Source organism: Arachis stenosperma, chromosome 5, assembly GCF_014773155.1.
Source record: "Arachis stenosperma cultivar V10309 chromosome 5, arast.V10309.gnm1.PFL2, whole genome shotgun sequence".
Taxonomy (NCBI): domain Eukaryota; kingdom Viridiplantae; phylum Streptophyta; class Magnoliopsida; order Fabales; family Fabaceae; genus Arachis; species Arachis stenosperma.
Window position 1 is genome coordinate 2,921,641 of NC_080381.1, and position 72,089 is coordinate 2,993,729.

At 29.3% G+C, this 72,089-nt stretch overlaps 3 protein-coding genes across 3 annotated transcripts; 2 read left to right on the top strand and 1 right to left on the bottom strand.

Annotated features, from left to right (window-relative positions):
- The first annotated feature begins 20,526 nt into the window (after positions 1-20,526).
- On the top strand, positions 20,527-28,748 carry LOC130979965 (long-chain-alcohol oxidase FAO4A-like). The gene is made up of 4 exons (XM_057903542.1): positions 20,527-20,870; positions 21,237-21,506; positions 26,583-27,130; positions 27,236-28,748. The coding sequence occupies exons 1-4, from the start codon at positions 20,553-20,555 to the stop codon at positions 28,527-28,529; spliced, it is 2,430 nt and encodes an 809-aa protein (XP_057759525.1). The 5' UTR covers positions 20,527-20,552; the 3' UTR covers positions 28,530-28,748.
- Positions 28,749-29,153: 405 nt separating this feature from the next.
- LOC130983253 (protein decapping 5-like) lies at positions 29,154-33,109 on the bottom strand. The gene is made up of 7 exons (XM_057907459.1): positions 32,814-33,109; positions 32,071-32,171; positions 31,360-31,434; positions 30,389-31,258; positions 29,969-30,154; positions 29,713-29,820; positions 29,154-29,615 (listed from the first exon to the last, which is right to left on the bottom strand). The coding sequence occupies exons 1-7, from the start codon at positions 32,968-32,970 to the stop codon at positions 29,478-29,480; spliced, it is 1,635 nt and encodes a 544-aa protein (XP_057763442.1). The 5' UTR covers positions 32,971-33,109; the 3' UTR covers positions 29,154-29,477.
- A 3,304-nt stretch (positions 33,110-36,413) lies between these two features.
- LOC130980046 (AP-4 complex subunit epsilon) lies at positions 36,414-43,176 on the top strand. The gene is made up of 10 exons (XM_057903645.1): positions 36,414-37,328; positions 37,735-37,950; positions 38,058-38,168; positions 38,748-38,945; positions 39,060-39,191; positions 39,286-39,342; positions 39,429-39,545; positions 40,420-40,497; positions 40,805-40,948; positions 41,669-43,176. The coding sequence occupies exons 1-10, from the start codon at positions 36,540-36,542 to the stop codon at positions 42,695-42,697; spliced, it is 2,871 nt and encodes a 956-aa protein (XP_057759628.1). The 5' UTR covers positions 36,414-36,539; the 3' UTR covers positions 42,698-43,176.
- Positions 43,177-72,089: the final 28,913 nt, after the last annotated feature.

The window sequence follows — 72,089 nt, forward strand, 5'->3', positions numbered from 1 at the left end:
AGACATTCAATAAGGTAGGGTTAAGGTTTTCAATAGGCAAAATTATGAAAAAATTCCTATATTAGAAATAAATTAAGGATATTTAAATAAACTCAAAAATTCGGAGAATTATTGGAGACGGGGCGGGGATCCCCGTTCGGGTTCCCGCGCCTGTCTCAGGGGGATTTTAGTCCCCATCCCTATCCCTACAGAGAAAATTCTTCACCTTCGGATCCCCATTCGGGGCAGTCCCCACAGGGATCCCTGCGCTTCGGAGAATTTTGACACCCCTAATGTGAGAAGTGTGTGGGTGTATATTGTGTACCTAGGATTGGGGGTTGTCCAATCCACCGACCAAAAAAAAAAAAAAATCTCACCTAGACTGAAAAAAAAAAACAAAAATTATTTTTTATATGGACTATATATTGGTATTTTTGTTCAATATTAAAAAGGAAGATATTTTGTCACACTGTAAATGACAGATTCAACACACAGAAGACGTGATGATAGAATCCGTCAGAAGTATGGCAGTTTCTCAACAACACGCGGGAGCGTAGTGATGTGGCGAACAATAATGGGTGGTAGTGTCCTGCCAACACGTTAAGAGCGTGTTGCCCTAGAGTCTATGAAGCATTGTAGATTTTTGCACATTTTTAAAAAAGACTGCAGCAACATGGAAGGTTGTGTTGCAGACGGTCTGTATGCAGGGGATAACCCTCACTCCGGTAACCAACGACGAAGCAAGTTCTATAAATTGAGTTGTCTTGTGACCCATTTCATGTATGATAGTGAGGCTGCTTCTGTGTTAGTGTTAGCAAAAGAAAAAGAAGAGAGTGTGAAAAACTAAACTCACCGAAAAAGAAGAAGAAGAGAGTGTTAGTGTTAGCAGTGTGTTGGTAGTAATAATGTGAGTAGTGTGTTGAAAGAAAAAAAATATTAATTTGTAGTGATTAAAAATGGTACGTAACTATACGCCACCCAAACATCATATTATCAATTATTTGGATCATCCAATATATATAAGTTGATAAATTTTATTTTTTATGTAATTAAATTTTTTAAATTTTTGTTATTGTTAGCGTCATATAAAAATATAATATTATTTTAGTATTTTTTTTTGTATTTTATGAATGTTTTTGAATAAATTTTTTATTTGTCTAATATAATTATATTTTATTTTATACAAATATGAATATGTATTTTTAATATTTTTGTTATAATGGGATTATTTTTTTGTATATTTAATAAATAATTTAAATATTAATAAATAAATATTTAAATAAATAAATATTAACGAAGTATTTTATTTAATTTTAAAAATAAAAATTATTTATATTTATTTATTTTTAAAAATAAATATAAATATTTATTTAGAATATTTAAAGAAATAAATGTTTTTTAATTATGATTAAAGATAATATTTATATTGATGTCAATTAGCATTATAAATAAATATTTATTTGTAATAATTATTATTTATTTAAACTAATAAATATATCTTTGTTAAACTAGCCCAATAGGAATTTGATGGTTCGTAAACTAGATTTACTGTAGATGTAGAATCTGATGGTCAAAAACTACTTACGCTTAATGAGATTCTACCACGTTTTTAGGATTGTGATGATAAGAGAATTTTACCCCCTTATTAGCTGCTCTGGTGGAAAGGTCGAGTCCAGAAACTCACACTTTTTTATTGTCGGTAGGTGAGGTTACTGTAACACTGAAAGATGTTGTTCATATATTTGGCTCACCCATTGATGGAGAGCCTGTGAACGGGTAGACAGATTGTAGTAGTGACTTCCTATAGAGTCAGAGCATCGCGATATTTGGTCGCGAACTGGTTGTTAGTAATTCTTCTAAATCTTATATAAAGCTAAGTTGGGTTCGACGTATTAGAGATGCAGAGTCATTGGACACTGAAGAGTCTATTAAGAGATACGTCAGATGCCAGATTTTCTGTTTGTTGGGTTCGACCCTATTCACGGATAGGTTGACTGCATATGGCCACGCGAAGTATCTACCGTTACTTTGCGATTTCGAACGGATAGGCAAAAGCGATAGGCACAACGTTCTTGTGCAATAGCAACCAGAAGTGTACCTTTGTATTTTTCGTATAGGTGTGTGCCGTCAACTTGAACTAGAGGCTTGCAATGCATGAACGCCCTAATGCATGACTGAGACTCCAAAATACACGGTGAAGTATTCTGACACTGTCCGCCTCCTCACTCCCGTTGTACAAGGGTCGTGTTTCTATTTGGACAATTGAACCAGGCATCTTCTGAACCATGTCCGAGAGACACCATGGCAAAGCTTGGTAAGAATCCTCCCAACCACCGAAAATTTTGACTATGGACTTCTGCTTTGCCAACCAAGCCTTTCGGTAATTGATGGTATAGTTGAACCTTGACTAGACTTTCGCTATTATAGATTTCACTTTGATGGACGGGTTGGTCTCGACCAATTTCCTTATAGCCTCAGCAACTGTATATGAGTCCAACTTGGAATGATCCTGTGAAATCGTTTCCATTGTGCACATGTGCCTACCGTTCTGTGGCTCATACGTCTTGCATTTTGCACCCACGCCCAAACGTCTTATTAGTTCGGATAAGCCAATTGCACCTACGCCCATACGTCTTGCATTTTGCATAGAACGTCTGTGACTCAGAGATAGTGTAACTTGTAATTGCTGCAACAACCGACTTTCTAGAACTATATTCCATTCAAATCCTGAACTGTCTGTCCTCAAGATCAGCAACGCCTAAAGAAAGTAGAAATCATTATTCATTAATCAATCCAAAATATAAATAAACAAAAATATATTATTCCCTCATCACGTACCTATGTTTGCATATTCCGAAAATTTTGGTGAATGCATGGCGTCAAAATCCAAGTTACACATAAAATGTAGAACGTTCATCGGTTGACTAACTAAGGGATGAACCACTACATTCTCTGTTGTTGCCTCAACTCCCACATCACTATCCTCGTCTTCGTCGCCGGCTTCATAAGCTGCTTCAAATTCTTCTTTGCTGTCACTATTCATTCCTTTGTATACTGCATCTCTATCATCCTCTATATCTAAATCATTTTGAATCACATCTGTCTCTACGTTTTGAAACTCAACATACACCTCAATCTGTGGCTATCGCATCTAACTCTACCAGTGAATTTGAAACATATTTTGCATACTCACTACGTCAATGATCGGCATAATATCAAACTGTATTTGACCACCAAAAATTATAAACGGATTTTGGTACAGAATACTGCTCACTCTCCTCAACATACCGTTTTCTATGCTTTGACAAAAACTATTCTGAAGCTCCATGAACATCATAGTGCATGAAACCACAAACGAAAACAGATTTTAACACACAAATCTCACTCCCTCATGAGTATTCTATATAATCTCACCGTTGCGATGCACTACCAAATTTGCGGTACCCTCCATTACATATTTTTCACTATCAAATAACACTCTTCTTCACAATGAAAATGGTACCGAATTTTGCTTTATATAATGGGGAGCACTCAGCACGCCCTCCACGTGTTGCATCACCAACCAATCAGACTGAGATACGTGGCAACACGCTCCTACCTACTGACTCAATACGTCCTCCATGTGTTGCTTCATCAGCCAACGAGACGAAGTCATGTGTAACACGCCTCCCGCGTGCTACAATCCCAAGCAACCAGCATTCGTCATGTGGCAATCACATCCTCCACGTGCTGCATGCAACACGACCCCGGCCCGTATGTTGGAGCCTCCATCTGACACATTTACCAACTTGTAAATACACACATTGCACATATTTTTAACTAAAACATCAATAACTAATTCATAACCAAATTTTTTAGCCTGAAAAAAAATTGTTTTCTTTAGGACTTTTATTACTTAGATCCAAATAAAAAAAATAAACAAAAAAATATTTTGATAATAATAAGACTTATGTGATTAGCCGAAATTATTCTCAAAAAAAATCTCAGCTAATTTAATTAATTAAAATTATGTTTGTTATTTTTTTAAGTTACATTATTATTAGAGATAAAGATGGCGAAAAAATAGTTAAATTATATGTTGTAAATGAAACAAATTCTTTAAATCTTTATAAAGGCACATAAGGAAACACGTTTTTATATGAAGATAAGTGTTATTTCTTATTAGTTGAAACACAGCACAAATACAAAAATAAATATCTACTCTCGGATTCAAGAAATAAATAAATACAATATTTAAAGATATATATATGAATAAAAGAATTTATATTTTTTCACTTTTTTATATATCTCCTACATATACAAAAACAATTTATTTAAGAATATATCTCGTCCTTATTAAAAATGAGATAAGTAAAAAAGCGATAAACACTTATTAATACGTTAGGTAGCGTTTGTTTTCAGGGGCAGGACACAGAGACATGGACAACACTTGTTTAAAAAGTGTTTGGAAGCAGAAACATGGACAGTGGACATATTGTCTCCGGGACGGTTTTTTATAATTTTGTGTCCACTCTTTCACGAAGGACAATGATGGACATGGAATTTGAAAGAGTGGACACGGACAATTTTATAAATTTTGTTTTCCTTTTTTTCCATTATTACCCTTTCTTATTTTTTCTATTGCGTTGTTCAGAGATACTTTAAATGCAAAAACTAATTATTTTTTCATGTAAAAATGGATTTTTTTAAAATTAATTTTTTATTTAAAATTAATTTGGCTTATTAACTTAAACAAAATTTTTTATTAATCAAACTCAAATTTATGTTTTTGTTAATCTTAACCATATGTATTCCTACATATTAATAATAAATTTTAAAATAAAATAATTATATTTATAAATTTTATTTTAATATAAATACTAATATATTTTTTTATTAAAATTTTTTATCTCTTCAAATATTTTTTTCAAGTTCCGTCTGTACTCCTACGTACTCTCATTTTTTATTAAATTAATTTGTATTGATGTAGAAAATTTAGCTGTACTCCTACGTACTCTCATTTTTTATTAATTAATTTGTATTGATGTAGAAAATTTAGAATCACAGGGCTATTTTAGTCATTTCATATAATATTTTAGTCTTGTCCATGTGTATCCAAACGTAATACTAGACATTACATTAGTGTCTTGTCCATGGTATCCAAACACAATACACAAAAGATAATTTTTAGTGTCTCCGTCCTATTGTCTCCATTTCAGTGTCATGTCCTGTCCTGTCTCTAAAAACAAACGTAGCCTTACAGACGAGATAAGACACATAATCTAAACTAAACATATATAGTTTGCATTGAGGATGAGATATCACTAGAAATGAGATACATTCAGTCCAAAGCATATGTATAATATTGTGTAGGGACGAGTTGGATCTATCATTTTGTCCCGTACGCACTTTTTGTGAGTCATTTTTTTCACTTTGGGAGAGATTTGGAGAGTTTTGTGAGTTTTCAAAGAGTTTCAATAATGTAAGTTATGTTTTTCGTATAGTAACATATTGAAATGCGACCTGACATATTGTGAGAGCCTTGATCCTGAAATTAATACTCGCATTAGTTATTTTTTTTATTTTATTTTCGTTACTTTTTTAACTCAGTTTAGGTAGTAAAATTTTGCATGATACAAAATTTATGGCTAGAAATAGTTTGTTACGAATTTAATTATTTTATTTTATTTTAATTTATTTTAATTTACTTAAGTTTATTTTAGTTATTTTTTATTTTATTTTAGTGTAGTTAGTTTTTTAGAACGAAAATTGTGTGTTAGGGATAATTAGTTAAGTAGTGATATTATTTTTAGGTTTTCAATGTGTTGTTGTTGAATAAATTTTAAGGTGCTTTTTTTCGTCTGATTTCTAAGTAATGACGTCAGCATTAACCATGTTTTTAAGGGAATCAATTTTGATTATGGTTGTATGTGTAAGTGGCTTTTGTTTAAAAAAAAATAAGTCGTACATTTTTATAGTGACCTACAGTACTTCACTTAAGATAAATTAGTCACACTATTTGGTACCTCTTGAGATTTTATTGTCATACTTTAGGGAGGTCGACTTCGAACATGCAATGTAACTCAGAAATTTCTTTGACAATATTTGATTTCTATTTTTGTCGAGAAATAACGTCTTGAGATACACATTCAATCTAATATAGAAAAAATATACGATCACATTTTAAGATATGACTTATCACTTTGAGATTGCATATAGAAAGAGATCCGATTAATAAATGCTTAAAAAATTTTGAAACCTTTCATTAGCATCTGACATGGGATTGGATGGAAGAGCTAATTGGGAGCCATATGCCACCGCAATAGCCCGAGAGAAAGAAGGGGGTCTTTGCCATCAAGATGACATGGCTTAGACAGAGAATGCAATAGTTTGTCCGATGCTACATCATGACACTAATTGGGGGGTATTTTATGACAAACAACTCCAACAACCTTGTCTATATTCGATGGCTTCCCTTGTTAGCAGACTTCGACAGTTGTAGGAGGTTGTCTTGAGATTCGACTGTGCTGGTTTAGACGTATAAATACCTTAACAGTGTAATTGACCGAGATACCATAGACATAACTAGTTGGATCTCTTTTTTTTTTTATTATGAGTTGGATAGACAATAAATTTTTCGTTTGGAGACCTAGAGACAGAGATTTTTCGACATTTTTCTTGCTCATCAGGTATAAATTTAATTGTTAGTTTATTTTGAATTCAGTTATATGTAACAAATGAACCTCAGATATCGAACACACATGTTTATTGTCTATAATCCAAAAAAGCTTGAACCTGAAGTCTCAATTTGTTAAGACTGCGAGAAATCTGTGTAAAAGGATCTGGTAGGTTCTTGTGAGAGAGAGCGACAGAGAGAGAGAGAGAGAGAGAGAGAGAGAGAGAGAGAGAGAGAGAGAGAGAGAGAGAGAGAGAGAGAGAGAGAGTGTATTGAGAAGAGAAGATATTTGTGATTGAATACGCACTGAATTTTACACCAGAATTTGGTTTATATACAACAGACTTGACTTCACTAACAGACTTCTAATTTGTCTAACTAACTCCAACTTAACGCTTTTGACTACTACTTACTCTTTATACTTTCATCCCCCCTCAAACGAAGGCATTGAACATCCTCAATCCTGAATTTGCTTCGAAAGTCAAGGAACTTTGTGGAGAAAACTGTTTTAGTCATTATGTCTGCAATTTGAACATCACCAGGGATGTGTTTCACTGCAATTCTGCCAGCTGCAACATGATCACGAATAAATGCCAAGTCAATTTCAAAGTGCTTTGATTTAGAATGCCAAACCGGGTTGGCAGATAGGAGCACAGCGCCAGAGTTGTCACAATACACTTTTGGAGTTGGACCTGTGATGTGAATTTCACGCATAAGCTTTGTCAGCCAAAGCAATTCTGCTACAATAGCCGCAATACCTCTATATTCCGCCTCTGTGCTTGATCTAGAGACACAGTGTTGTTTCTTAGAGGACCAAGAGATCAGATTCCTCCCCATATACACACAATAACCAGCAGTAGACTTCCTATCTTCAATATTCGAAGCCCAGTCTAAATCAGTGTACCCAGTTAAAGACAGGTCAGAGCACCTTTGCAAATGCAGGCCCAAGGAAGTGTAGAGACACAGTGTGTTTTTCTTAGAGGACCAAGAGATCAGATTCCTCCCCATATACACACAATAACCAGCAGTAGACTTCCTATCTTCAATATTCGAAGCCCAGTCTAAATCAGTGTACCCAGTTAAAGACAGGTCAGAGCACCTTTGCAAATGCAGGCCCAAGGAAGTGGTTCCTTGTAGATACCTCAATATCCATTTCACTGCCTTCCAATGTGATTCCCTTGGTGACTGCATAAACTGACACACCTTATGCACCGAGAAATCCAATTAGGGTCTAATGATAGTGACATATTGCAGACTCCCCACTATAGAGCAGTACAAGCCAGCGTCCCCAAACAAGTTGCCATCTCCCGAGGTCAATTTCAGGTTAGATGTCATGGGAGTAGGAGAAGGTTTGCATCCATCCATTTTCACCCTCTTCAACAAATCATTGATGTACTTTGTCTGGGAAAGAACAATACCACCAGTAGTAGTCTTGGTGACCTCGATTCCCAAGAAGTAAGATAGTTCACCCATGTCTTTAAGAGAAAATTTGCTATTAAGTTTCGCTGTGATGTCCCGAATTGTTACTGAAGAGGTTCTAGTGATGATAATATCATCAACGTACACCAGTAAAAAGGTAGTGGAATCAGAGGAGTACCTGACAAATAGCGATACATCAGACTTGGTGGGGCGAATCCCAACCCATGCAGTGCACTAGAGAGTTTAGTGAACCAAGCTCTTGGCGCTTGTTTGAGCCCAAATAGTGATTTGGTGAGTCTACAAACCACATTTGAGCCTCCAATTTCAAATTCTTGAGGCTGCCTCATGTAAACTTCTTCATGAAGGTCGCCATTTAGGAACGCATTGTTGACATCAAGCTGCCTAATGCTCCAACCTTTTGATAGTGCAAGTGTCAAAATCAGTCTTATTGTTGCCGGTTTAATCACTGGGCTAAAGGTTTCTTTGAAATCAATTCTATCCCTTTGACTGCACCCTAAAGCAACCAGCCTTGCTTTATATTTGTTGATTGAGCCATCTGCATTGTATTTGACTCGAAATACCCATTTGCTACCAATAGCATTTCGGTTCTGTGGCAATTCTTCAAGTCTCCATGTATTGTTTCTCATTAGTGCTGTATACTCTTCTGTCATTGCTTGTCTCCACTTGGGGTCACTCAATGCTTCTCTTGCTGATTTCGGTTTAAGGCTCTTTTGAGTGTTTGCTTAAAAGGCCTTCAGTTTTTTGATGCCATTTTTCGATCTCGTAATCATGTGATGGTTACTTGATGGAGGTTCTGGTTGATGTAAGGGTGAGGGGTTAGTGTTAAGTGATGGGGACGGTAAGGGAGTAGGGTGGGTAATAAGAGAGTTGGGAGCAAGATTTGCTGGTTGGGAAACACTGGAAGGTGGTGGCTGATTTGGGAGAACAAGAATGGAAGGCAATAGATGTGGGTAGGAGATTTCTCCTTTAGTGGTGGAGATGGTAGTGAACCCATGGGATCCGTTTTTGAAAGGGAATAAATCTTCATGGAATTGTACATTTCTTGTAACAATAACCTTTCCTGTTTTTGTTAAGCATTTGAATCCTTTATAATGAATTGCTGGACCAAGATACACATAGGGCTCAGATTTGAACTGCAACTTATTAGTGTTGTAGGGTCTGGTGTGGGGATAGTAGAGGCAACCGAATACTTTGAGCATGGACAAAGAGGGACTCTTTCTAAATAGTTTTTCAAAAGGAGACCTGAACTGCAAAACTGGTGTGGAAAGTAAATTTATGAGCTGAGTAGCTGTGGTGAAAACATTTTCCCAATACTTGATAGGCACACTAGCTTCAGCCAGTAATGATAAACCCATTGTAGCGATGTGTTTATGTTTCCTTTCGGCAGCACCATTTTGTTGATGAATATGTAGACAAGAAAAATGATGCAAGATACCTTCTTGTTTGAGGTAATTAGACAAAGCAATATACTCCTTTGCATATTGTATACATTGTTAAATCTTTGCATTAAGTTGGAGCTCAACCATTTTCTTAAATTCAACAAAAACTGACTGCAATTGTGACCTATTGTGCAACAAATAAATCCATGTAAATTTAGAATAGGCATCTATAAAATGAACATAATATCGGGCTCCTTTTATTTCAGGAATGGGTGCTAGACCCCAGATGTCTGTATACAAAAGTTCTAAAGGGGAATGGATTATTGTTTCTGACTTAGGAAAGGGAAGCTGTTGTGCTTTTCCCATACAACAAGCATTACACAATGAGTTTGAAGCTGTGAAAGAAATTTGGTAACTTCTAAGAATTCGAGTAAGAACATCAGAAGAGGGGTGTCCTAGTCTAAAGTGCCAAAGCTTGAAATTTGACAATCCAGCCACTGTTGCAGCATAAGCAGCTGGTAAGTGTGCTTTATTTGTGACGGCAGGTCCAAAGGAGTACATTTCAGCTTTAACTGTTCCTTGGAGAAGTGTCTCCTTGGAATCCTGAGATTTCACTAGACACGTGTGAGGGTGAAACTCAACCCAGACATTATTATCACATATAAATTTATGTACACTCAACGAATTCTTTTTTATATCTGGTACATACAGTAGTTTTTGCAATTTAAAGGTGTAATTAGAAGAAAATGGTTTGATTAATGAGCTTCCAACTTTAGTAATTGGCAAAAAATTTCCATTAGCTACAATAACCTGCTCACTTCCATTGTAGTTGCTGTATTCAGACACATTTGATGGATCTGAAGTCATGTGGTGTGTTGCTCCTGAGTCCGGGTACCAATTTGGATCATAAACTGTTGATGGAGCAGCTGCCATTGCAACATTTGCTTGAGCATCGTGTCCACTGTTCTGGCTTACATACTCTTTATTAAATCTGTGCCAACATTCCCGTGCTGAATGCCCTGGTCTTTCACACACTTGACATACTAATCTGAAGAATTGGCCTCTTCCTCTTCCAGAGCTTTGGTTGAATCCACTTGTTCTGCCTCTGCTTCGTGGAGCATAGCTACCTCTTGACTGGAAATCTCTTCCATTTTCTCTTCCATATCCTCTTCCATTATAGTTGTCACATCTTGTGTAATTGTCAGTTCTTCTTTGAGTTGTTGTATGAGTCAATTTTGCTTGAATTGAGCCTTTCTTGAATTTCTCAAACCATTCCTCTTGTGTGAGTAACAATGCTTCTAGCGCTCCTACTGAAATTGGATTGTCTCTAGCATTTATCGAGGTGATGAACAAACAGTACTCTTCTATTAATCCAGCCAGAATAGCTTCAACATGAGCAGCTTCATCCACAGGATCTCCAATAGAGATCAATGAATCAACAGTTTTCTTGATTTCAAGAAGATAATCATTCATGGAACCTTCCTTCTTTGTATCACTCAGCTTGCTTCTGAGTTGTCTAATATTGGCTTTAGTTTGCGAAGCAAAGAACATCTCCAATCTCTTCCAAATCTGATGTGAATATGTGCAGCCTACCATTCATGCAGTGAATGATGAATTCATTGAAGCTAAAAGCCAAGATTTCAATAAAGCATCTTGCCTTTTTCAAGCCCTAAATTCTGCTGTGCTCTTTCCTCTTTTTTCATCTTCAATCGAGTCGAATTGTTTTGGTATGTTGTTTCCTTTGATGTGATTGATGAGATGATGACCTTCAATCGTTGCTTCAGCTTGTTCCCTCCATGGCAAGAAGTTTTCTTCATCTAACTTAATTGCAATCAGATTTAAAAAGTTGTGTATCACTTCTGTGCTATTTCTATTTGTTTCTGGTTCCGCTATTTCTGCACCCTAGGCTCTGGATACCATGTAAAAGGATCTGGTAGGTTCTTGTGAGAGAGAAGAGAGAAAGAAAGAGAGAGAGAGAGTATTGAGAAGAGAAGATATTTGTAATTGAATGCGCACTGAAATTTACACCAGAATTTAGTTTAAATACAACAGACTTAACTTCACTAACAGACTTTTAATTTATCTAACTAACTCCAGCTTAACGCTTTAACTACTACTTACTCTTTATACTTTCAATCTGTACCTAATCTTTCTAATCTTCTTCTGATCTAGAACCCCATCTTCACTAATATCATATTCTTTAGCACCTCAAGGGTGTCAACCCGAAAAATTCAAAACAACACAGGGTTGAAAGATTTAAACACAACTTATTCGTCAATATTTTTAATACAACTATTTGTATATCTACTCATAATAATATATTTACTATTAAATATATTGAGAGAATATGAGAAGAAGAGAGTTGAAATCATATTTATAAGAATGGATATAAATAAGTTCTTTATATAGTAAAAAAAAAAAAAATTTTCCGTACCTATCACATATATACAGTAAATGAGATGCTTAAATATATATTTTTATTTCTGTATGTACGAGATAAAAATAAATATATTTCGTCTTTAGTATAAATAAAATATGAGCATATGATATTTTAAAATGGATCCTATTTACGAACGTAATACATTATAAACAAATTTCAATATATCTCGTTCTTAAGGGGGACAAAATATATTCTAACAAAGCAGAAATGTGTATGAACCAATTGTACTAGATACTATAGTTAATTAAATAAATGTATTCATTACGTAGGAATGTTTAGAACATTCATTAATTTATTTGCAAAATGCAAAAACATCACATAACAGACCGTTCCATTTTAATTTTTATGTTGAGGACCATTCCATTTAATTAATTAGTAGACCTTATACATCTTTTTTTCTTCCTTTCTTTCTTTTTCCATTAATTCTTTTGGTCCTGCTCAAGTAGTCTATGTCAAAATTGATGCATTGTTTGAATTTTAAGACATAACCAACAAAATACTAATATTCACTAATAATGTTGCACTAGCTAGTAATAAATTAATGTTCAATAGCCACGTGACTAAGTTTTAATTGTAATGTTTGATCTTCTAGACACTCTATCAACTCTAATATTTTAGCTTGCTTCCATATTTTTCTTATATTCTGAAAGTTTTTAGGTTTTTACTTTTTTTTTCAAAAGTAGTATGACAAAATTATTTTTTTAAAATTTAAACTGATATAAAAAGATATATAAATCAATATATTTTTAATATATTTTCATGTAAAAATCTCTTTTAGTTTTATGTTAATTTTTTTTGGATTCAATAATAAATATTGAATTCTAGACTTTTAAATCATTAAAGCTTTAATATTATACCATAAAATTATTTATCACAAAAATTTAAGTTGATCAGAAGAGACACATAAATAATTATATCTCTAATAAATTTGACTCGAAAATAGAGAAGAAGTACGCAGCTGCAAAACAAAAAAAAATAACAAAATCAAGTCATAACTGTGATCATTCTAAAAATTTTTTCGCTAAGGCCGTTAGGAATAAGGAAAAACCACACATAAAATAAAAGAAAAGAAAATAATATGACATCTAGGGGAGCATTACACCTACAATTGCAAATAAGGAAAGGAAGAAAAAAAAATTCAAGAGTGTTGCTACATTTATCGAAAAGAAAGGTCAAAAGTAGTGTACACTGTATACCAAGATATATCTAAAAAGAAGGATTAAGAAGTTCTGGTAATAACTTGGTATATACTAAGGAAAGTGGTAGCTAGAGACAAGACAGATGCATATAACAAGAAACTATACACGTTACATATTCATGGATCGATTATGACATATATGGTCCAAATTCAGGAAATTAAAGATCTTAATTATTTAGGTGGTACCCCTAATTTAATTCAAGCTAGGAATAATCCTATGGTGTATATATTTTTGCATGGTAATGGTGAAAGGTGTTGTATAAGCTCTTGTTTTAGCACCCCCAAAAAAAAAAAAAAGGGCTCTTGTTTTAGGGTTTGTTTGGTTTTAAAAACAGAATAAAATATGACACTAAAAATAAAATAAAAAGGTTGTTTGGTGATAAGTTAAATATAAAAAAAATTAAATTATAAAAGATTATTTTACTCTCATTTTTCTACACAAGTTTTAGAAAAAAAAATATGATAATAAAAAAATATAATTATAAAAAATTAATATAAATAATAAAAGAAAAATTGTCTTTTATGTGTTTGTGTTTCTTATTTATTATAATTTTATATTTGTGTATTTTTATCTCAATATTTTATATTTATAAACATAATAAGTAGAAACATGCTTTTATTATTATTATTATTATTATTATTATTATTATTATTATTATTATTATTATTAATATTATTATTTTCTACAATATTCCTCATCCTGTTAAGCCAAATAAGGGTTTGTGTTCGAATTTTTAATGCATGTTTAAGCAAATAAGTGAACTTATTATTTGACTAATAACTCAATAGTTGGTTTATTATATTGTGATATTCAGGGGTAGAGTTTAGTTAAAACAAGGGGGCATAGTCCCCTCAAATTTTTGTCAAAAAAATTAGTAGTACTTTTTCAAAAAATAAAAAATAGTTTAATTGGCTCAAATACTTTACTATAACTTAAAATATTAAAGTTTAATCTTCATTTTTTGCTTTTAGTGCACAATAATTTTTAATTTTAAACATTCAAACCTTGCTAAATTTGGATTGAATTGAGTGTATTCGCATTTCACATATCACTATTTAATAAGCAATATTCCCTCTATCTTTGAGTTCAAATATAAAAAATTAGGTATTTTTTACTTATGTAATTTAATATTATTTTATATTTTACTATTTATTTAATTTAATTCTGTATATGATAAAAAAAATTAGAATATTCAATAAGTATTGATATTATTGTATTTGTATAAATTGATAAAAAAATTCAATAAATATTATAAAATTTTAATATTTGTTCTTCTAATTTTTTTTTATATATTTTACAGGATATATATTCAAATTTTTATATAAAATAATCATAAAAATGAAGGAATTGATGTATTTTTAAGAGGAAAGCTAATATTCAAGGAAGAAAACATATAACTTTTACAATATTAACACATGTAAATAGTTTTTTTTTTTTACTTTAATAAATCACGAAAAAAGTAAGATACAACCTTCAAAAGTTTAAAGCGTTACATCTAATGAGTTTGATTTTAATTCTTTGAAACGAGATCCTAGAAAATGGCTATAAATTTGGCAATATTACCCAAATGAAAGAGATGAGATTAAATGTGCTTATCTTAAATAGAGTTCATATCAAAAGCATCTTGACAATTATCTTCTATTTGACCTCCCAAAATTTTGTTTCAAGCTCCGCCGCTGATGATATTCCTATTACACATATAAAGATTTTTGTAAATTAAGTCAAACTAAATTAATTCAATTGGTGATTAGCCCAACAAAACACACTTATATAAAAACACGCGTGAATCGTATACTTCTTTTTCTTCTACTTCTTCCATTGTTGCTGCTGCATTTATTTTTTTTTTCTCTTGACTTCTTGTTCTTCTTGTTCAATTTTTTTTATTTTGTATTTTTATTGGTTTTTCTTCTTTTTATTCTTCTTATTTTGTTGTATTTTTTTTTTTTTTGAGAAAGAGAAACTAAAGAATACTTGACCACTTAATATTGTTGTTGATGACGTTGTTGTTATTATAATGCCGATTCGTCGCTAAAACAATCATCTATACTTTAATTTGGATCTTCTAAAACAATAATCATATGCGTTTTTAAATTTTTCGTTGGTTAAAAGAAAAACGTTGGTTTCATATTTAAAACGTAATCTAAAACATGCAGCATCGCTTGATTGTTACTTGTTAATATACAATGAATATTAAAGTAGCTAGATCTGCCATATATATCTGGCATATAATTAAATTAAGTTATAGTTCCTGAAAGACATGGAAAGCAATATAAATTAAAGACCTAATAATGTAAGTCCAACGGAAAACTACATTTGCGTTGAAAAGAATACTAATAATAATATGAGAAAAAAAACATTATTCTTAAAAAAAATATAAGAACATCCGAAATTCTTAAAAATAAAAATATTTAAACTTCAAATAAAACAATTTAAAATTCAATCTAAAAAAAAACTCATTTTTAGTAGATTTCATATTGAATTAATTGATAATTTACTATAATTTTAGCTGAAATTAACTACTATAATATTAGTTTTAATTTCCAACATTATTCTAATAATATATTGATTATCCAAGTAATTTATTTAAAGACTTCTTTAATTACACGCAAGAGTAGACATTATTATGAAAAGAAAGAAAAGCTACTGATAGCTAACTATCATTATTCTGTTGAAAGTAACACTTACTAACGAACTCACAACTAACTGAATTTAGTGTATACGACACATAAGATATATATATACTACTACAATACTCTTAATAACTAACGTCCATTATTATTCACTAAATATAATTCATATAACATATAGTACTATCATAATGTTTGGTCGGTCGAGTTTTGAACATCACTTTCCATTATATTAATTAATTAATTCACCTATAATTTACGTATATCAGATCAAAAAACGTCTCAAGATATTGCCGTAAGATGCGTTGTTATCTGATCAAGATTCAAGTGCCAATAACTTATATGTTGTGTTTATTTGTTAAGATATGGATATTAATTATTAAACACATTAATATATGTTTATTGTTTGTTTGTTAAGACATAAATTTAGATAAATATCGTAGTATATAGATACACATAAATATATATATTTAGTATTTTTTTAGTTAAGACATGTAGACACAATACATAAGATATAAAATTTAATTTTTTTATCTTTAATTATTTTTAAAATTATTAATACATAAAAGACAATACATAAGATATTGAGAGTAAATTTGACATTTAGTTTTTTCATGTGTTATTTTGTATATTATTATCAAACACATTACAAAAATTATGTATTTTTATGTTTATATATTTTTATATATTTATATATATGTTTATGTATTTTAAAGACACTAACTAAATACAGCTCACCCAAATACACGTACGTTCATGCCCAGCCAGAGAAGGCTTGGGTCTATGTGTCAGTGTAGCTATCTCATTTGGCACAAATTAATTTCATTCCATTCATATATATATATATATATATATAACATTCTGGACAAATATCTTAATTAAATAATTAAATTACAAAAAATATTAGTATTTGTTCTCCAGTTTATTAACTTATTCTTTAGAATAATTAATTATTTTAAAGTGATTCATTTTCGTGTTTGTTATAAGTTTTATAACAAGTAGCTCTGATCTTCTCTAGGTACAAATCATAACAAATTAAATAATATGATTAAATATGTTTGCATGTTAAGAATTATAACATAATATATTCTTGAAAACCTATATATATATATATTATTGAGAGTAAATTAAGAATTAATTTTTTTAATACACTCTCAATAATCTTAGAAAATATTTAAGTATATAATAAACAAATTTCTAAGAAAACTAGTGACAATATTATTGCTTTGTACAAAGAGGGGCCGGGGAAGGTACTGTAACTCAGAGACAGTGACAACTCTAACTAAATCACTATCTTTATATATAAAAATTTATATAAGTAGTCATTTTTTTAATTGAAATATTCTTTTTCCTTCTTAATTTTTATATATAACAACACGTCACTATAGTCATTTTTTAAAATAGTTTTAAATAAAAAATAGTACAATTCAACTTCAAATGAAGGCTCATTTTTTTCTATACGAAACAATAATGGTGTAATGTAATGAAATAGACGCATGAACAAAAATTTCATAGTGTCAGTATAAATCATAACTTGCGTTTTATCATCTTCAATCGTTTTTTATTTTTTTTTTGTTCATCAAAATAATAAAACGCAACTTTTATTTTATTGTTTTCACGTTTTATTTTTTTTAAACAACAAAATGTAACCTATGTTTTTTTGGTTGTCAGATTTTTTTTGAATGACACAAAACATAAGTTGCGTTTTTAAGAGAAAAAAAATATTTTAATTAAGAGTGAATCTGTGTGTTTTTTGAGACGATGATAATGGTTGCCATTGGTATCGACGATATTAAAGAAGCCATGCTTGTTGTCTGCTGTGAAGTTTAAGTATTTGGAGAATTAAAATTTAAAAAATTAGGTTTGGAAAAATAATAATACTGTATATAGGCCATGCACCAATAATATTGTATATCACCATTTTTACCTCCATTAATAAATTAATTTCTGTCAAATGAATTCAGAAAATTATAATATGAATAATAATATGAATATACAAAATTAAATAATTACATAATATTATTTATTTGCTTAAAAAATATAATTATACATGTTTTTTTTTTCAATTTTTTAAATTAATTTTATAGTTTTTTACCACTTAATTTCTAATTTTTTTATTTTCTCCCTTAAATAATATGTTATATATCATCTCGAGAAAATACTATTATTATTATAATTAAAATTAAGATTCAATTTTACCATAAAGAATATTGATTTTGAATTTAATTTTATTAACTAAAAAAAATTATACTAATATATCTAATATTTTTATATAATTAGCATGAAAAGCAATTTTTTTTTTCATGGTAGCACCTAATTAAAGAATGGCACTATAAAATTATACATATTAATCTCTTTTAATTTTTTTGATAATTAATATTCAAATTTAATTACTAGAAAAGTATTAAACTCTTTCACGGTACATGATAATAGGTATATAGAATTCTCATAAACAATGATAACTAAAATCTTATGGCATATTTTTTTTTCTTTTTATTTTTATTTTTTGCTTCTACACTAATTCGATGTGCTTAATATTTTTCTTTCAATAAATATTATACAAGAATCTAATTTTTATTTCTTATTATAGTTATTAGCATATGATTTGTAATTAACTATAATTCTAAATTTCATATAATATAATTGATATGTAATATATGTTTTAAGAATTTTCAACTTAAAAGTTGAAATATTTATAAAAATGGAACCGCTTTAAAACAACCATTACTACACGCGGATAAGACCAATCATTAATTCTGTATAAAAATGATAAAATTACTATCAAGATGTCATAAGGAATTTTAATACATGAGATCTTTTATTTTGCATAAATATTAAATATTTGATATAAATTTATAAAATTATGAAAATCAATTAAATAAATAATAAAGCCAAACAAATGAAACAATTCTATAAAATTATTACAAACATAAATAAAATTTAATTTTAATATATAGTATAAAATAATATTACACGTGTATTCAATTATATAATGCTACGTAATTAACAAAAATAACCATATTTTATTTTATCTGCATAAATAATTATTAAAAAACAGGAACGAAATTAAATAAATATATAAAATATTTTATACTATCAATGCATCAAAATTATAGTGATGTAAATATTAGTTTATAATATAGAAGTTACCAAACCCAAAAACCGGAAAAAAAATGAAAGGGTAAAAAGAACCTTCTTATATAGGGTTGCACATAGATCGGATCAGATATAACCTAAAATTTTATTCGATTTGCACTGTACTCATCGGATCAGATCGGATATCCAGAAAATTCATTTTTTATCTATTTAAATCTATTTACTCCTAAAATATTATAAATAATAGTTCTTTTGAATAACAAAAATAAAATAATAACACAAGATTTAAGTTTAATTATTCTAAGTTGAAGTACAACATAAAAAATTAAAAACAAAATATCATAAAATTCATATCACATTAGGATTTACTTTCTTAAACTATGCTATTTATATGTGATGTGCGGATATGCGAATTTACGAATTGAATCCGCGAATATCACTGTCGAATCTGTAATCCGATCCGACTATAGTGCGGATCGGATAATATTCACAAAATTTGAATCGGATGCAAATAATTACTACGAATATACGGATATTATCCGATCCATCTGTAGTCTTATTCTTGTAAAATTGATTATCTAATTCAATTGATTCATAGCCAAGAATAAAATTCGCCTCGGACATTTGTTTTATTCGGCAAAGCTACACCAACAAAATGATTCATTTATTTTAGTTTTTACTTTTTATATGCTAATGATTCAGGAGGATTGTGTTTTACTACTTGTTTAAGGCATTACAATCAAAATCGAGTAACAAGGAATTAAATGGTGGCAGGTGATGAGAGTTAATATGTACCGTTATTCGTTGCATTTATTTCGTAACTTTTTTTCCCTCTTTTCTTTCTCGTTCTTTAATTTCTTCGTTATTGCTATTTTGAACTTTTATAATTTATCTGTTTATTAATTTGGTTCGTTATCTTCAAAACGTTTTCCACTTAATGAAATCCTCAAAAATCTTCTTCGACGGTATATATATATATTTTAAAAATCCAACGTATTTCACACGTGTTTGTTAGGGTTCGGTTCTTTAATATTATATATATATATATATATATGGTTCTTAGTTTTTTTAACCCGCCTTTTTATATATTTGTATATATAAATATCCATAATTATATATATATATATATTATCTATAATTAATATATTTATTATATTTAAAATTATATAATTATTCTAATGACAATTAATAAAAATTTTAAATTATTTAAATTGATTTTTTATTGTTTCTCAAATATTATTGATATAAATATATATTACCATCTAATAAAAACTTAATTAAGGATGTGTCTTATACAATTTTATAATAGTTTATATTTATATAACTATTACAATAATGACATAATATATATAATACATACATGGTTAGATTTCTATAGCTAGCTAGCGTATATAAATTATTTTTTATATATTAATAAAAAGTATTTTTAATTAATGCTTTTGTGAAATTCATTTATATATATAGGCATTCAAACACATAAATAAAAATATATCATTTAAAATTTTATCTATAAGATACTAATTAAATAACTGAATATTATAATGTATTAATTAATTACCATTATTTACCCTTTTAATTTATTGTCTCCTTTTTATTTTTATTTCTTGAAGCTAGCTAAGCAATATAATTGGATATTATTATCCAATCCCACAAAGGGGTATTATATAAACTCCAAGGGTTTGACACAACAATACATGAAATAACTAAAAGTTTGATACTTTATTAGAAACACATAAAATGGAGGAAAACAAGAATATTATTAGTAGCAAAAACAATAGTAGCTTTAGATTGGGTTTGGGATCAAAAGATCATAGTGTGATTGAGCTTGGTAGCATTGACACACAAAGGCTCCTTCTAGAAGGTGGTGGTGGAGAAATGAGAGAAAAACAAAAGCCTCTCAAAAACACACTCAACCAAAGGCAAATGAAAACTCTCATTGCCTTATGTGACACCATCTTGCCTTCTATCAATCACAATAATCTTCATGCCTTCTCTGATCAATCTCTTGCTAACTTCTACAAAACTTCAGCTTCCATGGCTGGAACACCTCAACATGTATGCCTATTTATCTTTTTCAACTTTATTATTCTTGTTTTGATTTCCCATTTTTATATTTAATTTGTTTCTAAACCCTAATTTGAATGATGGAGAGCCTTTTTAAAATGTGTTTTTAACTTTTTTTTTTCTTTGTGCATGTAAACCTTTTAGAAATTTATTCAAAAAGTTTAAACTGAAAAGCGAAAAGACATATTTAAATAATTATATATCTAACATTACCGTCGCTAAAAATTTTATAAAATAGTAGCTCGAAGAAGAAATATTTTAAAGAAAGAGTTATAAAAATATTGAAAATTTAAAATAACTCAAAGATTTGTTTAATTGTGAGTTTATTATTAATTATATGGATTCATATATGTGCAGGTTGGGGGAGTGATAAGTGAGAGACTGAAACATCCATTAACAAGGTTATTGAAGATAGGGTTATGGATGTTGTCTACATGGATTGGAACATTAATATTATGTGGGATGCCATGTCTCTCAAACAAGTTTCCTTTTATCCAAAGCTTCCCTGACCTCCCTCTTCATAAACGCCAAAAGATTCTTCAATCTTGGTCTCTTAGTTATTTTCACCATCTTAGGATGTTCTTCAGAACCATCAAGCTTCTTACTCTACATGTCTTCTTTACTCAGGTAAACTAATTTAATTAATTTAATTAATATTTAATACAATTTTGAATAAGCCCAAGGAATAGATTTTTAGTTAGTAATAACCAACATTAATTAATAATTTTTTCTTTATTGTAAATTAATTAGTTTTTGAACTTTATTTTTTAGATTTTTAGGATTTAAAATTTAACATAAAAAATAATTTTAATAACTTGCTACTGTTTATTTAGCATGTCTTTAATTATTGATGATGCGCACAACTATATATTTTGTAAGCATGCAAAAATTTAATGATGATAATTATATATGTATATAAAAGACCAATAATTTTGTATATGTGTATGATATGATAGGAGAAAATCCATGTGTATCACTTTATCTATATATCAGCATCTCAATTTAATTCGTATGAAGATTTGTCACTGTTATGCAAGGTGTTTGTATAATACAAACAAGTTACATATAGATGGCACCTGCTTTAGTTTTGTCACTTTTCTAGTTTAATAATTTCCTTGATATTTTGTGTATACGTGGTGAAGATTTAATTAACTTAAAAGAGTTTATCATTAACATACAATATTTGTGTATGTTGACATAATAAAAAAAGAAAAAAAAGTGAAGAATATTATTAACTATATGTGATATGATTGTAGTTGGCAAGGGTTGGTGAATAATGCATGGTGATGTGTTAGTTGTTAGGTGTTTCTTTCTATCCATTTTCCTTTCCTATGTATGAGAGTTTGGTGCTACATCAAATTAAAGCATAGAGTATATTTATTTAACAACATGCATCAAATTGGACGTGACATACACTTACATTATTTTTCACCTAATCACTACTTCAAATACTAGAAACACTACTACACCAACCTTTTCTTCTTCAGTTTTTTTTTACAAAGTAAAACAATATCGAATAAATTATCATTTGAACCCATAAAAAATATAGACATTGACAAATATATCCATATAAAAATAAAACGACAATTGTAATTATAAAAGATGGTTTATGTGTGTCAAAAGTACTCTAACAGACCAATTGCATAACCAACATCCGGGTACTTTTGGCACACGAAGGCCATCTTCAATGATTACAATTGTCATTTTATTCTTATATGGGTATATTTGCCAGCGTCTATATCTTTTATGGAGACAAATGGTAATTTATTCAACAATATTTCACCTTTAATTAGTCCGAAATAGATTTTTTACATTCTTGTGTATAAAAAACGAAAATTATTTTTAATATGAAAATGGAGATGGTATTTTGTTTGAATATTAACATTTGAAGTGTATTACAGTATTGTGGAAATTATTCAACACGTGTTAGTTAGGATATTACCACATAGACAACACGCCTCCACGTGTTGACTCTCCGTCTATAAAATTCACTCACCTGTAATTACACCAAATAATTATATTTTTAACAAAAACACCAATATTTTTTCATATTAAAAAAAATTACATTCCAAAACATTATAGATTGAAAATATTTCGCTTTGAATTGGTACATTCTCATAGATCCTATATTCAAAGCCAAGGTAGGTCTACTTGCCAGTTGCCAGCGTAAATTAATGAGGAGTTCATGTTCGTACACATTGAAATATCTGTGTTACTGATACCTAAAGAATCCTAGCACAAAAATTGGTAAGAGTAGATATATGATTTTTTTGCTTGTAAAATCTGAGTTATAGTAGATAAACATTTATTGCCTTCGGCAGTACATCACAAGAATATTTATTACACAATAATAAGAAAAAAATATATGATTCTTAGAAATCACATATATTAATTAAATTCTTTGTTTGGTCTATTTTTAAGACATATAATCATATGCTATATTATTTTTCAATCAGATTTTTATTTTTATTCTTTTTGTCGAAGCATTTATTATTTAATTTATTGCTCTCTTTTAAGAAAATCGTTGGTAGATTTTAAAAATTCAACAACCATGTTAGATATATATAAAAAATCAATTATCAAATCAATTATTCGTATAAAATATATATTAAAATATAAAAAAATATTAAAAATAAATTAAATAATATATACATAATATATAGTGATTGATTTTTTATATCCAAATAATATTTTTGAAAAAGAAGATTACAAATCTATTGCTAGCTAAATCAAACATATATTATAACTTATATAATAAGCAAAACCATATTAATCAATTTTGGTAGATTTAATTATGATTATGTACATGCTATAGAGTACACTGAAATCATAGCACTGTCTAAATGTATAAATTGAAAAATAAATATTTGATACAATGATACAGCTCAAGATGACATGGCAATTGTAAACGGCATTTAAGGCAAGTTGTTGTAGGGTCATTTTATTAGGGATATATAGGTAAGGCCAATTCTATGGTGCCTGTAATTTTGATGTTGAAATTGTTAAAATTATTTTTTATGGTAAATTTTAAATATTAAAAAATTTTTTATTTTTATATTTTTTAATTTAAATATTAAATTTTATCTCATTTTAATAAATTAGGTAAATATATATAGGCACTATAGCATACACCTATAAGTAGAAGTGTAACATGGCAAATAATATAGGCTACATACATAGCTAGCAGCATCTTTGAAAGCAAGTCAAATCATAACATATAAAATAATTATTAAATTAATTATTCGTATATTACATATTAAAATATAAAATATATATTAAAAATAAATTAAATAATACAAAAATTATTTTTAATATAGAAAGAAATATGGTGGTTTGGTTGAATATTGATATTTGAAGTGTATTACAGTATTGTAAAAATCATTCAATACGCCCACGTGATGCAATACGCCCCCCACGTGGTGGCTAATATGTTGCCACGTGTCAAACACGCCCCCACGTGTTGGCCAGAATGCTGCCATGTGTTCAACACGCCTCCCACGTGTTGCAACACGCCCCACGTGTTGACTTCTCTTTTACAAAATCCACCCATCTGTAATTACACTAAATAATCCTATTTTCCAAAAAAACACCAAAATTTTTTCCACACAAAAAAAAATCAGCCTAAATAATACATATACCAAATATTTTATGATTAATTAATATATAATTAATATTTTATGAAAAAAATTTTAAGCGTAGCGAAAATACTGATATTCCAATTGTTTTAACTGTTAATCTGAATTATAAAAATTATATATAATATATATTAATTAAAATCAACAGTTAAAACAACTAATATTCCAGGTATACTTAAAATTTTTCCTATTTTATGTACATGTAACATTTTTGTTTTTCATTTCAATAGGTCCCATGCCCTTAAATGCCCACATGATGTATATGTAGTACCAGCCTTATTTATTTGTTATGTACCACTCTAATCTGAATGAATGGTTTTAGGGAGGCAAAAGAAAAAAATGTAAAATGTCTTGTTAAAAATTAAAATAAAAAGAATGTTGATGACATAGATAGAAATTCTTGAAAGATGAGCTTGAATGTCATAAAATTTGAAGTTAATTTTATTCAACTCAATCTATCTAGAATCTTAGCTTATATAGGTTGGGACAAGATGACCACCAAGCATGCATTTTTTCTATTTTGCCATAAGTTAAAAGGACTACTGGCAAATACTCCAGAAGATAGAAAAGGACTAGTGTCGCTTTCACAATAAATAACGTTTATAACTGGATACAGTTGATGGTTGAGCTTTTATGTGGTTGTACCTTATTTTGCTTACTTTGTTAAACTTCATAGTACAATAATATATGCATGTGTTCTATAAATAAAAGAATTGTGCAAGTAGCATTACCTGAAGTTAACATTTCCTTTTCACTTTAATGTGATGAGGTTTTTTAATTTTCACATCTTGGGTCAAGCAGTTTAATTTGAATACACAAGATATTAACTGAAATTGTTAAATCCGTATTTTTTTAAATATTACATATATGTATAAAAAGAAAAATTATAAAAAGAAAATTTTTAGTTAATTAATATTAGTCAAAATTTTTATTTAAAATTTTTTTTATTCTTTTTAAAGAATTTAATATTTAGAATTTATAATTTAACGTTTAAAATTATAAATTTATATTAGGATCTAGAATCTAAAATATATATATTTTTAAAACATTGGTTGATATTGGCCATGAAAAATTAACTCTCTAGCATTAAAATGTGATATCCCATTAACTCATACCTTATTTAGCTTTTTTTTTAGAAATAAAAAAAGATTGTGTGTAATTTAGTGTAATGGTTAATTAGTATGTTTTTTTCACATGGATTTTAATTTAATTTTTTATTTTAAATAACAATTCGGATCCTCAATTTGAGGAATAATAAAATTTGTAGAGAAATCTGAGTGTTAGATTTTATAGTGCACAAATTAAAAAGTCCGATTTGTATTAAAATATTTTTTTCACTATAAAATAAATCAAAGAGTCCAATTTGCACATTAAAAAAAATTAATGCTAAAATATAAATCTAATGGTCAAGTTTGTATGTTTAAAAAAATTTAAATAATAAAAAATAAATCTAACTCCCAGATTTACATATTTAAAAAAAATTAAAATTATAAATCTAACCCTTAAATTTATCTTGTTCACATAAAAAAATTTTACCAAGTTTTAACATTGGTGGAAAACAACACTGAAATGGCAATACCAAAATTAAAAAGTGACCTTGACCCTATTTACATATATGTCAAGTAACACAACTTTTTTTTTGGCCTCATGTCAAGTAATACAACTTGTCTCACAAATATAAAAAGCCCAATAGACCATTAGCTTGGCCCAAAATTTTGTAGATTGTATTCTAGGTCTATATTGTAGTTCAAAGGCTAGTTTCTGATTGTTATTTTTTTTGTTGGGCGTAAAGCCTCTTTGTTAACCCAAAAAAAGTATATTGTAATTCGTGGTGCATTACATCCAAAAGCAAAATCTAGTTCATTATGCAATAAAATCAAATGAATCATGGCTCATTATCCCAAAGTAATGTTCTTTTGTTGCATGAAAATTCATGTGGTAATTGCTAAGTTAATAATGCAGCAATTAACCAAAATTAATACATTAGTTTTAAATGAATATATGATGATTTTCCTCATTGCTGGAGAACCTTGAAAAAATGATCATGGTATGTGATGCTTGATTTCAGGTAGATGAATCAGAAGACAATTCATCATGGAAGGCAATTGGGTATTGTGGACCTGATCCAGAATTCAAATCACAGTTGAAAGACCATTTCTTGCAAGGAAAATCAAGAGGAAAAGAAGAAGAAAATGATGATGATGATGATGATGTTGAAAATGCCATAGGACCACTTTACAAAGGATTAGTCCATCTCAACAACCCAAGAGACATCACTGCAGATGCTCTAAGAAGACATGGATTCGGGGTTTCGATGATCCGTCGGAAGCCTAAAGTTGCTCCTAAATTGTGTTCCCCTTCATTGGTTATCCAATGTGATGCAGTGGTGGTTGGTTCTGGCTCTGGTGGTGGTGTTGTAGCTGGTGTTCTTGCAAAAGCTGGTTACAAGGTTTTGGTGTTGGAAAAAGGAGGATATTCTGCTAGGAACAATCTTACCCTTCTTGAAGGTCCAACCATGGATCAAATGTACCTCAATGGTGGTATGGTTGCAACTGATGATATGAGTGTGCTCATACTTTCAGGTTCTACTGTTGGTGGAGGCTCTGCAATTAATTGGTAAGTATCTATCATACACAAATATCAAATGTGTATCTGTATTGAATATTACTACCTTAAATTCCTTAAATGTGTGACCAAGTTGTATTTATCATATTATATTAGGTCAGCATGCATCAAGACCCCTGATCATGTATGCAAGGAGTGGAGTGATGAGCATCATTTGGAGTTGTTTGAGAGTGATCTGTATAAAGAAGCAATGGATGTTGTTTGTGAAAGCATGGGAGTTCAATCAGATATTGAAGATGAAGGATTCAACAATGCTGTATTGAGAAAAGGGTGTCAAGAAATGGGGTATCCTGTGAGCAACATTCCTAGGAATTCGCCATCGGATCACTACTGCGGTTGGTGTTGCTTGGGTTGCAAGGATGGGAAGAAGAAAGGGACCTCAGAAACATGGCTTGTGGATTTGGTTAAATCAGGCAACGGAGCGATTCTTCCAGGCTGCGAGGCGATAAAAGTCTTGCACAAGAAAAAGAGAGGAAAAGATAGAAAAATTGCAAGCGGGGTGGCGTTTGAATTCGAATACAGAGGAGCTAAGGACATATGTGTGGTGGAGTCTAAGGTGACAATTGTAGCATGTGGAGCACTTAGTACTCCAGAGTTACTAAAAAGAAGTGGCTTGAAGAATGATAACATAGGGAAAAATTTGCATCTTCACCCAGTGACAATGGCTTGGGGATACTTCCCGGATAAACCCAGTTCTGAGGTGTGGCCTGAGGCAGAGAAGAGAAGCTTTGAAGGAGGGATAATGACAGCCATGTCGCCGGTTGTTGCAGAGTTTGAGAAATCTGGATATGGAGCCGTGATCCAAACACCTTCACTGCATCCTGGTATGTTCTCAATTGTCATGCCATGGGTTTCCGGGACTGATATTAAAGATCGAATGCGAAAGTTTTCAAGAACTGCTCATATCTTTGCACTAGCAAGGGATAAAGGATCAGGGACAGTGGATTCCCCAGCCCGAATAAGTTATCATATGGAAGATTTAGATGAACATAATTTACAAATGGGAGTTGAAAAGATACTAAGGATTCTGGCAGCAGCAGGAGCTGAAGAAATTGGAACACATCACGTCAATGGAAGAAAATTGAATGTAAAGCAATCTAGCTACCATGATTTTGATAAATTTGTTAAGGAGGAGAGTTCAAGGCCGTTAACTGGGCTTACGACGCCATTGTGCTCTGCGCATCAGATGGGAAGTTGTCGGATGGGTTCAAATCCAAAGGAATCGGCAGTGAATCAAACAGGGGAGACATGGGAAATGGAAGGGCTTTATGTGGCAGATTCAAGTGTGTTCCCTACAGCATTGGGTGTGAATCCAATGATCACTGTTCAGGCTATAGCTTATTGCACAGCACAATCTGTTCTTGAAGTTCTTAGAAGGAAAAGGCGTTGATGAATTATATATTAAAAAAAAAAAAAACTTTTCTCTGCTTCTGTATCTCCAGTGATCTAGAATGAAAATCTTTGTTCAAATAACACAAGTTGAGAAAACGAAAATTGTAATAACTTTTAAGAGAGTTGTTCAATCATTCTGAGTGTGTAGTGTATTAATGTTTGTTTCGTCATAACATCTTTTGGTTAAAACTTGAGGCTTTAATAGTCAGCTTAAGTTAGTAAAAAGTAGATTTAGACAACCTTCATGTCCTTACATAACACTGAATATTTTTTCTAATCTTATATATTTCAATGGCACATATATGCAGTGAGGGAAACTTGACATCTATATCAAATTGAAATTTAAGATGATAGTGATATACTTTTGGACCAGGTTTAGTAAAAAATTGAGAAGACCATGGCAGATTATCTTTGAAGCTCAAACAATACATTTTCAGTATCAATGAACAAGGCAGCCACATGAGTTTAGAATTCAGATCAGATTAATAACATAATTAATAAAAATTTCACCATTTTTTTCTTCTCATATTCAAATAAAAAAGAATGACAAGCTAGTATTAGCATAAATCTTTTATTATAGTATGAATTATATCCACTGCTAAGGATATGTACAACACCTCAAGAAATAAACATTTGAGACTGAAAAAATGAACAGCTTTTCCTTTTAGAAAAGAAAGAGAATGGGAAAAGAGAAAACTGTCTCAATGGAATAGTTTCTCAATTCTCCAGCTACTGATTGCTATGTATTATAGAAGGTAGTTAGTTGAAAGTAGATATCAAATACCAGTTCATGAACCCCCAAAAAAAATAAAACATGAACCTGGTGGTGATTTTGCAAGACTGACATCAAGTAACCAAATGTCGAAGATTAAAAAATTATGTTAACATCACACACATACGAAGTTTAGCTCTGGTAGACACGAGAAAACATGGATACCACTTGTCACTAGAAACGATGAAAGTTTGGGCCACGTCCTCTCCTACCATAACCATAACCTCTTCCCCAATTATTTGAGCCTCTGAAATTCATACCGCGACCACCACCATAGCCAAAATTAGGCCTGTGTTGGAAATTGCCAAACGTCTACAAATAGCAAAGGTCAGCAATACATCAATATCCCATGCAGTTTAAAGGATATTTTCATGGTTAAAAAATTTCAGTTTCTGATGTCTTTACAGACCTCGGTATCCAGTTTTATTCTCTCAGATAAACGGTGTTGTCCATTCCTTCCACTACTCTCAGAGTTGCAGGAAATTGTGTCAAAAAAGTCATCTTTCTTGTATGCAGACTACAATGAGAAAACAAGAATAAAAAGTCTGCAATCAAACTTCAAGTATAACTTGATTTACATTACATAACTCAGATGCTTTGACACTTAAGTTTTTGTTATTAAATAAGATTAGCAAATTATGTAACTGGAAAAATTACAGACTTACCTTAGGACTTGGTGTCTTCCCTTGACTGTCTTTGTCGCCTGAACTGATAGAAGAAGCATTGTCATCCACTCCTTCTATGTTCATAGTTGCCTTTCCAAGAGAACCCCATACTTCATCTTTATTGAATTTTTCATTCATGGCCTCAAAATCAAACTCTTCATTGAACTGGGAAGCTATTGAGTGAGGCTGCAAAAAATCAACAAAAAAACTCAGTCTTTGAATATTAACCCATTTATAGTTGTAATATGCTTTAATGATTTTATGGTACCCTTATTTTATAAGGATAGCTATACCCATTATATAATCAATCCATGATATTTGATCACAAGTTTTATAAATTTTTAACAGCAAAATAATAATAATAGAAAACTCTAATACTATGCATCATATCTGTAAGGAGAAGAATACAAGTTTTCTAACCTTTGGCACTAAAGTTGGTAATGGCAGTAGTGGTGCTTGAGACACTATAGAAGGCATCAATACAGAGGAATTAGAAGATGTTGGAATCAAAGAACCCATATCTTTCTGATTAGGGGTCAAATTCTGTGTTAAAGGAGATACATTTTCTCTGGGATGTGCAAATTGATCTGGAGTTAACAAAGATGGAGGTATTGGCAACGGGCCTGAACTATAACCTACAAATGAAGAAGGATGATGAAAGGCATGTCCAAGATAAATTGACCTTGGGTCAGGGCAAATTTTTTCAGATATTTGGTTATCAATAGAATTTATTTCTTGGAGAGGTGAAGAAAATGAATGTATGTTTGATCCATCAAAAGTCATGGGCGTAGGATATGGCATGGGTGCCTTAGTAGGTAAGAGGGAATTAACATCAAGTGAATCAGAAATTTGTAAAGGGTTAGGAGACGGAGAGCGAGTTTGATTTACAAGAGAAGTATTAGTAGAAGATACAGGAAGACCATAGTCTGATAAAGGTGTCCATCCCACTTTGTTAGGAACCTCAGTTTCCGGAGTTTGCATCCAACTTTGGTAAGGTAAAGGTGATGCTACCATTGACGGCAATTGAAGAAGACCGGGATGTAGCAGAGAATTAGAGTTATTGCATGATATTCCACTGTGTCCGTTCAAATACATTGATGTGGAAAAGGATGGATGACCAGCAACTTGAGTAGCAGCAGACTGATCTGAAGGGTTTAGCTGAGTTGCAGACTGAGATGACAGCAACCCAATAGGGATAGCTTTACTAAACATATCAACACTATCCTGCCTTTGAATAGATTCTGTCGAATTTCTCCCACCAAATGAGGCTGCTGTAGAGTTTAGCTGTGACTGTAAATAGAAAAAATATTAGAACAAATCCAAATGCATTGACAAGTCAAAATATGGAAATTGTTATTTATTTTTTAATTATTGTCATGAAACAGTATTACTTGTATAATAGCTGGATCATTATGTATCTGCTCTTCTGATTTGGCAGATGTTGGGGGAGACTTGATCTGCAAATTCTGAAATGGTAAAATTCATAAGGACATGCACAACTTAGATAACCATACTTGACATGCATACACCACAAGTTCTTGTGACCAAATAGCTCATTCACTACTATTGGTTGAGATTCATATATACATGTATATATATATATCCACGCTAGAATTAGGTTCACTAGAGGCGAAATGACTAAAAAATTTCAAAGAACTTTCATATGATTGTTTCATTAAGTACGATCCATTTAGTCTTATTCTAGGTTATTCTACACTTCCATTTTATCTCTTTCCTATCCCTTAGCTCTTGAAGCTCCATTCATTTATAAGCTAAGCTTTATCTGTTAGGGTGGAATTTATGGGTTTGGAAAAACAAAGAAGAAAGGTTTGACCAAACCTACAGTCATCTGACTTTGTTGATAAAATTTCTCCAAAAAGCTTTTAGTCACATCAACCACACCTCCAACACAACACAATTAAAGTTTTTTTTTTTTCTAAGAAAAAAAAGAATCAAAAGAAAAAATGTATGCTAAGTGAGCAATCTATTCAAAGTTAAGCAACTCAAGATTGATACTTCACATTATCAAACCAAAAATATCCATATGTTTATTTGTCATGCTAGTACTAAAACACATATCAATTAAATAATATTTCAATTACCTTAATGTCATTTCCTCGAAAAAGAATGTATTCATAAACCTTCTCACTTGGAGGAATTTGTGGACCATCTTTTCTTCTCCCCTCTGTTCCATAGGATCTAACTATAATCTCATAACACAGATGTTTCCATTTTAGATAGAATCGCTAGCAATGAAAAGCTATAAGTGTACAACTTTCAAGGACATGGGTCAAGGAATAAGTTTGCCACATAGTGTCACCTTAAGGTTACAAACCAAATCAGTTGAAAATCTAGTATCAAATTACTAATTCGAATAAGACTTTAATTAAGTGCATAATAAACAATTAATTACTTCCCGCCAACAAGAACGATTTTACAATTGCTTGTTTAAATTAATGCATATTTAATTGAAAAATGGTTTAAAAGTTTGCAATTTATTTCCAATGCAGAATCCTTATCCTTATATACTTGTATAACAACAAACAAGAGTTACTCCGTTTCAAACTGCATGATTGATCCATGTCATGTTTCATTCTCCTCCATCACTTGCTTTTAGCATTTGAGTCATACAATCAATAAAAATATATGCAAGTAATTTCTGAATCCAAACACTGTAATTCCTCACTTAATGACATTAATCGAATATAGCATTGCAAAGTTCTTATCCATTGATGCATTCTCAAATTTCATCTTAACCGCTAATCAATATTTCTTCGATTCAACAGACATTTTATCAAACATTCCTCATCCAAAATTTTGCGTTTGCGGTGGTGAATGAATGTACCGTTCTTCAAGCCGATGGTGGAATCATGAACGTTGAGGAAATAGAGAATGCCCTCGTAACGAATCTCGCTCTTGGAAAGCAAGCTTATGAAGCTTCCTATGTACGAATCACCGGGACTATTCGACGGAGGTCCTTTCACGGCAGATTCAGTCGCCATAGAGCGGCGGTGTCAAAGATCGAATAATCGGAGGATCAAATGAGAAATTAAAAACGGTTATGTTTGGGAGATTAGGGTTATGGCGTAGATCGCCATGTGAATTTATGATATGCTTTGAGAAACGAAAACTAAACATAAAATAGAGGGAAAGTAGTATATGAGATTGTGAGAAGGACAAAATAACTGATATAACTAACTAAGTAACCAATAAAAATCGAGATTTTCATTTCATGCTTGCACAACAAGGCATTATTATTAGAATTTTTTTGTCTTCTTCCCTCCTTCTTTTAAACATAAATAGAAATAGGGTTGGAAAGCGGGTTGGCTCATTCCAACTCGTCCCGTCCCGTCTAAGTCTGCCATAAATAAGATGGGTTGGTGGATTGAAAATGCTAGCGCGCTCCACTTAATTGCGGATTGACGGGCTAACCCTCTTAACTCTTTTTTTTTAAAATAAAATTAACTAAAAATAATAATTAAACAATTAAATACAAATAAAAAATAGTCAAATTATAATATAATATTTTTAATTATCTTTTTTTTTAATTTTTAACTTCAATAAAATTGTTTAAAATAATATTTGTCAATAGAACCATCTTTATTTTAAAAAATAAGTCACATAATTTGAGCATATATACGAAATTGTGAAATAAAATAAATAAAGTTATTAACTAAAAGAAGAATAAAAACAAAAAATAAAAAAATATTTGAAAATGATATAATTATTAATTTTATAACAGTAATCACTTTTTTATTTAATAAAAAAATAAAAATTTTTGCCCCGACGGGCGGCCGTCCCGCTCGCCAAAAATCCGCAATTTTTGTCGGTGCGGATTTTATATTTTAAAATTGACATTTTATATCGAATTGACTTTTGGTGTATACAACATTTTTCTATATCCATATATATACAAGGGTCTGTTTTCAATTAAAAAAATTATATAAATTTTTAAATAGGAAAAAAAATTGAGACGGTTACAATTTTTTCTTTCTTTTCATTTGTTGAATTTGAAACAAATGACCCGCACAATAATTCACTTGTTAAACTATATTATAAAGAGTTCATTAATTAATCTATTTTTTTGGTAGAGTATTAATTAATCTATTCAATAAATAGAAGTTAAATTTTACGATCTTATAACTAGGTTAGGTTGATTTACTGGTTAATTTATTAGTACCGTTAAATAAATATTGATTAATAATAAATTTTTAAATAGAGTTTAGATTTATTATAAATTAATCCTTAGCACGTTTTGTTTCTTAATTTTTTATTTTCTTGGGTCAGGAATTTTAAATCTTTGTCAATTGGGATGGGGAAGGGGATAGACCATAGATGTGATCCTTTTTCTTTTTGGGTATCGAACTTTTTTTTGGACGGGGTTGGATTGGAAAAGCAAACAATCCAAGGCCTAAGCCCAGAATAACAAAACATAACTTCTAATTCTAGCTCCCGAACTACTCGATTAAACTCCTTTCTCTCGGGCCGTTGGCCCCGATGTTCACCGGAAAAAGAAAATTCCTTTCCCTCCCCTGAAACTCAGTACCATAAGGAATCACTAGTGACGCTAAATTATGTGACCAAATCAATTGGGCGTCGAACTTGATGTGGTTTCTTAATGCTGTTTTTTTTTTGGAAAGGTAGAAAATGCTTAAACTCCAGAAAAAGTATACTCATTCTGAGAACCCATTTATTGTTGCTAGCCCAATTAACCTTAGTTGTACACTAATTCGAATCACAAATATTTAGTTCTGGGAATTCCTAAATTTGGTCTTGGCCTGTGTACTTTGGATTTAGACATTTTTGGGTTTGGTTCTTCAAACAAAGTTAAAAAAACATTTAAACCATCATCCGATCCCAACATTTCAAGCACCTAGAAATGTCCAAAAACAAAACAGTGAAAAAAGGTTCCCGGATTTCGTAAGTGGTCCTTTTATATTTAGTTTCGTACTTCGTAAACTTCAGAAAACTTTCTTCTCATAACTTGCGAAACACGTGCTCTTTTTTCTTGCTTTCTCACCTAGTAATTTTGTTTTTTTATTGAGACAGAGAATAAATGGATCTTTTTTTATTAAAATTAGGAATGAGACTGCTAAACTTTTTTAAAATTAAGAATAAAACTCAAACTTACAATTTTTAAGTAAATATAAAAAAATTATACTATTTACGTTATAACTGATCGGTTAAATAAATGCAATAATAATAATAATAATAATAATAATAATAATAATAATAATAATATAATTAAATTGATTTGTCCACATGAGAAACATATGGAGCTTCTTTGCAAATTGCAATCCACAACAAAACAAATTCAGTGATTCCATCCTTAATTTCCTCTTAACAATGCATACAAAAGTTTAGGTAACTTGACTATGCCACAAGCACAAATACATATTATGTAGATACGGGAGTAGATATTTTCAATTTTTTTATTATTTTAATATTTTTTATATATTTTTTAAATTTTATTTCAAAAATATAAAATGAGAAATCACATTTTATTAAATAATTAAAAAAATCTATTTCCTGTAAATACAGCATTCGGATTTAGAAAATATTTGGAAATAATTATTTATGAAGTATTATCAAATGGTAATTTACAGTAAAAATTAAAAAAAGGCACTTTATTTCTCTTCAAATTACGTATATCCAACATCTATCACAAATTCACAACCAAGAACCCATACTGTGTCCCATTTTTTTCATTTTAACCATCTTAGACATTTTGCTTAATATTGTGTCGCGTGTTATCTATTAAGTAAAGAATACTTTATTGTTAATTAAATACATTTTAACTAAAAAATTATATAAAATCGAATAATTAGAAATAATTTTAATATACACTTCAAACATACTATTAGACAAATAATTCAATAAAAAATACTACAAATATACTAAAAATTTGCCATCAAAATAATTATTATATATTTATGTATATATTAAAAATAAATTTGTTGATAATTATATATAATTTAATTTATTTTTAATATATATTATATTTCAATATGTATTTAGTAACTAATTTTAATGTATACTCAATATAGTTATTCAATATGCATTTCATTCGTGTTTATCTTTGGTTGATTTTGAGAAATGTAAATATAGTAGCATATATTATGGTAAAGACGACAATAAGAATCCTTTCTCCTCCAACTGAAATTTCTGTTGCTTTAAAAAAAATTTGAGAATAATATTTAACGAAATTATCTTTTTTAAGTAATTTCTAATTTATTTTTTCTTTTTTAATTATTGTTTATTTTCTTTCGAGTCACAAAAAAAAATATACATTCCATTAATTTGATCATTGATTTTTTATACACTTAGCAGGATTAATTTAGTAATATATCATAGAAACTACAATTTCTCTGCTTAATCATTAATCATTATTTTTTTATTTATTTATTTTTTTCATATCCCACAAAGAAACAAACCTTTGGCTCGTCTCTCCCTGCTTCCTTCTTCCTTTCAAGTTGCAGCACCACAGCACTGACCCCAGCGTCTTCACTTTCTCACTCCTCACTCTCTATCTCTCTCTCTTCAGATCTCAGCAATTCCATTCTATGCTCAAATGGAGCAGCTGAAAACAATCGGTCGCGAGCTGGCAATGGGTTCGCAAGGCGGATTTGGCCAATCAAAGGAGTTCCTGGATCTGGTAAAATCCATCGGAGAAGCCCGATCCAAGGCCGAAGAAGACCGCATCGTCCTCCGCGAGATCGAAACCCTAAAACGCCGCCTCCTCGAGCCCGATATCCCAAAACGCAAGATGAAGGAATACATCATACGCCTCCTCTACGTCGAGATGCTTGGCCACGACGCCTCCTTTGGTTACATCCACGCCGTTAAGATGACTCACGACGACGCCTTACCTCTCAAACGCACCGGTTACCTCGCCGTCACGCTTTTCCTCTCCGACGACCACGACCTCATCATCCTCATCGTCAACACAATCCAGAAGGATCTGCGTTCCGATAACTACCTTGTTGTTTGTGCAGCGCTTAACGCCGTCTGCAAGTTGATTAACGACGAGACGATTCCTGCTGTGTTGCCTCAGGTTGTTGAGCTCTTGGGCCACTCTAAGGAGGCCGTTAGGAAGAAGGCCGTTATGGCGTTGCACCGCTTTTACCAGAAGTCACCCGGGGCGGTTTCGCACTTGGTTTCCAATTTTAGGAAGAGGCTGTGCGATAATGATCCTGGTGTCATGGGTGCCTCCCTTTGCCCGCTCTTTGATCTTGTAACCATTGATGCCAAATCTTATAAGGATCTTGTGAGTAGCTTTGTCAGTATCTTGAAGCAGGTTGCTGAAAGGAGGCTTCCTAAGAGCTATGATTATCATCAGATGCCCGCGCCGTTCATTCAGGTGGGATTTCGGTTTTATTTGGGGTTAGAGGGATGTGGCATTGGTTACTTAGTTTAGATTAGGTGTAATTTTGAAGATCGTGCAGGTTATTAAGCTTAGATTAGGTGCTATTGTGAGTGTGCCGAGTGCGGTTATTATGCTTGTCAGCTTGTGCTTGGGTTAAGTGCAAATTTGACTTGAAAGTATGCATGTTAGATGTTATCATTTATCATTTCATTTTGAGTGACTGAGTGGGAATGTTATCATGCTTATACTTAGAGTAATTTTGAGTGTGCATGCGATTATGCTTAGATTAGGTGTAACTCTGATTGTGCATAATATTTTTCCCATGCATTTATCGTGCTTATGCTTAATGTTATTGATTGCTTAGGTTAGGTGTTATTGGTGTGGTTGACTGGTTGTGCAGGTTAAGTTGCTAAAGATATTGGCACTGTTGGGGAGTGGGGATAAGCAAGCTAGTGAGAGCATGTATACTGTTCTTGGTGATATTATCAGGAAGAGCGATTCATCGACTAATATTGGGAATGCCGTTCTCTATGAGTGCATTTGTTGTGTGGCTTCCATACACCCCAATCCCAAGTTGTTAGAATCCGCTGCAGATGTTATTGCAAAGTTCTTGAAGGTTTGTAATTGTTTTTTGGTTAAATTTGTTTTTGCATTTTGTGCTATGCTGTACTGGTTAGATTTTGGATGTTGTGTGTTACCTGAGTGTTGCTGTTGTGTGGACAGAGTGACAGTCATAATCTCAAGTACATGGGCATTGATGCCCTTGGTCGGTTGATAAAGTTGAGTCCACAGATAGCAGAACAACACCAACTAGCTGTGATTGACTGCTTAGAGGTGAGGATATTCCTAATAAATTCCTAAAGATGTAATGTGACTCTGTTTTTATTATTCAATATGATGTTGAAATAATTTAGCTCTGGTCTCTCAGAGTCTCAGATCATAATCTGTTTGTATGTCTACAATTCTTAATGTGCAGTCTGGGGCAGGAGCTGAGATGTATAAACAGTAGGTATTCGAATTTCGAAATCATAATATGTAGCTGTTGAACCTGTTTGGGTGATTGCCTGTTTGCTTTGAACTTGCAACATTAAGCAAACAATGAAGTAAATTATGTATTGTCTGAAGAATGTTGAAAATAAATGATGTCAGTATAGTATTGGACCAGGTTTTGACATCATTGGTGGTGTATGTGAAGGATTTGCCCACAAATTCTAGATAGAGAATTAGTAATTGATTCAGTTCCTCTTTGAATTAATTTAAAGTGATAGCAGTATTGCACCATTAACCTTGAACATATTCCTTAAACAAAACCACATCCACTGTTTTTCACATTTTCATGTCTATGGCCAGTGCACAATTTCTCATGTTCATGCTCAATTTGGAGTTTGGATTACAATTTGATGTGTATTACAGGACCCTGATGATACTCTGAAGCGAAAGACTTTTGAATTGCTATATAAAATGACCAAGTCCTCCAATGTCGAAGTGATCGTTGACCGCATGGTTGACTACATGATCAGCATAAGTGATGACCATTATAAAACCTATATAGCATCTCGTTGTGTGGAACTTGCTGAGCAATTTGCTCCAAGTAATCATTGGTTTATACAGGTATATCAAAACGTTGCTTTCATATTATTGATTATGCAACTTTTTTTGTTTAAAATATAAACTTTAACAATAATTCTATGATAGTCGATAACATGTGGTACCTTGATTTTGTAGACCATGAATAAAGTTTTTGAGCATGCCGGAGATCTTGTGAACATTAAGGTGGCACATAATCTAATGAGGTTGATTGCTGAAGGGTTTGGAGAGGATGATGATGCTACAGATAGCCAGTTGAGATCATCTGCTGTATGTTTATTGTTGTAGTTGCACAGTTAATTCAGTAAGTCCATCACGAAATTGTGGGATGTGCATATTACTGAATGAAATCTGTTTTGTGTAGGTTGAATCATATTTGCGCATTATTGGAGAGCCAAAGCTTCCATCCATGTTTCTTCAGGTACTTCCTCTCCCACTTATGTTGAGTTTTCCCTTTTTTCTAGCCTGCCAACCTGTTTGTTGAATGATGTTAATCCCTGATTGCAGGTCATCTGTTGGGTTCTGGGTGAGTACGGCACAGCTGATGGAAAACATTCTGCTTCATATATCAGTGGAAAGTTATGTGACATTGCAGAAGCATATTCAAATGATGAAACTGTTAAGGTATTTACTAAAAGTCAGTTTTTTGCTAATAAGGCAGGAAAATTCAAAGTATTTTTTACTCGGTTTTGATACTGGATCTGGATGACTAGTTTCTTTCCATTTTATGGTTTATTTATTTATTGACATCAATATCATTCTTGCATGCTATCAATTTGAAATTAGGAATAACAGGGGAAATTATAGTGAAGCATCCTGTTTTATCAGGAAATTAAATAAATAAATAAAAGCATCCTATTTTCTGTTGTGAAATTAGTCAAATTATATTACCTTCATTAGTATTTTCTCCTTTCTTTGCCCTACTTACTGTCTTGAATCATATCTCGATGTGCTCTATTCCAACTATGATCATCAAGAATCCCGTACTATCGTTTTCTTCTGTAAGAGCTTAAATGCTTGTTTGTAACTTATGGTTAGTACTTTATATTAATGAGTAGGATGTCAGTATAATTAGTTAGAAATACATGCACAGACAGGCATTATGTTTTGTGCATTTTGATTGTATGAGTTGGTGAGAATACAACAATTTTCCCTTGGATATGCTCACCTATATGGACAATCATTTTATTAAATATATGCTAGCTGTTTCATTGTTAATTTGTTATGTTGAGTTCATGGATAAGATGGGATGTTTTAGCACTGTTCACAGCTGTTTGGCATCTATTATGACTGGCCCTTCACATGTTTACATGTCATGGAACTCCAGGATTAATTTATTTGATGATGATGTTTTCTGCATAAAATTTGGTATATCATACAACTTCCTTTATCTTGTTCCTTCTATTGGATCCATCTTATGCTTTTCTCTAATATACATCAGTGTATTAAAACTGCTTGCAGACGTTTGAATTGGGACTAATTTATTGCTTTTGTGAAGGCATATGCAATTTCAGCATTGATGAAAATTTATGCTTTTGAAGTAGCAGCTGGGAGGAAAGTGGATATGCTACCTGAGGTATGTGTGGAAAGACTCGAAAAGTTATGATGTATACTTGATTTTTCTTTGAATTACCTGGAATTTTTCTCTTCATCTATGTATATTTATGAATTTGTGAGCATGTTCTCTTTGATGAATTATATAGTCCACAAGATAATCAAGCTCAAACTATTGACTCTGACTAAAGATACTTGTTTTTCACTATACTATAATTGACAGATTTCTTTCAAAATGTTTCAAAATCCTGTTTGTGACTAGTACAGGTTGATGCTGAAATTTTGCTAATACATGATGGCAAGCTTAACATTCTCCTGTCTACTTGCAGTGTCAATCTTTTATTGAAGAATTATTAGCATCTCACTCAACAGATTTGCAGCAACGTGCTTATGAATTGCAAGCCGTTGTTGGTTTGGATGCACAAGCTGTTCAAGCAATATTGCCACGAGACACAAGATGTGAAGAAATTGAGGTTATTTCTTATTATATAATCTTCTATATCAGTTTAAGATAATATTTTGTGTTTTCATCTACAATGAGCACTGGAAAACTTGGCTATAATTAGTCTAGGATTATGTAAAAGCCACATGATGAACATGTGCTTAATTGAAAAACTCGCCCATATCTTGGAGCATATATGACATATGAGCCAAGCTTGTTTTATTGCAAATGGATTGACATAACTGAATGTATCAGCCAGCTGGTTATAGAAATATACAAAACCAGTTCTGTTTTTGCCTAAGGAAACCTTTGCTATAAAATGGAAACAAATCTCTAATATTGGTCCATTATAAAAACTATGTTGGAAGCATATGCAACACAGCCTGGTCGTCACAAAGTGGTTTTATCACCTTGATAGATTGAGATCACATAACAATTTGCATTCCTTATTGTACACATAATCATGAGAGGGTGAGCTTTGATGCACTGTTAAGGTTGCTACTTAATGATTTAGAAGTCACATGCTCAGATCTTGGAAACAGCCTCTCCTCCGACGAGGGGAAATGTGGCATACATCTACCTTCCCCAAATATCATTAGGTGGGAGCCTCTTGCACTGAGCCACCTTTTGTTGTACAGTGTACACATGCTCATCTTTTTGTAAATTGTAACATTGATGTGCTTGAGAGCTATACATGCTTTTTTTTTTTTGGGTACTCCTAGATTATTGACACACTGAATCTTATATGCAGGTTGATAAGGACCTTTCTTTCCTCAATGGTTATGTAGATCAAGCAATAGAAAAGGGTGCTCAGCCTTACATTGCTGAGGATGAGCGTGATGGGATGGGTAATGTGAGCAACCTCAGAAGCCAAGACCAACATGAATCGATACAGCATAGTCTGAGATTTGAGGCATATGAACTTCCAAAGCCTCCAATGCAATCAAAAGTTGATCCAGTTTCATCAACAGATGTTGTTCCAGTACCTGAGGCATTATCTTATAGGGAGACCCACCCCATATCAGTGGGATCGACATCAGAGGCTGGGTCATCAGAGCTTAAGCTACGTCTTGATGGTGTTCAGAAGAAATGGGGTAGGCCAACTTATTCGACTCCAACATCATCTACCACGAATTCTCCTTCCGAAAAACCTGCAAATGGTGCTAGCCATGTGGATAGTGCAACAGCTTCCTATTCAAAGTCACGTGATAGTCAGAATACAAAAAAGACAGAGATTGATCCAGAAAAGCAGAAGCTTGCTGCTTCATTGTTTGGTGGATCATCACAACCTGAGAGAAGATCGTCCACTGGTCATAAGGCTTCAAGATCTAGTGGTGGTGCTGCAGATGGATCTCGCGGATCCAAAGCTGTGGAGAAAACGATTCAACAACCACCTCCTCCAGATTTGCTCGACTTCAGTGATGAACCAACTGTTACTAGTGCCCTTCCTTCCGTTGATCCCTTCAAGCAATTGGAAGGACTTCTTGACTCAAGCATGAGTTCTACAACAAACCATAATGCAGGTACTGCCACTAATGCACCTGATATTATGTCACTCTATGGAGACAGTGCTGCAAGTCAGGATAGTTTAGATATTTTTCATGGGTTGTCGACTGAACCTACTGGGGCTACTAGTGGAGAAACAACTGTGACAACTTTGCCGCAATCTGTGAAGGGTCCAAATGCTAAAGATGCCTTGGAGAAGGATGCATTAGTGAGGCAGATGGGGGTGAACCCTACTAGTCAAAATCCCAACTTGTTCAGGGACTTGCTTGGCTAATCTGATTACAGAGCTAATTCTAATTGTGAATCATTATGCTTGAGGATAGTTTATGTCCTAAAATGATGGCAGAACCAGGTAAAGACTTTGTACCCATTGAAGACTAGCATTTGTGGTAATCAAATGCAAGAGGATCGACTTGCTGCATCCTGGTTTTGGGCCACTGAGAACTTGGAGGAAGGGTAATGTTGTGCACGATCATTTCATTGTTCTTCACCACAAAGTTGGGGGTCATCTTTGTTTTGAAAAATCTGTACTTTGTTAAGAAATATTTTTGTGCATTTTTCTATGTCCATATAATGGATTTCCAACAATGAGAAGCTTGATACTGCGGTCAATAATATCAGTTTGATGTGTATGAATGGCACTTGAAAGTGATACGAGGATAGGTTCGTGTATTCCTTTATTTTTTTTTACCTTTTTTGAACGCCCATGTACCCATCACCCCATTTTTATCCCATTTTTTTTTCGCCTTATAAGTGTTTCTTTCTGTCTTCCTTTCTTCCCCCCTCCTGAGGTTTCGTTGAGTCCTGTTTATCCGATCCAGTTGCAAGGATTTTTTTTTCACCTTCTTAGCTAGTCTCAGTTATGATGTGGTATTTTTGTCATTTTTTTTCATGACAAAAAAAAAAGAGTTCGTTTCTCATTTTATAGAAGGTAACATTAGCTTGCTTTTATAATGTATAGTCCGTTCAGATGATTGCAAGATAGATCTGAATGATACATACAAAGAATTTTACACATTCATCTAGTTATATTCATTCGTTTAGATGACTTTTGAAGTAGTAGATTTGAAAATTAATTACTTTCGGTAACATACATGATATGTAAAACTCCTTTATATTGTTAATGCTTAAAAATTAAAATTAAAAAAAAATATGAAAAGGATAAAATTCAAATCAAATTATCACCATTTTCTTTATATATAGATATAAATAATAAAATATTTCTCTTTCTATTAAGCAAATATGTAATATTTTCAATATTTGATTGTAAAGTTAATACTTTACAATATTTATGATAAAAAAAATTAATTTAAATAATTGTATGTAAGACTAAGATTAAATTAAAGAAAATCAGAATCAAATAATTATTTTTTATCTCAATCAACTTTTAAAGAAAAACATTATTTAGTTATCCACATACATCACATTGTTTACAAAGGGAAACATCCATCAATCAATCAATCCTTGCTAGAATAGAACTCCAAATTGAAACGAAGAATTCTAACACCTTTTCATATGATAGCTGTTGCAAAGACCCTGATCAAAGGAATATTTCTTTCTGAATAGGATATCATTCTTAGGGTTAGACAATAATACATATATATCACTTTCAGTGGTTTAAAATGGCAGTGATGAAAAGCAAAGTAGCTCTTGTCATTCTCAGCTGGTGTTCACATTCTTTAACCGCTCCACAGTGTGCATGAATCATCATATCGTGGATTCCATATTCAACAATCAGTAATCACATATTCATTTTTCTAATATAATATTAACTGAATGAATCAATGAATGGGGAAAAAAAAGTGCACTTCAATTCTTTGCTTGAAATTTAATTATGTTATTTAACTATAATATATATGTAAGTATAAGAATAATATATTCGATATTAGATTTAGTTTAATAATCAATATTACAATTGAAATTTGATAAACTTTGGTTCATAATATTTGTAATAGTAGGTATAATAACTCTTTATGTTATCTAGATGTAATTCTAAAAATATTATTTAAAAAATAAACCAAAGTTACATTTTTATTAATAACTATAATATTTGATGATAAATGTTTGTTTCGACAAGTGTACCAAAACAAAGTGATGAATATGAATATTCGAAACAGTGCCAATTTACTGATGTTAATGGAGTGTTGCATCTGCACCATCGTAATCCTAAGATATGTTGAATTAACAGTCCTTTATATGAATTTAATTTTAATACGTATAAAATAATTTTATATGTATATCTAATTATATAATGTTATACTGTGAATAATTATTTAAAAAAATAAATGTGATTACATATAAAATATTTTACATTGTTAGTGTATCAAAATTAAACTCAATATATGTTGATCTCTGCTGTCCGAATCACACCATAAATAAATCCACTTAATTAATTAAATAAACTGTTCTTCCTAATTCATCACTTTTTCAAAATGCTTCTGGACATTTGTCATGTGCATGTTATTCAAGTAAGTTTCGTGTCGAATTAAAAATACGCTCTTAAAGAAATGAGATCACTTTAATTTCATTTCTTAAATAGTCTTGAAATTTAGTTAGACATATTTATTTTAGTTACATTTGTAATAGAATAAGTATAACAAACTAATTTTTAATTAATTAATATAAAATAGTTTTTTTAATTTAGAATTTATAATTTAAAATTAAAAATTAAATATTTAAGATTTAAAACTTTTGATAAAAAAAATATTTTTAAAATTTGTTAATATTAACTAAAAGAAATTGTCTTTCTAATTGAATTCTTTGTACTATTAAATAGGTTGAACTCTGTAATAATGAATTACTAACATATTTTAAATGTAAGTAAAATTAAAGTAACTATTCATACGAAGATATCTTTAAGCAATGATAATAGTTAAAACTATTAAATAATTTAATTTTTATCAATAAACTGTTTAACATACATAACACATATGTTTATATCTTAAAAAAGATATCTTTACGTGAATAATTAAGCACTTAAAACTATAACTTAAAATTTTTATTATTAGCTAGAGAGTTCTCTCCCAAAAATTAAATTAAACTCCCTAAAAACATTTGAATACATTAAAACTAAATTAATTAAATTGGTGAAATTGAATCTACTTTATGTGCATCTAAATTTTGAGTGTAGTAGTTGTAGGTGGAGGAAATAGAAATGAATCTTCTCAATTTTTTTTATTCAATTATTTGGTAAAATATAATTTTTTATTTTACACTTTTTAAATATGTGAAATAAAAAATATCATATTTTATTATTATTTATCAAACAATTAAAAAAATTAAGAAGATTTATTTTATATATACGTGTCAAATGTTAATTTCTTGGGACACGTGCACATCACATTCCTTTATAACTAGTCTAAATATGAATACTAATAGTGACAGACAAAAACATAAAAAATAGTTGCGGTTACAGCACGTTATATAATTAGTTTAGCTAACATAATTGCTTCATCACAGTACAACGTACGAACAATCCACTAAGATTAATTTCAATCATTTTCAATTTTCAATTTAGATTCCACCACCCACTACTTCATACATACTTAGGAGTTAGGACCATTGTTGCATATTATGAAAATCTTTCTTCCTTAATTTCTGACCTCTCGTATTCTCTAATGTGCCTACCCTAGCTGCATACACACTGTAAATTATTACATCATTCGTTTCATCTAAAAAATGTGATGACAGAATAGAAGTAGGGCTAGCTAGCTAAGATAGATTTGGGACTAGAAATACATTGTAAGAACCATCATATTTAAGGATCCATGGACTACCAATATCAAATTGGATCAAGACTTTGTTTAATAGTATACTAGAATTAAATGGGTAGGTATAACTAGTTTGTTAGGCTGTGTGTCAGAGAACATAATAAAATAAGATACTAAAAATAAAATATAAAAAACATAAACATAAAAATTAGTGTTTTTATATTTTATTTTGTAATAAACTAAAATAAATTGTGAAGGAAAGTGATTTTAAAAAATCTCATCAGGACATTTTGAAAATAATTTTTTAAATAAAAAAGGAAAACGATTTTATTTATAGCAATTATATAATATTTGGGAGTCACTTAGACAAAGATGTCTAAAATATTTTTTTTAAATATGTTTTTTACTAATTAAAATTTAACACTTATAACTGTTTAAACCGTGTTAATTTTTGTCAAAATTAGGCCAAACAAATTAATTTGATCAAAAAAATAGTGAACTAAACTTTGAACTTATCTAAATTAATATTATTTTTCATAGAAATAACTACAATATTCTTATTATAGAAAATAGTTAAAATACTCCTATTATATATTAATTTTAAAAATTCTAAATTTTAACTTTTTTTTTCTCTGTCGGTTAGGATTTAGAGTTTTTAATATATATATATATATATATATATATATATATATATATATATATAATAGGGGTATTTTAGTTATTTTTTATAATACGGATATTGTAGTAATTTTTTATAAAAAAAATTATTAATTTAGATCAGTCCAAAATTAATTTATTAGTTTTTCGGTTAAACTGATTTGTCCTGTTTAATTTTAATAAAAATAACACAATTTAATTAGTCACATGTGTTAAATTTTAATTATTAAAAAATATAAATAAAAAAAATATTTTTGACATCTTTATCTGAGTGGATCCATAATATTTTAATAAGAAAATCGTTCCCTGTTATTTCAAAAATTTATTTTGTAAAATTCTTAAAAATTAATATCCTTTGGAGCGATTTCATAGCTATAAGTTATTTTAATATGAAATCGTTAGCAACCCGTATACAATTTAACATTTTTAGTGTTATGAAAATGAATTTGTTAGGGAGATTTTCCTTTGTTATGTTTTTTTAATTTGGAAAAGTTGGAATTCAATCCAAGCGATTTGTTCAAACGAAAAATTTTAAACCCACAGTATTGGTTCTCTTCTTCATTTGTCCCTTTTCTTCTCTTTTTTTTTTTGTCCAAAAGTTTCTTTATTCTTCTTGTTTATTGAGTAAGAGTAACCAAGAGAGTTATTGAGAGAGAGAAAAAAATGGATGATAGTATTTGTTTAAAAGTGTATTATAAATATTTTTAATATAATAAACAAAATATTAAATGATATACCCGCTATAGATTGGTTATAGGTTATAATTTGGCTATAAATGTTACAAATCAAAAATAAAAAAGGTAAGAAGAGATTGATCTAAGATTATTTTTTAAAAAAATTTATTATTCACACACTAATTTAAGTGTCAGAATATTTTTTATAGAAATTCATTCTATTGAAACCGAAATATAACTCATTCTGTTCGAAAATTGAAAGACGAACACATGGCTAAAAACTATATCAAAGTCAATTTACACAAAAACATTAAATAAAACAATAATCACGGCAACAATACACAATAACACTGTTATATTATCAACATAATAAAAAAAATTCTAGTATCATCAGAAAATAATATTACAAAAAAATAAAAATTTAAATAATTAACTGTATAAAATACTAAAGATATTAAATAATTTAATCTTCAGGGTGAGATATATCTCTGACTATTTTTTTTTTTGTTTCTTTATTCTCTTCACCATCTCCTCTCATGTTTTTTTTTTTTTTTAAATCTATTTCTCTCTGTATTTAAAACAGAGAAGAGTGAATTGAATACAGTGAGAAAGGCTACTCATGATAATGCGAAAATAAAAATTGTTACTATCGATTTCATGTAGGTAGCAACAAATCGCTCCTAGTTTTTTCTAGTATATAGGGTACCTGTAATTTCATCTCATATGTATCTAATACACCCTAGAAGCCAATATATTCATAATTTATTTTTTGTATATATCATATTAAAATAAATTATCAATATATATGAACATCCTAATTAAAAAATAATTTAAAATAAATTGATTAAAATATATTAACAATTCACAATAACACAATATAAATTTTATGTAAAGATATTATTATTGAAGTATTTAGTTATATTATTAATTAATATTTATCAATCGAAATTAAAATAAAAACTCACACATGAAAAGAGGTATATATATATATATATATATATATATATATATATATATATATATATATATATAGTATATTTTTTATCTTTGAAATTTGACAAAAAATTTTAAAATATTTTTAAATTTTATTTTGTTTCAATTTTGTCCCAAAAATTTTCGATTTACATCAAATATACCATCGACGATTAAATTTTAAAAAAATTTAAGACCAATCTAACAATAATACATGAAAGTTATACTTGATTTGTTTGTATTGATGGTTATTCTTATAAAATTGTTGTTGAATCGGTCTTAAATTTTTTGAAAAATTAGCCGTCAAGATATATTTGATGCAAATCGAAAACTTCTGAAATAAAATAAAACTTATGGATATTTTTAAAATTTTTGTCAAATTTTAGGAACAAAAAATATACTTTCTCCTATATATATAGGTGAATTCTATGGTGCCTTCGTTATGGTGTTCAAATTATCTAACTTTTCTTTTAAAATAAAAAAATAAAATAAATCATATAAAATTTATTAAATATTATTTATTTATTTTTTTTAATAACTTAGGTACAAAGTGATAGACACCTTAGTATTCATTATATATATATATATATATATATATATATATATATATATATATATATATACAGCTATAAAGAGAATAATTGTGTATAGCTGTCACAGATTTGAATTTTACCTTAGTGATATGAGATGGATCATTGATATATCAACGTCATACAATTATGTCATAACAACATCAAACAACATAAATTTGCCACGTGGTTTCTGGTTAACACACTTGCGGGCTTCTGAGTCAGCAATTTTGGCTAAGATTTTCCAATTTATGCCAAAGTCCTAATGTACATACTTTTTTCTTTCATTTCTTAAGAAAAAGAAAATGATCTCTTTGAAAGTGATAGATCAATATAGATGATTGGAATTGGACCACTTTATGAAGCTAAGCTTTACTTAATTCATCCTTCTTTTTTCCTCTTTTTGTCATTAATTCTATTGTGCCCTATGTTGCTCTGTAAGCCATTAGCCTCTTATTTAATCAATCACTTTTAGTTCAAATTTAAATAATTTATTTTATTTATATTATCAAGATTATTATTATTATTATTTTGGGTGTTTTAAAAGAATTATATTAAATATGTTATCTAACCAATTATTTATGTAGTTACATATTTTTGTTAATTTAGCAATATATGATTAAATATCTATATAAATTTTTTAAAAAACAATACACATAGATTAACCACATCATAAAATGAGAAAGATATAAATTAAAGTTTTTGATAGTAATGATGATGAGTGGAGCAAGACTTTGTGTCTCTTTCAATAGTACTCATCTGTTGATCTATCACTAACAGTGTTTATTTGACATATATATTGATATTTAATTTAAAACTACTTAGATAATGGTTAAACGATAGAAAAAATTTTAAGTGTATCGAGAATATCGATGTTTCAATTATTTTAATCGTTAATTTTAATTAATATATATTATATATTTTTTATAATTTAAATTAATAATTAAAATAACTGAAACACGAGTGTTTTCGATATACTTAAAATTTTTCTTAAACGATATAGGTACTTACAAAACTACTTTCTACGTGTGAGATCGATAAGAACTAATTTGGCCAAGGATTGTTTGTATATTTAATTTATAGTTTCTTTTGAATATTGCAATATTATATAATTTTTTAATTAAAAAGTTATACTCATTATATTCAATAATTAAATATATAAAAATTAATTTTATTGTCAAATTATTAATTTATTTATTTGTTTAAGTAAATATTAAAGATTTGAATTACTATTTTATGTATACAATAATTTGTATGCCAATAATTAACTTCTAAATGAAGCTCTAATTAATGATAAATTAGTCATTACTAATTAGATTAAAGAATATTGTAAAAAAAATTATATAAATAAAAAAGAATAAACTACTAAAATAGTTCTTGATTTTTGAAAACATATACAAAAATAACCCTATTTTTTATAATGATAAAAAAATATTTTTAAAATATAATAAAAATAACTAAAAATAATTTTTTTATAAGTGCCAATTAATTATTGTATTTAGAAAATTATTTATATAGTTAATCTAAATTTTTGTAAGAATATTTAAATTATTATTTCAAAAGTATATAAAAATTGAATTAAAATTCAATCTAAAATTTTTTAAAAGTATCGACAAAAAATAGCAAAATTAATTTTGGCATAAAATTACTAAATTTTAGAAATAATAATATTTTATTTTTTAAATTATATTTATAAAAAATCGTATCAAAATTTAATATATAAGACTGTGTTTATTTTATAAATACGGAACAGTGAAATAGACTCATAAAAATATAAAATTGTGTTTGGCAAATAAAATATGGATAGAGACACTAAATTAATATATTTAATGTATTTTTAAGAATTATAAATTTATATAAAAATAGTACAAAAAAATAGTACCTTAATTTACTTGAGACATGAATCAAATGATTATATATATATATATATTACCTTTTATCTAAGTAAGCACATACCAACTAAAAATAATGTATTTAATGTATTTTTAAAGATTATAAATTTATATAAAAATGGTACAAAAATAGTACTTTAATTTACACGAAGTATGAATTAAATTATTATATACGTTGCTATTACCCTTTATGTAAGTAAGCACATACCAACTAAAAATAACAAAGTGACATAGATAGATACAAATTAAATCTTGTCAAAAGATAGAAACAGATTAAATAAATTTCTGTCATATTATCTTCCAACTTTCTTATATATGTGTTGAATGTCATTGAAATATGAATCTGGACATGTGTTAAATGCCATTGAAATATGAACGAATCTAAATTAAAAGTATAGATAAGTTGGAAAATTAAAGAAAGCACAGATAGGAATTTGTATGTGAGTTGCAACTTGAATTTGGCTATTTAATAAGAATAATAGTATATGATTATATGATCTTTTGGATAGCCACCAAAAAAGTTTGATATTTTCTGCTTTTTTATTTTAGTGTTTGTTTAGACATTGAAAATATCAAATTTTTATGAGTAAGAGCCGGGCGTAGTTTAGCGAGTTAGCTAATCAAAATGATTTTATATTTACTGTAAAATAATATAACATAGACAAATTATTGAAAAACGTACTCTCTTCTTATCATTTGTTTATTAGTTCAACATGTCTGAAATATTGATTAAATTTGTCCAAAAATTTTGGCTTTATTGAGAAGGAATCTCAGTTACTATTGGGACTACTAAAAACTAGATAAACTAGATTATATATTCATGATCACATTCTTAATTTATAGGTAGGAGTATTCAATTGAAAAGGTATTAAAACTCTTTTTTAATAACAAATTAACAAATATTATGTACCAAAAAATCTTGATATTTTCTGCTCTTTTATTTTAGTATTTGTTTGGACAAAAAAATATTAAATTGAAACAGATTTTAATCACTTATTAACATGTATTAAATGGCATTGAAATATGAACCTGAACTAAAAACATACATAAATTGAGAAATTTGAGAAGCACAGTTAAAGATTTAATTTTTTTCAAATTTATTTTTAATATATAATTATTATTTATTTATTTTTATTTAATTTTTTAAAATAAAAAATCATTTATAATATAATATTAAAATTTTAATTTTTTTACAATAAAAATTAAATAAAAATAAAAATTTTTAGTACTTATTTTTTTTAAATAAAAATAATTTTTTTTATTACAAGCCGAATTTCTTGACAATATAGGCATGTATTTGTATTTAATTTGCTCTGAATACATGCACACTAAACTACTAAAGTAGTATATGACAATATATATATATATATATATATATATATATATATATATATATGAAGTATGAACCAAACATATATATTTGATTACGGTAATAATGTTAGGAAGAAGAGAAACAAAAAAAATTGTCAGAATTTATCTTATTTAATATTTATTAATTATCATAATAAATAATAAATATAAAATAAAATAAATTATAGTTATTTTTTATTAATTTTTTTTTATTTATCAACAATTTTTTATTTGATTATTATATATAATTCATGTTATTATTTGCTAATATATTTAGCACATGTTATGAGACTTATGATAAGAGGGCATGTAAATGGAAAAGGAAAAGGAGTAAAGTAAAGTCCTGTGTTTTCATTGAGTATGAATACAATAATTATAACATAAACTAATTAAAGAGATTTAACTCTAGTGACACAGAAGACTATAATACTTTCTGTAAATAATATATTCAAAACTACTTTACCCACGTACACATAATTATATTCTAAATTTTTATAACATTAAATTATTTAAAAATATTGCTTCACAGCATATTTCAATAATATCTTAAATGCTTATAATAATAAAAATGTGCTTCATTTTCAGCTTAGCCCCATCAACGCAAAATTTCTGACTTTGGTTCCGAATAAGATTCAACTTAGCTTACACCTATTCTAGTTAACCAATGAATTAATCATGATATAGCTAGATACCATTAACATGAGTTAACCAATGAAATAATCATGATATAAAAATCAATTTGATTGGTCAAGTTATTAATTTATTTATCTATATTAAGGGGTTTGAATTACTGTTTTATATATACAATAACTCGTTTGTCAGTAATAATTTTTAAATGAAGTTTCAATAAAAAAGACAATAAATAAAAAAGACAATAAATAAAAAAGACAATAAATAAATAAATTAATTATTATATTTCTTTTAGAAAAAATTAATTATTATATTTCTTTTAATTAATTGTGTTAAATTAAAATGTTATAATAATTAAAACTTATTATTATTATTATTATTATTATTATTATTATTATTATTATTATTATCTTTGTTGACATATTAGTTTTGGTCACTTATTAATATATGCTAAATGTCATTAAAATATAAACTTAGATTGAAAGTATATATAAGTTGGGAAACTGGAAAAATATGAATAAAGATCTAATTTTTTTTAGATTTATTTTCAATATATAATTATTATTCATGCATTTTTATCTAATCTTTTAAAATTAAAAAAAAAATTATAATATAATATTAAAATTTTAATTTTTTTTACAATAAAAAATAAATTTAAATTTTAAGTTTTTATTACTCATTTTTTTAAAATAAAAATAAATTTTTTTTATTACAAGACGAATTTCTTGACAAGATAAGCCTGTATATGTATTTGCTCAGAATACATGCACACAAAAGTAGTATATATCTTATCTATGAAGTATGAGCCAAACATATATATTTGATTATTAATATTTTTTAATTATAAATTTATATAAAAATAGTACAAATTAAAAAATAATACTTTAATTTGTTGTGATAAGAACAACAATGTGGATGCCCATTCCCATGCAAAACTCACTTTTTCAAAGAAGGAATGACATTAAATGCATGTTGAAATTAAGCTCTCAATATGTGTATAAATAGAGGCCTTTGCCTCCGAGAGAAACACAAGCAAGTAATAATAAAATCACTTCTCTCTTTATGTTACAATCAAATACTCTTCTCTTTATATTTCTACTACAATTTTTCCTCTTCTTTTATTTTATAAGTATTTTAAATTCTATTTTCTATTACTCTTTACATATAATATTAATAGCAATATTAACCATCTATATTATATTGAGATAATATCAAATGCAAATCTCTCTCTCTTTATTTTTAATACTTTTCCTTATCTTTGTATATATATACACAATACAACATATAATATTATTATATATATATAATAATTATTGAGCTAATTATATTAATAATAGAGTCTTCTATTTATACATCTTTATTTTATATATCTTTTATTTATTTCACAACACGTTATCAGCACGAGACTCTGATCAAATCTTTGGGAAGACTCAGGTAATATTTTTATTATGTCGAAGCTCTCTCATCTTGAATTCAATGCTCTTGATATATCTGGAAACAATTATTTATCATGGATACTAGATGCTGAAATCCATCTTGATTCAATGGATCTTGGAGATACCATTAAGGCTGAAAATAATGCATCCCAGAAGGATAAAGCTAAAGCCATGATTTTTCTCCGTCGTCATCTTGACGAAGGATTGAAAAATGAATATCTTACATTAAAAGATCCTGCAGATCTTTGGAAAGACCTTGAAGAAAGGTACAATCATCAGAAAACGGTGATACTTCCTCAAGCCCGATATGAATGGACGCATTTGCGTTTACAAGATTTTAAATCTATAAATGAATATAATTCTGCAATGTTTCGAATCACCTCACGAATGAAATTGTGTGGGAAAAAAAATAACTGATCATGATATGTTGGAGAAAACTTTCTCAACCTTCCATGCCTCGAATGTGCTCCTGCAGCAGCAGTATCGAGAGAAAGGGTTTAAAAAATATTCTGAGTTAATTTCTTGCCTTCTTGTTGCCGAACGCAACAATGAGTTGTTATTGAAAAATCATGAAGCGCGCCCAGCTGGCGCCGCCCCATTTCCTGAAGTAAATGTGGCAAATCATTACCCCAGAAGAGGTAAATGGCAAGCTTTTAATAACAAGAAAAATTATGGAAAGAAAAAGAATTATGTTCAAAAGAGAGGATCTCACCAGAAGTGGGACAAAGAAAGGAATATCGGGCAGAATAAATCAACCGAGGAGAAGTGTTTCCGCTGTGGTGGAAAGGGCCATTGGTCACGTACCTGTCGTACCCCAAGGCACCTAGTCGATCTTTACCAGGCATCTTTGAAAAAGAACGACAAAGGAAAGGAAACAAATTTTGTTTCAAATGATGCTGAGAACTCCACCACTCATTTCTTTGAGGACCCTGAAGGAAATATTGGTCATTTGATCAATGATGGATTGTATTGTGAAGTATATATGTAAATAAATAATGTAAAGAACTTATTGTCAAGTTTTATTTTCTATGTATTTAAGTTTCAAATGTGATGTACATAAATAATGAAATATTAATGTTTATGAATTTTGAAATCAATGAATATGTCATGTTTTTAAAATAAAATTTTAGTATATGACATTATTTTATGTGCAATATTTCTTAGAAAAATAATTTTGATCAGGTATTCAATTTATCTGTGCATACTACTTATTTTATTATTATTTATTTTTGAAGAGAATGGCAAGGATATGTAATGAAGATGTATGCCTTGCGGATAGTGCAAGTTCGCACACTATTCTCAAAAGTGATATATATTTTACCCATCTTGTGCCAAAAGAGGAATATGTTAATACTATTATTGGCTCAGGCAATGTGATAGAAGGCTCCGGAAGAGCTATAATTTAGTTTCCTGGAGGAACAAAATTTATAATAAATAATGCACTATTATCTACCAAGTCTCTGAGGAACTTGTTGAGTTTCAAAGATATTCGCCGAAATGGATATCATGTTGAGACGATGAATGAGGGAAATCATGAGTATTTATATATCACAACTCATGATTCAAATAAGAAAGTTATATTAGAAAAATTACCCTCACTTTCATCTGGGCTGTATTATACCAAGATTAGTGCAATTGAATCACATGCCACTGTAAACCAGAAGTTTACTAACCCAAATGAATTCATAACTTGGCACGACCGTTTGGGTCATCCGGGAACAACCATGATGAGAAGAATTATTGAAAACTCTCATGGACATTCACTAAAGAACCAGAAGATTCTTAAAACTAGTGAATTTTGTTGTGCTGCATGTTCTCAGGAAAAGTTAATTTTAAGGCCATCACCAGTAAAGATTGGATTTGAGTCTCCTGAATTCCTAGAAAGGATTCAAGGTGATATATGTGGACCTATTCATCCACCATGTGGATCTTTTAGATATTTTATGGTCCTAATAGACGCATCTTCGAGATGGTCACATGTGTGCTTATTATCTTCTCGCAACCTGGCGTTTGCGAGATTATTGGCTCAAATTATTCGATTAAAAGCACAATTTCCAGAAAATCCAATTAAAGCAATTCGTCTTGATAATGCTGGTGAATTTACTTCCCAAGCTTTTGATGCTTATTGTATGGCTAATGGAATAAGTGTTGAACATCCAGTAGCTTATGTTCACACACAAAATGGGTTAGCAGAATCACTTATTAAGCGCCTCCAATTAATTGCTAGACCCTTGCTTATGAGAACAAATCTCCCAACCTCGGTTTGGGGGCATGCTATTTTACATGCCGCAGCACTTATTCGTTTGAGGCCAACGAGTTATCATCAATTCTCTCCTATGCAATTAGCTTTTGGCCAGCAGCCAAATGTTTCCCATTTAAGAATATTTGGGTGTGCAATATATGTTCCCATTGCACCACCTAATCGCACCAAAATGGGACCCCAAAGAAAATTGGGAATATATGTTGGATATGATTCTCCCTCTATAGTGAGGTATCTTGAGATACAAACTGGAGATGTATTTAAAGCCCGGTTTGCGGATTGTCATTTTGATGAATCAAAATTTCCAACATTAGGGGGAGAGAATAAGCTTCCTGAAAAGGAGCTTAATTGGAATGCATCATCTTTGATGCATTTAGATCCTCGATCAGGGCAATGTGAACTGGAAGTTCAAAAGATTATACATTTGCAAAGAGTAGCAAATGAATTGCCTGATGCATTTTCCGATACAAAGAGGATTACCAAATCTTATATACCAGCGGAAAATGCCCCATTCGAATTGATGTCCCAGTAGGACAAGTAGCCACTGAAGCAAATTCACGCCAGAAGCGTGGCAGGCCTGTCGATTCCAAAGACAAAAATCCTCGAAAGAGAAAAGAGGTAAATAATATTCCTGTTGAAAAAGACATAGTCGAGACACCTGCAGTTGTCCAAAATTCTGATATAATATTAACGCCAGAAGACGTTCAGGTACCTGAAAATTGTGAAAATGACGAGATCTCGATAAATTATGTCTTTACAGGAGAGAAATGGGACCGAAATAAGACAATTGTCAATGAAATATTTGCATATAATGTGGCATTAGATATCATGCATGAAAGTAAGGATCTTGAGCCAAGATCAGTTGAAGAATGTCGACAAAGAAATGATTGGCCAAAATGGGAAGCAGCCATGAAGGCTGAATTAGACTCACTTGCAAAACGTGAAGTCTTTGGACCTGTAGTCCGTACACCTGAAGATGTAAAACCTGTTGGATATAAGTGGGTATTTGTGAGAAAACGAAATGAGAAAAATGAAGTTGTGCGCTATAAAGCCCGACTTGTGGCACAAGATTTTTCACAAAGGCCCGGTATAGATTATGAAGAAACGTATTCCCCTGTAGTGGATGCGATAACATTGCGTTATTTGGTCAGTTTATCTGCATATCATAAACTGCATATGCATTTAATGGATGTGGTAACAGCCTATTTATACGGCTCATTAGATCGGGATATCTATATGAAAGTCCCTGAAGGACTAAAGATATCTAAACCATCCAGTGAATATTCACAAGGGTTATACTCAGTCAAATTGCAAAGATCTTTATATGGTCTAAAGCAATCTGGACGAATGTGGTATAATCGTCTTACTGAGTATCTAGCCAAAAACGGTTTCAAGAATGATGACATCTGCCCATGTGTTTTCATAAAGAAAACTACATCTGGGTTCATTATAATTGCTGTGTACGTTGATGATTTAAATATCATTGGGACTCCTGAAGAGATTCCAACAATTATAAAAACTCTAAAAGAAGAGTTTGAGATGAAAGATCTTGGAAAGACTAAATTTTGTCTCGGCCTGCAGATCGAGCATATAAAAGACGGGATCTTTATTCATCAAACAACATACACAGAAAGGATCTTGAAAAGATTTTATATGGATAAGTCACATCCATTAAGTACACCAATGATCGTAAGATCTTTGGATGTGAAAAAGGATCAATTCCGTCCTAAAGAAGAAAATGAAGATATCCTTGGTCCTGAAGTACCATATCTTAGTGCCATTGGAGCACTAATGTATCTTGCTAATAATACGCGACCTGACATATCATTCGCGGTGAATTTACTAGCAAGGTATAGTTCCTCTCCAACCAGAAGACATTGGAGTGGAATCAAACAAATTTTTCGATATCTTCATGGAACGGTTGATATGGGATTATTTTATCCCTATAGATCCAAATCACAACTAGTTGGCTATGCAGATGCCGGATACTTGTCTGATCCACATAAAGGGAGATCTCAAACAGGATACCTGTTCACATATGGTGGTACAGCTATATCTTGGAGGTCCACAAAACAGACGATTGCTGCAACATCCTCTAATCATGCTGAAATACTGGCGATTCATGAAGCTAGTCGCGAGTGTTTTTGGCTGAGGAGTTTGATTCAATATATTATGTCATCATGTGGACTGATTGATCATAAGATAGCTCCAACTGTCCTGTTTGAAGATAATACAGCATGCATTGCTCAACTTAAGGGAGGATACATCAAAGGTGATAGAACAAAGCATATTTCTCCCAAATTCTTCTTCACTCATGACCTTCAAAATCAAGGGACAATTGATGTCCAACAGATCCGTTCAAGTGACAATCTGGCAGATTTATTTACAAAGTCACTCCCAAAATCCTCCTTTGAAAGATTGGTACATGAGATTGGGATGCGCCGATTTCGAGACGTTAAATGATGTCGGCAAGAGGGGGAGACTGTACTCTTTTTTTCTTGGTCAGGTTTTTTTCCCATTGGGTTTTTCTTGACAAGGTTTTTAATGAGGCAGTCCCCATCACAAAGGATATTGTACTCTTTTCCCTTCACTAAGGTTTTTCCCACAGGGTTTTCCTTTAGTAAGGTTTTAATGAGGCAATAATCCTAAATGGGCATCCAAGGGGGAGTGTTGCGATAAGAACAACAACGTGGATGCCCATTCCCATGCAAAACTCACTTTTTCAAAGAAGGAATGACATTAAATGCATGTTGAAATTAAGCTCCCAATATGTGTATAAATAGAGGCCTTTTCCTCCGAGAGAAACACAAGCAAGTAATAATAAAATCACTTCTCTCTTTATGTTACAATCAAATACTCTTCTCTTTATATTTCTATTACAATTTTTCCTCTTCTTTTATTTTATAAGTATTTTAAATTCTATTTTCTATTACTCTTTACATATAATATTAATAGCAATATTAACCATCTATATTATATTGAGATAATATCAAATGCAAATCTCTCTCTCTTTATTTTTAATACTTTTCCTTATCTTTGTATATATATACACAATACAACATATAATATTATTATATATATATAATAATTATTGAGCTAATTATATTAATAATAGAGTCTTCTATTTATACATCTTTATTTTATATATCTTTTATTTATTTCACAACATAATTTACACAAAGTATGAATCAAATTATTATATATGTTGATGTTATCTTTCATGTAAGTAAGCACATATCAGATCAGAAATAAAAGAACGATATATATAAAGACAGATTGACTGTCATATTATCCTGCAACTTACCTGCTACAAAAATAAATACATAGTATTCTAAAAGTAAATAATATTATTCTATAAAATTATACATAGGTATGTTCTATGCATACACCTATTTATATAACTAGAGTATTACTAAGAGAAATGTATCACTTGAAAATATACTTGTTAAATAAGAATTTATAGATATGCTCTGTGCATGCACGTAGTTACATAACTGGAGTATTATCAAGAGAGACCAATATATATATATAATAAGTTCTTACAAATATTACTTTTAAAAAGATTCTTATTTCTTGAATAGCTAAATCAGAACAAAGATATAAAGCTTATAATAAATTTGATATGAACAAAATCTTAAAAAAACAATATTCATATAAAAATACAGAAGAAAAATAAACTGATATAAACTAAAGTAAATTTGAATAGCTGAATGTACATTATATTGTAGAGCTGAATTACTTTATACACGGACACATAATATATTCTAAATTGTTATAATATTAAATTATTTAAAAATATTGCTTCACAGCTTATTTCAATAATATCTTAAATGCTTATATTAATAAAAATGTGCTTCGTTTTCAGCTTGGCCCTCAACGCAAAATTTCTGACTTCGGTTTTGAATAAGATTCAAGTTAGCTTACACGTATTTTAGTTAACCAATGAATTAACAGCTAAGTACCATTAACATGAGTTTCCTTCTTTAGTTGCAGTGCCGTATTGTTTCAATAATATTTGTTTTTTTTCTTTGATTTATGATAGTGTATATTAAGAAAAGTATAATACATTACAAGAACTACTTCAAAATTGAATTGCAGCTAGTTACATGCATTTTAAATAGAACAAATTTTGATCCATCTTAGAATTGATGTTTTGACCTTAAATTACATATATAGTATTGTCGGAAAATATCCTTCTTAGTGACGAAAATATATTTTGGTCTTTGCTGATTACAATTTTTTTTTTTTGTCACAATAACTTAAGGAATTACGTTTTATTATAGACCAAATTGTTAAGTTCATTATAGATTATGAATAAAAACGATGGTTAAAAGTAAATTAACATATTATTCCTTTTGATTGAGCAAGGTGAGTCTGAAATTGAGAATAATTGTAGGATTAGTCATACGAATCTTGCTACTTATTATCAACAAATTAAAATACTTACAAATTTTAATTATTTTTATTAAAAAAATATTAAGTGATTATTATTTTTTATTTTTATCTTATATTTAAGTTAACGATAATTAGTTTTTTATTTTTTACATTAAAAATATTGATTTTTTAATCTTTATTTATTATATTTCTTTTAATTATTTGTGTTAAATTAAAATAATATAATAATTACAATTTTTTATTTTTATATATTATTATTATTATTTTGTCTCTGTTAAGAGACAAATTCTGATCACTTACTGATGACATGTGCTAAATGTCATTAAAATATGAACCTGGATTGAAATATGAACCTGGACTGGAAATATAGATAAGCTGAGAAATTAGAGAAATACGGATAAAGATAACAGAAATAGATTCTGATGACATGTGCTAAATGTCATTAAAATATGAACCTGAACTGAAAATATAGATGAACTGAGAAATTAGAGAAGCACGGATAAAAATAACAGAAATAAATTCTAAGTCACACATGTGCTAAATGCCATTAAAATATGAACTTGTACCGAAAGCATATATATAATCTAACAAATTGAAGAAAGACGGATAAGAATCTAATTTTTCTCAAATTTATTTTATTTATTTTTAATATATAATTATTATTTATTTATTTTTATTTAATTTTTTAAAATTTAAAATAAGTAATTTATAATATAGTATTGAAATTTTAATTTTCTTATAATAAAAACTAAATTTAAATTTTTATTATTCATTTTTTTAAAATAAAAATAATTTTTTTTTTATTACAAGCCGAATTTCTTGACAATATAGGCATGTATATGTATTTGCTCTGAATAATGCTCACTAAAGTAGTATATGATACCTTATCTATGAAGTAAGAACCAAACATATATATTTGATTATTAATAACTTATTTTTTTTTAAGGATTATAAATTTATATAAAAATGGTACAAAAAATAGTACTTTAATTTATACGAGATATGAATCAAATTATTATATATATTGATATTATCTTTCATATAAGTAAGCACATACTGATAAAAAATAACAAAATGACACAGATAAAAAAAACTGAATAAATTTTTATCATATATTATCCTATAATTTACCTAAAAAATAAATACATAGTAATCGAGAAGTAAATAATACTATTTTATAAAATTATACATAATAACATAGAAGTATATCTGTTGAATAGGAATTCATAAGTATGTTCTATATATGCATACATCTACTTACATAATTAGAGTATTACCAAGAGAAATACCACTTGAAAATATATATACCTGTTGAATAAAGATTTATAAATATGCTCTATGCACGCACTTATTTACATAATTGGAATATTACTAAGAGAGACGTACCACTTATTTTATATATATATAGAATGGTTTGTTTAGAAACTTTTTGTTTTAAGTATAGATATGTCTTAAAATATTAAAATGTGTCAGAATTTTATTGTTAATTTTATTTGAGACCAATATATATAATAAGTTTTCATAAATATTACTTTTAAAAAGATTCTTATTTTTTGAGTAGCTAAATCAGGAAAAAAGAATAAGGCTTATAAGTTATAATGAATTTGATATGAACAAAATATTAAAAAGAATATTCATATATAAAAATAGAGAAGAAAATAAACTGACATAAACTAAAGTAAATTTGAATAGCTGAATGTACATGGTATAGCTGAATTACTTTATACACGTACACATAATTATATTCTAAATTGTTATAACATTAAATTATTTAAAAATATTGCTTCAATTCACAGCTTATTTCAATAATACCTTAAATATTTATAATAATAAAAGGAGATCACTTCGATAAGAATATTAAAAATGTCTTTTTTTAAGATGTTTACGTGTATCATAATATTATTTGATATTTTTATTAAATCGGTTAATAATTTATTTTTTAATAAATCAAAACAAAATTAATTTATTGTAGCAACAATAATAAATTCAATTGTCTGCATTATAATTATTATATCCGATTTGATCCGATCGATTTACACAATTTAAACCGAATCATGTTTAAATTTTTTTGATAAAAAGACAAATAAATTTTTTATTTTTATTTAAAAACAAAAAAAAATCATAATACAATAGGTTATGTAAATTAATCAGTTCGACCGGATCTGATAACAATTAAATTTATTGTTATTATTATAAAAAATATCGATTTTATTTTAATTTATTAAAAAATTCAAAAATAACTAATTCATTAATATATTTAATAATATTTCAACACATAAATATTTTTACAAAAAGATGTGTTACGTGTGTTTATAAAAGTATCTTCCATAATAAAAATGTGTTTCATTTTCAGCTTGGCCCCTCAACGCAAAATTTCTGACTTTGGTTCTGAACAAGATTCAAATTAGCTTACACGTAATTTAGTTAACCAATGAATTCATCATGATATAGCTAGATACCATTAACATGAGTTTCCTTCTTTAGTTTGCAGTGCCGTCTTGTTTGATTTATACAGAAACTTCTTTCTGATCCTAAACTTTCAAACTTTATTTATTAATTAACAGCTCAGAAGTTCAACTTTTCACCAAGGCCCCCACAACCTATCAATTTTTTCCTCAACTTCAAACAATAAAAGCGATGACCGAGAAGGAAGGTTGAGAACAACTTATGAGTATTTTTTTTTTGAATTTCGACATGGTTCGAATTTTTTGTGTATATGTTTGTTGGATTTATTTATTACTAAGTATGAATAGTATAAAAAATTAGTCCTATATTAAAAAATTAAAAATAAATAATTTATAAAATAAGAAATTTATTAATTTAGTTATTTAAGATTTAGTTCTCTCGTTCAATTTCTTTTCAAAATTTTTTTGATAGTCAAAAACTTTTTATAATGGTCCAATAACAATATTTTATTATGATATATGTTTATTTTGTTCTTTTCATTTTGTATTTTCTATTTTATTTATAAAAAAAAAACACTTTTTTCCTTTAATGTTACCCCATTATATGACTATGTGATATATTTGTGGAAAGTTTTTTATTATCAGAGACTATCACTAAAAAGACTCAAGAAAAGGAACTAAGTATAAAATACTATATAAAAAAATTATAAAATCTAATTTAAAATCTTAAAATATTAAATTCATGAATCTCTAATTTTGTAAACTGTTGGCTTCGACTTTTCTATATATATATATATATATATATATATAAAGAAAGGAAACGAAAGAAGCATATACAAAAAATTAAGATTTATAAATTTATAATTACATAAATTTATAAATTTCAAGAATTAAACAAATTATTAATTAATTTATTGTTTAACTAAGATTTATACAACAATTATTTCATCCAAAAAATATAAACAACAATATTGGAAGTAATACAAAATTTTATTAATATAATGAAAAAAATATAAACATAAATCTACAAACTATTCTCTACACAAAAATATTAAGTTGATGAAAATTGCTAATTATTATTGTCTAAATCAGTTGTCAATTTGGTATATGTATTGTCATAATTTGAACCATCAACTTTATTTTTTACAACGTTGTTGTTTATGTCTTTTTGCTAAAAATATGTTATCTTCTTATGTCTTTTCATGTGACAAACACTACAACGTTGTCACTTCTTCTTAAATAATTATCCTGAACCTATATTAATTTGATACACATACGGATTGCTACTTTTAGCCATACTTAACAAAGGATGCTTATTACCTTCATTTACAGCCTTGTTAGATTAGTACATCTTCATAATAATGCTACGTATTTCTTCAAATCTTTCAAGGACTTTAGTTGCAACAGCAGCCAATTGTTTAAAAAATTTCATCAAGACAATTTGACGACTAATAATACTAGCATCCTTGGTGAACTCACTTGCATCATTGAATGCTGATTTCACCTTCTTTGTCTATCTATCCAACACTAATGACCGAAGAATCTCACAAATATTTCTGTCAATCAGAACTTTCACAATACGTTCGCAAGAAATTTCAAATGACTTCATTCTTAAACAAGAACACGTGAAGATCATTCTTTCTCGACGAAATTCAACCGTCCACAAAAAATTGGGTCTCCTATGCTTACGCACAATGTACTTTGAGCAATTATCGTTATTCTCTATGTTTAGCACCTGCATTGATCTAGCTCTAGAAAAAATGACCGAAATAATAGAAATATCTCATAAGTATATACCTCAACAACAAGTCTCTCTAGCATCTCTATATAAGTCTGCATCACAGGTACCCCACATGTAGATACATGATCAGCATTAAATTTTTTAAAGCGCAAGTGAGCAACACACCTTTAAAAATACTCTACAAAACTTGTCAAATCTTACCGAAACCCTACATACCTTGACACAACTGAGTGTAAACCTTCACATTTTGTGGCAGTTCTAAAACCAGCAAAAAATTTACCTTTTATATATACAGTAATCCATATATGCTTCTCTTCATACATGCTTTTCACCCAAGGCTTATCCTCAACGTCAAATTTGTCAATTAGTTAAACCCACTTATGATTAAACACGAAAATCTCGTAGTCTCCCAACATGATCTTCCTAAATTTAGATGTAAATCATGGATTTTTAATATTACTAGACACATTTCGAATAAGGTGTCTAGAGCATAATCTATGTCTGGTATCGAAAAATACATCTCTTACTGCATTCCTAATCACCATGGCCCCATAAAGGTATTATTGAGATCAGGATCTTACCCTTCATTGCAAACATAAATTGACGCAAAAGCCAAATATATATATTAATAGTTTCTTCCATAATTAATGTAACAGCAAAAATAATTATTTGGTTGTGGTGGTTAATCCCGCTGAATATGACTAATGGACAACTATATTTGTTCTTCTTGTATGTGACATCAAAATCAATAACATTCTCGAAGAGTTGGTAGTCTAGTTGACTAATCCCGTCATACCAGAAATATAATTGTGGATCCTTTAAACGCATATCCTCCAACTTCTTCAACACCTGTGTTGCATCATTAGGAACTTGACGCCTTTGCCGAGCAATCTCATTCTACACATCTCTGGGACCATAGCCAACAAATTCATACCTGTCTACTTAACTAGCCAGAAGATCAAATATTTGTGAAGTGCTAATCCCAGACTTCAACATGTTCATCATTTGCATAATTTCTATCTCTGACATTTTTCTATGGATAGACAACATAGCACTGAATTGTGTATCCAATAAATCATGGTTGTATTCGTCAGAGAAATAAAAAATATGCCACCTGCGAGTTTCAAGTATAAATTTAACTTTCATTCGGACTTCACACTCAGTTCTTGTTTTTAATCCAGACTCCTTCTTCCTATTTTTTATCATATAATACTTTTTCTCCCTAAACCTTTGCTGATGATATAAAAACTTTTATTTGTAAACCTCGCCAAGCGTATAGATGTCATGGGATGAATCATCATAACTAATATGTACCATCTTTGCCAAGTCACGCTACTTAGCCACCGACATCCAAGTTACCCAGCGAGCAGTATAAGTTGATTCGCAATTAAGTCCACAAGTCTCTGTAAAGTTTGAGAATTGAATTTAAAATTGAGTTGAGTATCATTCTTCTCCACAATGCAAGAAATACTCCTCATGCACAAAGAGCATACATCCTAGTTAATTATTATACTTTCACCATCATGATCCAAATCATGGAGTTAGCATAATCATCTTCACACCTAGGCTCAGGGCATCATCTTAATCATCATAAATCATAATAAGTGTAAAGTCCCATAATGGAGATGGAAAACTTTTATCTCATAAAACACTTGGCTTTGACATTCATAAACTTCTTCAATAAAGCTTGCAAAAGATACAAGGCTTTGTGTCTAACCTAGGAAAAACCTTTTCTTAGGACACTTTGCCATACTACTATGTCCATAAATCATGTTTCCATCTTGGCCTTAAAGTACTTTTCATACTAATCAAGTCACTATAAACAATTTTTGATATAGATGAAGTCTTTTTTCTTAAATCCTTAACCATTGACCTTTGAACAAGAAGTACATAACATGATTTGTGGATTATAAAACTCCTCTATAATGCACTCTCATGCTTACTTTGGTAGCACTGCTATGACATCACTAAGGTTTCATGGATATTATGTTAATTTGACACTTAGAGAATGATCCTAAAACATTAGAATACCAATTCTACTTGAAATCAGTGTTTTCTACAGCAAATCATATCTCTAACTTAGAGAGCCGATTCTTCAGATGCTTCATTTATTTATTTATTTATTTTTTATGAGTAAACAAGCTCAACACACTAAGTGGATCATACAAGAGACAAAACATAAACTTAAGCAACACCTATGTCATTTCTGACAAAGCCATCAACAATATGGGTTGCTTTTGCACCATTCCTTTTAACAGCAAAACGACCTAGCAACACAATCCACTATATCTGTTGACTTGTTCTGAAAAATGAACTCGTTCCTACATAGTCAGATATTCCATATAACTGAGAAGAACTCTACTAACCATGTTTTCCGTGCATCTTTCCTCAAGGGCATTGTCCTTCAGCTCTCAAAGTGCTCTTTTATGGACTATGGGATGCTCCATGCACGACCCATGTAAGTAATCCACGCGCACCACACCTGCCATGCATACTCACACGTAACAAACAAATGTTGTACAGTTTTTATTTTCTTTTTACACATAACACAGATATTATCACTTCGTTCAATGATACTCAATCTACTCAATTGATCCTTTGTATTAACTCGACCTACAAGCACAAACCAAGTAAACAACTCTACTCGAGGGGGCACTAGACCTTTCTAGATTTCATTTGTGAACTTGTAGTTGATAATATCTTTCGTCCAACACCTACACAAATGAGTTAGTAGTATGAACGCCTTCCTTATCAGATTTTCACACCACTCTATCTTGTGCGCTTTCTATTAATCTCACAGCTTGCAAGGTATCTAGAAGTTGGTTCAAATTGTCAGTCTCCCATTAGCGAAGTTACCTCCTCCACTGAAAGTTCCATACCCACTCTATCTCTTCCCAAAATCCACCGTCCCCAATCACGGATCCTTTGTTATTTGAAATCAAGTAAAGCCTTGGAAATGAGTCTTTCAGCTTTTCCGGCTGTAGCCATGTATCTTTCTAAAATCTGGTTGATCTGTCATTACCTACTTCCATAGCCAAACCGTCAATCATCTTTTGTCTAACATGTTGTTCTTTAATTTGCAAGTGACAAATATATCTCCACGTGCCTCCTTTTGTTGGTATAGTTTGAGTAGACAATAACTGTCCAGAATTTAGATAATTGCAAGGGCACACAACCTTTTTTCACAAAGGATAATCCTCCTTAGAAAATCTCCACCACCACTTAAACAATAAAGCGATGCTTTGTTCCGAGAGATACTATTGATTCAAGACTCTCCAATGCTATTAAAATATTATTAGAGGAAAAATGCTACTTGTACAACAAAATTCAATCTTTGGCCAGCTTTTAATATTATTTAATTATTTTTTAATTAAAACATATTCCTATTTTTTAGGATACACATTTATATTTAAGATTAATTTAAATTTAAAAACTAAAATTTCTTTAACTTCCTATCAACTTTATAGTTAGTTATTATTTCCTTTTATGTTCCTTCTCTCTGGAATACGATTTTCTTCTTTCTTTTATTCTGCTTTAATATTCCAATTCGTATATGCAGAAAAAAGAATTCAATGTCAGTGCATTTAGAAAAAAATTAATCCCTTACTTATTGTACCTTTGATAAAATGTTGGATCTGTTTTACGACTTTTTAGTGATAAATGGTCGAATATAATTATATACAAAAACTATTTTTAATACTATAACAAACTCTAACAAATTGAACGACATAACTTAGAATTTTCAAAAGATTCAGAATGGTCGTAATTTCTTTTTCAATTGTAATATATCTAAAATTATTAAGTTATACAGAAAATATTTTTGAAACACATCCAAAATTATAAATCTAAAATTTAAATTTAAACATTAAAAAATAATTATAACACATCTAAAATTATGAAGTTAAACAGAAAATATTTTTGAAATACTTCCAAAATACAGAAATTGCACATGCAAAAATAATTTAACATTGCAATATATATCAAATTCTTTTCAAGCCATTTTATTCGATTTTTTATTTCAAAAAAAAAATAAAAAATATATACAGAATAATAAAAAAAAGTAATAATGTCAAAGACACATCCAAACCTTAGGTAAGTTTTTGGCGTAGACGAACGGCGACGTTGATGCGGATGAACGGCGACAAATAGGAAGAAGGCGGCAACGAAGATGAGTGTTGACAAAGAAGAATGTGGCGTTGTGAATGAGCGTCGAGGAGGAGGAAGATAGTGTTGAGGATGAGCGCGAAAGAGAAAGGTGGCGCGGATGAACGACGGCGGATGATGACTTCTTTGAGTTTTTGATGTGCGCCTCTGAGTTTTTGATGTGCGCATCTGAGTTTTCGATGTGCACCTCTGGGTTTTGAATGTGGGGCAAATGTGACTTTTGTGCTTCTTTAAGTGTTTTGTACGAGTTTAGTTAATAATTAAATGGTTTAAGGTTTATTTTAAAATTTTAAAATTAAAATTTTGAATTTTGAATAATTTAAATTTTAGATATGTATTTAAATTATAATATATTAATAATTAATAATTAAATATATTAAATCTGAAATAAAAATTTAAAATTTAAATTTTAAATTTCAGTTTTATTTAATTTGTACTTTAAATATGTATTTAATTTTAAAAAGACACTAAATTTATTCATACTTTTTAGATATGTTTGTTTTAATTGTTTTAAATTATTGTAATAAAAGGCTAAATATTATACCATTTTTAAAGAATACCTAATTGAATTGTTGTTAGAATTGTTAGTAGCTCGAAGTTAAATTAGTAATAACTAGTAGTTAGTAGATACATATTTATAAAATTAGTTAGTAATATCCTATCAATAGAGTGACTTTTATATCATGTAACAACAACTTTAATATAACAACTTTACATATAATATTATCTTTTTTATTCTACTCTTTTTTTCAGAAATTTAATATGGTATCAGAACTATAATATCCTTCTTGAAAAACATAAGCCATTAGTAAAAACCAAATAGACAATCATTGGCTTATCTTTTTTAGCCAGTAATAACTGAGATTCTTTCTCAATAATATCGAAATTCTTTGGCAAATTTAATCAATATTTCAAACATGTTGAATTAATAAATAAGTGATAAGGAGAGAATACATTTTCTAACAAATTGTTTATATTATTTTATGACAAATATTAGACCATTTAACTGGCTAACTCGCTAAACTACGCCCGCTCTTATTCATGGAATTTTGATATTTTCACATCCAAACAAATACTAAAATAAAAGAGCAGAAAATATCAAAATTTTTTGGTACATAATATTTGTTAATTTGCCATGTAAAAAGAAGTGTTTGATACTATTTTAATTGAACACTTCTATCTATAAATTAAAAATGTGATAATGAATATATAATCTAGTTTTTTGTAATTCTAATAGTAACTGAGATTCCTTCTCAATAAAGCCAATTAAAAATGTGATAACAAATATATTATCTAATTTTTGGTAGTCCCAATAGTAACGGAGATTCTTTCTCAATAAAGCCAAAATTCTTGGACAATTTTAGTTAATATTTCGGTCAATATTTCAGACATGTTGAACTAATAAATAAACGATAAAAAGAGAGTATGTTTCTCAACAATTTGTCTATATTATTCTACAATAAATATTAGACTATTTGGCTGGCTAACTCCTAAACTACACCCGACTCTTACCCATGAAAGTTTGATATTTTCAATGTCCTAACAAACATTAAAATAAAAGAGCAGAAAATATCAAGCTTTTTTGGTGGCTATCCCATAAATCATATAATCATATACTATTATTTTTATTAACTGGCCAAATTTAAATTGCTACTCGCATACAAATTAAATATTAGGAACCCACGTCAAAATAAAGATATAGAAATATCATTTATTTTTTCAAGAAAAAATATCTTTCTCATCATAAAAAAAATCAAATCTTATGTGTGCTTGGTAACAATTGGATTACAGTCCGTGACGGATCCAAAAAATTTTAAAAGTGAGGGCAAAAATATATATATATTAAAATAAATTTTAGTAAATATTATTAATTATATGGAGATATAAAAATTAAAAAAAAGTTAGTGAACAGTTTCATTCTTAAAATACTATTCATTATATATAATTTATAAAAAAATATTTTTTATTTTTAAAACTTGAACTTAAAATATTTTAATTAAATTATAGATACCTTATTATCTTAACTAGTTTTTTATACATATTTAATAATAAAAGACTGAATTAATTGATACATTAGTGTCTAATGATACACTAGTATTTATAATTTAAAATTAGAATTATATATAAATATTAAAAAAATTAAATCTGTATATAAAAAGTATGTTTATATAAAATAACAGAAACATAATTCACAATTTTTTCTTTTTTTCTTTTTAAAATAATTAAATTTGTTATATATTTTTTAATTTAATTTTGATATAATGTTAGATGAAAGATTTTATGCATCTATTTAATTATGTATTATAACTAAAATATTTTTCTATTACTATTTCTAAAAATAAAAAATATATTCTAAATTAGAAAATTAATCAATTCATTTTAAAATTTTATACACAACATAGGTACATATAATAGAACAAAAGATAAAAAATAAGTAATAAAAATGAATAAATCGAGAATAAAATAAAATATATAAAGTCACGAAGAAAATAAAATATTAGATTAATACCTAAATTATAATTGTTTGAATTAAAATTTGCAATTAAAAATATCAAAAAGAGAAATAATGAAATTAGAAGACACATAGAGTCATGGAGAGCTATATAAAAAAATAAAAAATTTAAAATTTATTTTTTGATGAAGAGAAGATGACCACTAGACAAGAAATAGAAAAATAGTTAAAAATATAAAAATTAATAAGAGGGTTATTTGTAGTGGGGTTATTTAAAATTTGAAGTGGGGGCATATTATATATAACTATATTTTTTAAAAAAATTTAAAAACACCATGGGGCAATGTCTGGTCTAGTAC

Excerpts from the sequence above, each read along its gene's own strand:
- LOC130979965 (XM_057903542.1), top strand. The coding sequence starts at position 20,553 with ATGGAGGAAAACAAGAATATTATTAGTAGCAAAAACAATAGTAGCTTT. Across the intron at positions 20,871-21,236 it reads TGGCTGGAACACCTCAACAT|GTTGGGGGAGTGATAAGTGA; the intron begins GTATGCCTATTT and ends ATATATGTGCAG. Across the intron at positions 27,131-27,235 it reads GGAGGCTCTGCAATTAATTG|GTCAGCATGCATCAAGACCC; the intron begins GTAAGTATCTAT and ends ATATTATATTAG.
- LOC130980046 (XM_057903645.1), top strand. The coding sequence starts at position 36,540 with ATGGAGCAGCTGAAAACAATCGGTCGCGAGCTGGCAATGGGTTCGCAA. Across the intron at positions 39,546-40,419 it reads CAAATGATGAAACTGTTAAG|GCATATGCAATTTCAGCATT; the intron begins GTATTTACTAAA and ends GCTTTTGTGAAG. Across the intron at positions 40,949-41,668 it reads CAAGATGTGAAGAAATTGAG|GTTGATAAGGACCTTTCTTT; the intron begins GTTATTTCTTAT and ends TCTTATATGCAG.
- LOC130983253 (XM_057907459.1), bottom strand. The coding sequence starts at position 32,970 with ATGGCGACTGAATCTGCCGTGAAAGGACCTCCGTCGAATAGTCCCGGT. Across the intron at positions 32,172-32,813 it reads CACCATCGGCTTGAAGAACG|TTAGATCCTATGGAACAGAG; the intron begins GTACATTCATTC and ends ATGAGATTATAG. Across the intron at positions 29,821-29,968 it reads GGAAGACACCAAGTCCTAAG|TCTGCATACAAGAAAGATGA; the intron begins GTAAGTCTGTAA and ends TTCTCATTGTAG.